Source organism: Euprymna scolopes, chromosome 22 (genome assembly GCF_053919585.1).
Source record: "Euprymna scolopes isolate OS-2025 chromosome 22, ASM5391958v1, whole genome shotgun sequence".
In the NCBI taxonomy this organism is placed as follows: Eukaryota; Metazoa; Mollusca; class Cephalopoda; order Sepiida; family Sepiolidae; genus Euprymna; species Euprymna scolopes.
The window spans coordinates 72,749,721-72,821,809 of NC_136503.1; positions in this window are offsets into that span (position 1 = coordinate 72,749,721).

Sequence of the window (72,089 nt, forward strand, 5' to 3'; positions counted from 1 at the left end):
GTCTGGCATTCTGTGGTCCAATCCAAAACTTTGTCCTTCCTAAGTAGCTCGTTTAGGGGTGCACGTAAAGTATACAGGTTTGGAATAATAGTTGGCTAAGCCTAAGAGACTTTGCAAAGTTGTTAAGTCATGTGGCTCAGGCATATTTCTTATCGCTGTGGACCTTTCAGGATCGGGCCGTCTACCGTCCTTGTCTATTATCTGACCAAGGTATTTAATTTGGTTGAGGAAAAATTCGCATTTGGTGTCTTTCAGTGTGAAGCCATACTTACTTATTTTTTCAAATACCCGAAAAACATGTCTTATATGTTCTTCTATAGATTCACTTTTTACTAGAATGTCATCTAGGTATCCTATAGAAAAATCAAAGCCGCTCAACATAGTGTCGATTATTTGCTGAAAGATAGCCGGGGCGACCTTGATCCCGAAAGCTAACCTATTAAACTGGAACAGTCCCCTGTGGGTGGAAATACACAAGAGTCTGGAGCTTTCTTCTTCCACGGGAATTTGTAGGTATGCTTCGCTTAAATCTAGTTTTGAGAACATTTGTCCTCCATTGAGTTTCGTAAATACTTCCTCGGGGCTAGGTAGCGGGTAGTGGTGATCTCTTAGTACTGCATTCAACCCTGTCGAGAAGTCTGCGCAGACTCTAATATCCATTGATTTTTTCTTTACGTATACAGTGGGGGCAGCCCACTCACTGTAGTCGACTTGTGTCAGTATTACTGCCTTGACGAGTCTATCTAGCTCCTCGTCAATTTTTTTGTATGGAGGCAAATGGTATGCTGCGTTTCTTTTAAAAAACCGGGGTGATGCCATCTTTTAATTCGAACTCCGCCTTCATTTTTGTGCAGCAGCCTAATTTGCCCGAAAAAACATTAGGAAATGACTCCATCAAGTTTTCCTTAAGTTTTTTTGCTTCGGCTGTAGGGCTGTCTATTTTCTGACAAAAATCGCTCATGGGCGAGTCCCAGAGTTCAAATTGTTGAATCCAGTCTGTCCCGAAAAGATTATTTGATTTCTTTAACACAAACATTTTTAGTGTTAAAGTTTTGCCCTTCAATGTTACATTTGTAGTGACTTCGCCTTCAAACCTAATGCGTTCTCCCGTTACCGAGTGAGCCACTCTGTTGGTTTGTCTCATTTTTGGTTTGCCAATTTTACACCAAGTATTATATTTTATTATCGACAAATCTGAGCCACTGTCAAGTTGAAGCTTTACGTTTTTGTACCCGATTTTGACTATTACGTACTTCCGTACATTTTCATCTTTCCCTAGAATTCTCGTCGTTTTGACGTAACTCTTGCGAGGTCCTTTTACTCTGCAATGCGAGGCTTTGTGGCCATTGCGTCTGCATAAATCGCATTTACGGGACCGGTAAGGACAATCTTTCTGCCAGTGGAGTTCTTCACATCCTCGGCATGGGTAACGTGGTAAATCAGGCTTATTTTGGTATGTTTCCTGAGTATTGCATTTGATTTTCACTTGACTTTTTGGGAAGAACGGTTTTTTATTTTGCACTTTCTTGATGTATGATACATTTGCCTCTTCTATATTTCTGGAGTCCTGTTTCTCAGAAATAATTATTTGGCATTCCTCAGCCAATTTTTGAAGGGTAATGTCCGGTTCCTGTTCGAGTGTGTTCAATGCCCTGCGTCTGATTCCAGCGTCCTTGGTTGAGACTACACCTGGAATAAAAATCAAGACCTTGAAATTGTCGGCCGTTAACGAAGATAATTTAAAATTATCACAATGCCTGTTCACGACTGACGCAAATGTTGTGTAGTCTTGGTCTTCTTTGCGAGTCAGGTTTATACATTTCCATCTCTTATGGAATAAACTAGTTTTCGGGCAGTATAAATCCATTAAGAATTTTACAGCCTCGTCAAATGACAATTCGTTCGTCTGTTTTGGCAATATATAGTCCACGAACTTACTATGTTCCATGGCTCCCAATTTTTGTAGTAAGAGACGAACCTTCATCTGCACGCTCCAAGTTTTACAATCAATTCGGAACACGTCGCCGAATCTGCGGAAATAGGCTTCAAAAGTTAATTCTTCATTAGGCCGGTACTGAAATGTTTCCAACGCTGACCAGATTGCAGTTTGGGAAAAAAACGTCCTTGTCTGACTCTCTACTGTCTTTTTTAGATATAACCTTAGATAATATTTCCAACTTTCTCTTTGCTTGTTCTTGCATTTCAAGTATTTGGGCATTAAATTGTTTTCTTTCTTCTTCTCTTTCTTCTTCTCTTCGTTTTCTTTATTCTCTTTCTTTGAACCTTTCTGCTTCTCTTTGTCGTTTTTCCTCCTCCATTTGCTTTCTTTCTTCTTCTCCTTGCTTTTGTATTTCGGAGAACTGAGTTTGCTGCAACCGTATCATAGCAGCTATTTGTTTTGAAAGTTCTTCCATGTTGAAAAATAACTAGTCTCCGAATTTCTAGGGCTGAGAAATTTCACCAAGAAAAAAACAATTTTATGAAGATGATATATGAAATAAATATTCACACATGAGGAGGGACAGAAGGAAAAGAAAAAAAAAGTTCCGTGTTGTATCTTAGCAGAAAATGTAATAAGACACTTAAAAAGTTTTTGTTTAATTTCTATGAAAGGAAAAAAATAGTGAATAACTGTACTACTTGTTGAAGTCAGAGAATTTTGCCAACATCAAAAGTATTTAAGAAATATCAGAGAGAGAAAAAAATCTTTTAAAGTTACCGTTTTTTTTTCTCTTTTTTTTTTTTGAAGTCCATAAACTTTTTTAGTTTCGACTTTCAGTATTTTTCTAATTTCCTTTTGTTGTTGTTGCTGAAATATTTTCCTTTTATAGAGTTGTATGTTTACAATCCTCGAATATGCTTTTATGGTCAGTACATATCCACATTGGCACGTTGGTAGAACTTGTTTTAATAAATAATTGTGGGTTAGATGCAAGTGTCCTATGAAGAGTCGGTTTAATGACTTTTCTGTTTCTATTTTTATTTTTCTCGTTCACCGTAACAGAGAAAAAAAAATGGTTGCTTGCCAGCTAACCACACGTATGTTCAAAAATACAAAAGCGTAAATTCAAGTTCACCAATAACTTTTTTTCTTGTTGTTGAAAAAAAAGAAGTAAACTTGCTGAACTTTCTAAAGTTGAATCAGAAAAATAGAAAACACGTGTGTTCAAAAATACAAAAGCGTAAATTCAAGTTCACCAATAACTTTTTTTCCAGCATAAAATGTAATCTATTTCGTTTTAAAACAAGAAATTGATTAGGACAGCAATATATATTTTTTTCTACTCACAGTTTTGGTTTGGCGATAACTTTCCTTTTTTTTTCTTGTTGTTGAAAAAAAAAGTACACTTGTTGAACTTTTCAAAGCTGGTAGAAAAATTTAAAGTTGAGTCAGAAAAATAGGAAAATAGACGTTTTTGATTATTAGTCCAAAGGAACTCTCTCTTTCCCCGTTACGCATTAAGCTATATATATATATATATATATATATATATATATATATATATATATATATATATATATATATATAGCTTAATGCGTAAGGGGAAAAGAGAGAGTTCAATGCCACGAGAGGAGACTGCCCATAGAAACTCAGTCCACGCCCAGATAAATGAAGAATCTTTAGTTACACCGCCCACATGCCCTATAACACATACCTGCATAGGATTATCATCCTTCCAGATAACAGTTCTGATGTGAGCACGTTTTTTAGCTTTTTGAATGCAGTGAAAGGAAAACATATAGTAGCAGAATACCCAGTGTCGCCCAGGATCGAATTAGATAGGTGAAAGATATAAACTAGCAGAATGTGCGGCGTCACCCGGGATTGGATAAGATAGGTGAAACATATATATACAATGAGAATGCCCAGAATTGATTGATGTGTTTGTAAGAGGGAGCGACATAGTGGGTTTAAGTTATGAAAATTATTGTCGAAATTAATAACATATCCAAGAATTTTGAAAAATGATGAAATGTGAGTTATTTGATTGACGTGTTTGTAATGGAATAATAAGCCCAGACAATATATCACAGTCCTTATATTAGTAGGAGGGGGAATAATGTGGTGTTTCAATTATAAAAAATGATATCCGAAAATAGTAAAATATCCAAGAATTACGCGAAATGATGAAATGTGAGTTATTTGATTGATTTGTTTTAACGAAATAAGCAGTCCAGCAAATATATCAAAGTAATTATTTTATTAAGGAGAAGGCTATAAGGTGTGTTAAATTTGAGAAATTATTGTCAAAATTAGTAACATATCCAAGAATTATGAAAAATGATAATATGTGATTTAATGAATTAGTGTGAATAATCAGACCAGCCAATATATCAAAGTTAGTATTTTAGTAAGGGGGCGATGATGCGGGTTTAAACGATTAAAAATTAGTAACATATCCAAGAATTATAAAAAATGATGAAGTTATGTGATGTGAGTTATTTGATTGCCGTGTTTGAAATAAAATAATCAGCCTAGACAATAATCAAAGTTATTATTTAGTAAAGGGCGAGGTGAGAAATATGGGTTAAAATTGTGAAAAATCATTATCGAAATAAGTGACATGTCCAAGAATGATAAAAATGATAAAATGTGAGTTAATTGATTGTTGTGTTTGAAATAAAATAATCAGCCTAGACAATAAATCAAAGTTATTATTTAGTAAAAGGGGAGGTGCGAAAATATGGCTTAAAATTATAAAAAAGATTGTCGAAATAAGTAACATATCCAAGAATTTAGAAAAATTATGAAATGTGATTTCATGCATTAGTGCGTTTGTAATGAAATAATAAGGCCAGGCAAAGTTATTATTTTACTAAGGAGGGGGCAGATAATGTGGGTACAAATTATGAAAAATGATTGTCGAAATTAATAAAATATCCAAGAATTATGAAAAATTATGAAATGGAGGTTAATTGATTGGTTTGTTTGAAATGAAATAAGCAGCCTAGCAATAATATCAAATTTATTATTTTAGTAAGGTTGGGCGATAATGTTGCTTAAAAATATTTAAACAATATTGTCGATATTAGTAACATATCCAAGAATGAACGATGATGAAATGTGAGTTAATTGATGTGCGTGTTTGTAATGAAATAATCAGCCTATACAATATATCAAATTTATTATTTTAGTAAGGTGTGCGAAATAGTGAGTTACAAATGTTGAAAAATTATTGAGATAATTAGTACCAAATCCAAGAATTTATTACATATGAAAAATGCCGCTGTGGAATTTCCACAGGTCCTGCTAGTTATTATTATTATGATTATTATTATTATTAATATTATTATTATTATTGCTGTTATTATTATCCCCGTAACTATCCCCGTCATTGTTACCATAACCGTTACCATTATCTTCATTTTCACTGTTATTACCATTAACATTGAGATTACTTTTATCACAGCTATTATTAATATTATTTTTTATTTTTATTTTTATCTTTATTTTTATCTTCATTTTTACTTTTATTTTATTTTTATCTTTATTATTATTATTATCATTATTATTATAATTATCATTATTATTATTATAATTCTCATTATTATAATTACCCTACTATTATTGATATTATTACCACTTTTATAAGTAGTAAATGTTTCTTTACTCTTCCACCTTGCCAACTATATGTATCCTTAAACTTTTTTCTTCGAGTTAAACGCATTCAGAGACATTGCCATGCGATCCTCCGACCGCCCCCTTATAATCAGTCTCCCTATATCATAACAGAAGAAACTTGAAAATATTGCCGCATATGACCTAATCAATATTACAACCTTGCATACCCCCACAAAAGATTATAAGCGATTTTATCGCCGTCTTTTGCCGTTTAGGTTGGACCTGTCAAAAATACCACTCTATAGATATTAGACACCCCACAAACCGTTAAAATAAATTACCACGCAGCAACAATGCACCTCCAATTGAACCCTAAAACATTTACCCCTAAAACTCAACACTATATTAAAGACCATATACAATCTTATATATCATAATATATATATATATATATATATATATATATATATATATATATATATATATATATGTATATATATATATATATATGACAAGTTTCTCCTTTATGTATTTAGAATTCAATAAAGCTTCCCTAAACATTCTATAATTCCTCTTAATCTTCTTTTCCCTAATGAACCCTACGCTAGATGCCGCATCTTCCCCAATGCTACCTACCACCTTCTCTGCTCTTCTGATGAGAATCATTAGGCTTCAAATGCCCTGGCATAAAGAGTCCTTTCTATCCCCCAAATTTTGCTTGTATTCCATTATTCAATAAAGGATCCATTCTATATCACCCAATATATAGTTTTGTGACTTCATTTCATACTATGCATTTTCATACTATATATTTTGTCTTATATATATATTATATATATATATATGTGTGTGTGTGTGTGTGTGTGTGTGTGTGTGCGCATATATGAATGTATGTATGTTTGCATGTCTGCCCAACACATTCAACAGAGGCGAGGGATTCTCTCAAGATCAGCTATATCTAAAAATTCAAGTGTTTAGACCTAAAATTGTCGGAGTTTGGTAGAATTCTCAAACATCAAAGCGTTAAACTTTGACCCCTTAACTGCCAAATTTCTGGCTGAAAATCGATCACATATATTTTCCCAAATCTCAGTACCCTGTATATCAAATTTAGAATTTATAGATCAAAAATCGACAGAGTTATTGCGTAGGGAAATTTACACAGACAAACACAGAGACTCATAGACACGTTATCTTTTATAGATATAATAGGTATATAGTATACAAGCCTGGGTGCCCGGCGTTGCCCGGCGTTGCCCGGCGTTGCCCGGCGTTGCCCGGCGTTGCCCGGGTGTTTGGATGTGTGTGTGTTGAGCAAAAAAAAAACAACCACATTTTAGTGGTTGTAGGCAAGCAGGCAGGCTCAAACCCGTACCGCGAAGGAGGAAAAGAACATGAGAAAAAACGTGACGTATTTGCTGTTTCGCCCATCACCAAACCGGATGTGATGTAGGTTTAAATTAAGGCTAGTCAAGCGAAAAGAGAAGATGGCTTTCAAAAGCAGCGGCGAAACAGCGCCCATTTGAGGGTGAACTTATTAATGTGTTTAGCCAATTTTTCCGTATTTGTACTGGCAAAGGTCGGCTTCAAAACGATACCGATCTCGTGAAAATCCGTCGCCTATCACAAGTTTTAGGCAGACAAATATACACACATATATACATACATTTTAACAAACAAGTGGGATTTATATTCTAGATTATATTGGTCGCTCTATATAGTAATGATTTATAAAGGTAAAAAACATAAAGACTCGTGCGCCATCACCGAGAATCGAAACCAAAAACTTCAGCTTACGAGTTACTTTTGCCTCTGGGACAATGACTGGGCCATGAAGACATATTTACTGTAAGGCTAAAAATTAAAACATGAGCCAATAGCTACTGCGTTTTGCGTTCGTAATGGCGGCGTTCGACATTCACCTGGCAAATTTAATTCTTTTTTCACACATTTGCACCGATTTTCCGGGCTAAAACCCAAATATAAAGTTTCACATCGATTCAAATACCTTATATATATAAAGTTTCATGCCTGTAAACCAAAAACTTTAGGAGGAGTTTAGTAGGCAAGATTTTTTAAACAGAAATATATGCGTATAGATAAATATATATGGAAATAATTTTGTGTTTACTATACACTTTTTACGCAAATATCATGCAAGTATAAATCATGTAGAATATCTGCATGAATATAATCACACGTAATAGTTAACTAAAGATGAACATCCCATTAGAAAACCGAAAACACTCATAGGGAATTAATTAAAATGAATATGCAAATTACCAGGATCTTCTGCTACTGAATGCAATTTCACGCCCCATAGATAACAAAATTGTATTTCCTATTTGAATAAATAGAGAAAGGGATTTTAATATGAATATCAATACACACGCTTGAAACATGAATTTATAGGAGTATAGAAGATATATAGTGTATATATATATATATATATATATATATATATATATATACATATATATATATATATAGTACAAGTATATAGTATATATAAATAGATTATAAATAGTATATACTAGAATGGGTGTCAGGCGTTGCCCGGGTGTTTGGAGGTGTATGCAGAGCAAAAAATAGGGTATTTTTATAACTTCGACCCTATTATGACCCCTTAACATTTATTGTTTTGGTCTCAAATAAATTTCTTAAGGTAGATCCATGTCCAAGAAACCTACATCTAAAATTATAAGTGCATAGACCCAAAATTCTCGGAGGAGTTTCGTAGAGTTCTCAATGGTTAAATCGTTGAACTTTGACCCCTTAAACGGAGAAACCGATCAAATAGATTTTCCCAAATCTCTGTAACCCGTATATCCAATTCCTAGTCTGTAGCAAAAAAAAAAAAAAAATTGAGAGAGTTATTGCGTAGGGAAATGTACACAGACAGACACACAAACACTTTTACTTTTATAGATATATAGATATAGTATATATAGTCTATATATATAGTATATATTTATAGTATATACATATATTATATATACTATATACATAGTATATATATATATATATATATATACTATATATATATTGTACATATATAGTCTATATATACAATATACATATGTATATAGTATGTATATATAGTATATATATATAAAGTAAATATGTATAGTATAAATATACAGCGTGACACCAAAAAAACGAGCCGCAACTCTAGTTTCTCAGTGTTTAGTCCGAATGAAATGAAGCTTTGGTCATAACTAATTAATTATATTAAAAACATAACATCAAACAATTAGGGTATTTGGCCTTTTTTTCTCCGTTCTTATGTTTTAGATGGCCTCCATTTAGCTTTTGTTTTTGTTTTTTTTTGGTTACCTTGTAGTATACAAATATATAGAGTATATATAGTATATATATATATATAAAGTATATATACTATTTATATAGTATGTATATTGTATTTGTATATGGTATATATATATATATATATAGTATATATATGCTATATATATAGTATGCATATATAGTGAATATATAGTACATATATATAATATACATATACTATACATATAATATATACATACATATATAGTATATGTATATTTACAGTATATTGATAGTATACATATAGCATAAAGTATATATATACTATATATATTCACATAGTAAATATATAGTATACATAGTATATATATGATATATGCATAGTATATATATATATATATATATATATATATATATATATATATATACATATTATTTTTATAAAATATAATTATTTTTCTAAATATATTGATCAAAAGAAAAGTATTCCCATCTCGCATTTAGGTAAAAATGCAATTAAGTAAAATTGGAATTAATTCAAATTGTATCGCAAAACCATAAACAAATAATATATATATATATATATATATATATATATATATATATATATATATATATATATATATATATATATATATATTGGAAATTTCAAACGAATATATTTTATGTGCCTGGCAGTGTTTTTAAAGCGCTTTTCTCTTCGGACTATCATGAATATCGACAATCGATAATCAAAATTCGTAGAATTACAACAAAATTCCTTGTTTAACAAACGAGTACAGATAATTATGAGAGTATTTTACTAAACCCATGGACTTTTAATGACTGGCTCATCTCTTCGGAGAAAATGTGTTTAGCAAAATAGATGTGCGTTATAAAAAAAACAAATTGCTTATTAGCACATGAATTGAGTATTAAAATTTATACATTATCTTGGCGCCACATAGGCATTAATTAAAGTAAGCATTTTGAACTATATACATTCATTTATTAATTACACCACTAGCACTTATGTGTAACAATAATAATAATAATAATAATAATAATAATAATAATAATAATAATAATAATAATAATAATACTTCTACTACTAATAATAATGATAATACTTCTCTAACAACCTTTATCAGAAAACTACCATAAAAAATATGCTTTCCTTAGTATTTCCATATAATTATTTATAATAATATTCCCAATACATATATTTTTTTTTAATCTAAAATTAATTAACAGTATTTCCACATTGAAACTCCAAAGTGTCTTTAACCTTGCATTGAAATCCCAATTTAAGGCTCAATTATCCCTTCTATTTTAAATATACACATCAAAGGTGACTTTTACTACAGAGGAATTATATCCACCAACCCTACTACATTAATCTTGTTAATCTTGATTTGTTTAGCACTAATTACTACAATACTAACAGCATCCAATTAGACTTCAAAACGGTTTTTATTCATTTAAATATCTTATTATAGAATCTCACCTTGAAAACACTAATCAACGTACTATGGAGATCGCCGTCTTAGTAAGTTTCGTGTCCTATAAATTTGGTATAAGATACAATTTTTTTCTCATTCAACAGTATCCGCAAAATAAAATATTGCATAATAAATATTATCATTATCATTGTAATATGTTTCTGCACGAGCATCCCCTTCCATTGATTCACCTATGCAATGGCTAACTTAGTAATATTGGATAATTATAAACCCTATACTTATAACATTTAAATCTAGATAATCCAATTCACCTTGCTCATCTCCATACCAATCTTAAAATATTATCATAGAATATTTATCTATAAACCTATGTCACTCAAATAACTTTCGGTTTTTAATAACAAAAATTTCAACTTGAAATACGAAAGTTAAATTTAGTAATACTATTTTAATATAAGCGTTAGTTAGTTAAATTTGTGAGGCCAAAATGATAGAAAATCGCGTCGGTAATATAAATGACATACTTGAACAATTTAAATCATTTAAAATGCGATCATATCTAATGAAAAACTTCCATATATCTACTTACGAAGTTGAGAACTTGTAAAGAGTCCTTACTATCTTAAACACGTAAACGCAACTTTTCAGAACTTCAGTATATACGACTATTTATAACATCCACTTGTTTGATTTATATATAGTACTACCATTTCAGCCCGGCGTTGCCCGGTGTTTGGACGTGTATGTTTAGCAAAAAAAAAAAAAAGGAAAAAAGAAAAAAAAGCGGTCAAATTTTTAAAACCTTTTCCCTTTAACATTCATTGTTTTGGGCTCAAATCAAGTTATTAAGTTAGATCCATATCCAAGGAATCTATATCTAAAAATTTTAAGTGTTTAGAACCCAAAATTGTCGGAGGAGTTAGGTAGTGTTCTCAAAGGTCAAATCCTTTAACTTTGACCCCTTAACAGCCAAATTTCTGGCCGAAAACGGATCTGAAAGATTTTCCCAAATCTCAGTACCCAGTACATCAAATTTCGACTCTGTAAACTGAAAATTGAGTTATTGCGTAGAGAAACATACACAGACACTCACACAGACACACACGCACAGACACACAGGCACACAGACACGTTCACTTTTGTAGATATATAGATAGATTTAATCCTAGCATGTTCAAATTTGCCTCCCAGCTTCAAAACCCTGCATCAGAGAGATCTAAACCTTCTTCGTCCTTCTCATTCTTATATCCACACCTCTCCCGTATCTCCCTTTTAAAACTTTGACTTCGACCGGATACGCTTAAATTGGTTCATGACTTAGATATAGCTTAGATAAAATGTATATTATTTGCACATAACACGCTGATGGGAGCATTTGAAAACTTCTTCCCCTCCTAATTTCTCCAACAGTATATTATAATTTAAACATTTTAAAACTTCAGTATATATATATATATATATATATATATATATATATATATATATATATATATATATATATATATATATCGCTAGATTCAGCCACTCTGATGAGTCGTAGACGACGAAACACATGCCAGTTGATAATTATATTATTAAAAGAAACAATATATATATATATATATATATATATATATATATATATATATATATATATATACCGCTCCCCATGTGGGGGTACCAAATTTGTTACAGGGAAAATTATTCCCAACTGGCATTTAGGTAAAAATGTACTTTCGTAAGTAATTGAATTCATTCAAAAACGTTTCGCAAAAAACAAAACGCAGGCACACACACACACACATACACACACATACACACACACACACACACACACACACATATATATATATATATATATTTAATATGAATAAACTGCAGAAGAAATTCGCCAACAAAAATACATAAAAAGTCCTTTTTCAATAATTCATTCTAGAATTTGGGCTGCACGAATATCGAGTTATTAAAATTAATTTTTAAAGGATTCTACCACATTGAAATTAAGAAATTACCAACTATACGTGACATGGATTTTACTCTCCAGCATTCATTCTAAAATATGTCTCTTATCCTCTTTAATCAAATAATAAACTTTGTAATTCTACATAATTACATCTAGAATTTTCATTTTATATTCTGGCTCTATCTTGCACACTGAACTTTCTTCATCTGTTAGAGATTATGTTATGAATATTGACGTTAATATTTATTTGGACTTTATGCTTATAGCATTATACAATGTGTAATACTACGGCATATAAGTATTTCATTTAAATTATATATATCTATATATATATATGTATATATATATTAATATATATGATTGCATACGCATTAAACAATAATATTTTACATATAAAAATAACCATAAATATTTATATACAACGTATTATAGCTATAAACAAATTCAATAATTAACATTATACCCTACTATGAGAAAAAATATATTATTCATCTTACTTAACGTGTATTTCACGGCAATCGAGAAAAATAACAACTCTATAGTTTAAATATTCAGGGATTTTTAAAAGATTGGAGTCGAAACCAATAATTGCATCTTAATCCGGAATTAGTACAGAATCAGTAATTGTATCGACATTGGGAAAAATATTGGAATCATCACATCACTAATATATATATATATATATATATATATATATATATATATATATATATATATACATACATATATATATATGTTATACATGTTATATATATATATATATATATTCATATATACATATATATATTTATATAAATATAAAAATAAATAAATATATATATATATATATATATATATATATATATATATATATATAGGTTGACCAAAAAAAAATAGAGGACATTAAATTGTTTTCTGGACATTTACAGTCAACGGAGAAAAACAGGCCAAATACCCTAGTGTTTTGATGTGATGTTTTGAATATAATAAAATATTTATGGCCAACGTTTCATTTCATTGGGAAAAACACGAAAAAACGAGGCCTAATTAGAGGTGGGGGCCGTTTTTTTAATCACCCTGTATATATATATATATATATATATATATATATATATATATATATATATATATATATATACGTGTAGAGATTTATTGTTGTGGTTTTGGCTAGGGATACCGTACGTGATACAGATAATTACAAAGAAATCATGATAATTAAAAAAATATGATGGCTTGAAATAAACTGAGAATTTTTGTGCCTATTTCCCATGTGATTTAATCATTTGCATATATTTAAATATTCATATTTATATGGTCGCACATAAGTTATTTCTTGTGTTTTTTTAAAGAATCTATCTTTAATCATTGTTATTTTGCATACCCATTATTGCAGCTACCAAACAGCCTAACATTTCTATGCGCTGACTGTAGCCTACACGGTTTAGTTTCAATACATGCTTGAGGTAGCTGTAAGTCTAGCCGAACTGTGATACAGCGAAACAGTCCGTTTGCTGATTACTCCATTATACACACACACACGACCACACACACACACGGCCACACACACACACGAACACACACACACGAACACACACACACACTTTGGTCATAACTAGTTTATTATATTCAAAACATCACATCAACTCACTGGGGTCTTTGGTCTTTTTTTCTCCGTTGAATGTAAAATGCTCAGAAAAACAATTAAATGTCCTAAAACAATTAAATGTCCTATGCTTTTATTGTGTCACCCTGTATATATATATATATATATATATATATATATATATATATATATATATATATATATATATATATATATATATACGTGTGTAAGTTGCTGGTGTTCGTGGTTAGAGAAACTGGAGAAATACAGATAATTACAAAGAAAGCATAAGAACTAGAAAACGGATAGCTTGAAAAACTAGTTAGAATTTCTGTGTCTATTTATTATATGAGTTCATCATCCTCTAGTCAGCAGAGCGGCAAAATAAAAGTGATATTTATTGAAGGCGTAACATTGAATAATAAAAAAGCAACATCTAAACAAAGAAATTGAAAAAGAAACAATAGTTTTTTTTTTGTTTTGGTTTTGGTTTTGGAGGGTAGATTTATATTACCAATTCACAATAAACATTCCAGAGTTTCTCCCCAGCTTCGATCCACATAAACTAAACAAATTATTCATCGTTGGCTGAATTCTTTCTCGCCATTGAACGAATTATCCGGTCGCTTCTGTAGAGAGAAAAGAAAGGTTTTTGTCTTACATGAAATGAAGCAGATATATTGCAGGTTCATTTTCTTTGTTTCGTCTTTTTGTAAATTGATAGAATACTTTTGTTTTATTCATGTAGTTTCTAAATTGATGTGCTGTGTACCGGATTACTTTTCTTTCCAAGCAGTGGATGACGACTTACCAAATTTGGGTGTAAAAAAGTGTATTATTAGCTTTGAAAGTGTATGCGTATATCCACGATCAACAAGAAAAAAGGATATGGTGCTTTTCTATTGTTTGATAAGAGCAAATTGGACACCATAATAAGCACGAGTGTAACTAGTTTCACGTTTACATACGTTGTAACATGCAGGGAACCAAAACGTCGCAAGGAACTACAACAAAAAAAAAAGAAGCTAGAGTAACATTGTTTTTCGTTAAAATAACGACATTTATTTTCGGGTACTTACCCGAATACAGCCTTGTATCCTGTAAGAAAAACAAAAACAAAATACTGCTCACACCTCTATCTCTGCTTGTAACCGTGGTATTTTCTCTATCGTGATCGTGGTTGTTTACTATTTTATAATCTTCTTTCTCCTTCCCGTATTAACATGTAATGAGCCAACATGTTTAGCACGTTCTTCCTTGTTTAAATCTTTGTCTTTTTCCTTGCCATGACGTCACTTCGCACACGGTCCAGTCATTTGCATGCAGCTACAATACGCACGTCCGCGCTCTGTTACATGAATATTTTCATTTTCCATGTATACAAAATGTGTGCGTATTATTGATACTATAGTTCTTATCTTGCGTGTTATAAGTACAACTATTCGGCCAATGTAACCTCCGGTCTTATTCATGCATAACCTATCAAACTTCAGAATTTTTCCGTCAAACTTCAGATTTTACACGTAATTTCGAATTGAATGCGAGGGCACATCATTGTCGTCTATTAAACTATGACCGAGTAAAAATATTTAGTTATTCGCAATTGTGTTCTTCATGTCGTCCGAAATAACGATTAGACTTGAAACCTCGAAAAGATTACCACTTAAAACTAAACTTCACCTAGTACGTTATCTGTTTTGCTACATTATTCTAACAATGCATTTACATCTTCATCCCAAATACCCAGAAACATAATGTTAAACATTTAATTTGTTCATATTTCGTTAGGATAACGGAAAATTCATTTCTATTACGACTGTATTACATGGTAAAAGCTTGTTTTGATGGATTTTATTTTATTTTCTCTTACATATTTTTGGTGCTTTAACACCTACGCAGTACAATTGCAAATAGTCATATTATTGTTACTAGACAGACGCCCGTAACGTATATCTATATTCATATATATATATATATATATATATATATGTATGTATATATATACATATATATATAAATATATATATATATATATATTGAGTAAGATGATTGATAATTCATAATTAAAATTAAAAATTAAAAATTGGTTTCATGAGGAAGAACAAACAAAATCAATAAAATTTACGATCGTTTCGGAAACGATGTTTTTTATAGTGATAGACAATGAGTCTTGGACAATAATGTTATCATATAGTTTTTTGAAACAAAGTCTCCTCATCAGCAAAAATATTGGGTGTTTTTTATTTAAAAGACACCAAAAAACCCTAGCATTTTTCAAGTAAGTCAGATGTATCTGTTAATGGTTCGCCCTCTAAAAGTCGTACGTATCATCAACAATGCATTCATTGGGACGGACTGAGCATACAACTCTCTTGCGTTCTTTATTACTTTCTTACAATGGTTGCTGAAAGCGGCTTTAGTTTCAATAAATCTATTACGTTTGAAGCAATGGCAAAAGTGATTTCTGTGCGCAGTGGCAGCAGCACATTCTTGAGAGAACCATGGCTGGCTGTTAGGTTTTTGCTGGAACATATTCGAGGGTATGAAACGGTCTATACCTACAATTAACCATTCCGTCAGGTCTAATACTATAGAGGGCACATCCTTTTAAACATGGGACGCAGAGGTATATCTGATATAAATGTACGGAAGCTATCCCAGGCAGCCATAGTGTATCGATATACTGTACGATGGAGAGGTACATCTGAGGACTTATTACATTTTAACAGAGTGGTCAAAAGCTCCAAGTGGAGACAAAACATGAACTGAACATAGTTCAGGGCAAGTTGTGAGAAAAAGGTCTAGGAGACTCGCATACTGGCCGTCAGTGTCGGGCACACCGGTGGGTTCGTGAAGAATCTAAGTGAGGTCATAAGCAACGGAGAAATCATGACAGAACCTCCACTCATAATCGGTCTTGTTTGAGTGGGTTACCCATTCCACATTGTGAATATTCAAGTCTCCACGTACGTGAATGTTAGCTGAAGGATAAGCAGACAGGACGTGATCAATTTTCTCCGATATGTTTTTAAAGATAATAACTCCGTTGTTGTGGGAGCGATAGAGAGTAAATATAAACGCAGTAGTGTGAACTAATGCAACCCGAAAGCACATCTAGAGTAAGTAAGGCTCTTCTCTGGAGATGTCCCTACCACGTGGAAAGCTATCTTTGATATAGGCACATATTCCATGCACATGGCGATCTTGGGGGTTAGATTTGGAAGTTTAGTTACAGTATCCTTTGATTACGACCTCCTCTAGGGAATTAGTCTGTCCAATGCCAGTTTCGCTTAGAAATAATAGGTCTGGTTTAGGCTCATGTTATTGGGTTAAACCACTGGAAGGTTAGAACGTGGGCCCCTGATGTTGAAGAAGGAGACATGCTAGTGAGGATCTACTTTAGAAGTAAGAGATCCAGGTTTAAGCGTGTATTTTTCTTGAAACTTGTCATGATAGAGTTTTGGGATTTGTGGATTAGGTCGACAGACTTGCTTATAGCAGGACAGATGGGAAACTTGGAGAAAAAGAACCAATAAATTTTTGTAGCACATCATAAAGCAAAGCCGTCACAATTACCCACTAATAGGGTATCGAGAGCCCCATCCAGCAGTTACTGCATGATTTAGAATCTATTCACCAACTAGAAATACAGACATCCCAGTACATTGAACCTCTTGATAGGACATACTCCTTAGTAGTTAACTTAGTAGTTAATTCAAAGTGCGAGTCCCTGACTATCAGGCGGATAACGTCAGCACAGATCAAACGTATACGTTCAGCACCCTTACTGGTGACATGGCTACAAGGATAGACATAGAAACGGAAAATGTATATATATATATATATATATATATATATATATATATATATATATATATATATATATAACTTTATATATGTATATATACACGTATATATATTTTACATATATATATATATATGCATATATATTTACATATATATATAGACATATATTTACATATGTATATATATACATATAGATTTACAAATATATATACATATCTGTTTACATATATATGCATATATATTTACATATATACGTATAAATTAACATATATACACATATATATTTACATATATACATATATATACATATATATATATACATAAAAATTAACATTTATATACATATATATTTACATAGATACACATATATATACACACACAAGACTAATATATATATATATATATATTTACATAGATATACCGATATTTACACACACATACACATATTATATATATGCATATATATGATTACACACAAGACAAATATATATATTTACATAGATATACATATATTCACACTTTCTATATATATCCACGTATATATATATTTTACATATATATATATATATACATATACATTTACATATATATAGACATATATTTACATATGTATATATACATATATATTTACAAATATATATATACATATATATATATTTACATATATATACATATATATTTACATATATACATATAAATTAACATATATACACATATATTTACATTTATACACATATATACATGTATATATACATATATATATATAAACATATATATATATATACATAAAAATTAACATGTATATACAAATATATTTACATAGATATACATATATTTGCACACACGCACATATATATATATACATATATATACACACCCAAGACTTATATATATATTTACATAGATATACCTATATTTACACACACACATACATATATATATATACATATATATATATATATATACATATATACATACAAACATATATACACATAAGACAAATATATATATTTACATAGATATACATATATTTACACCCCCCCACACACACACATATATATATATATATATATATATATATATATATATATATATATATATATATATACAAGACAAATATATATACGGTCGTAATAAAGCTATGCTGTTTACATTACACTGTTATATTACATAATCCCATTTTAGACGCCCGACAATATAATAACTAGCTAGTATATCCGAGTTAAGAATTTCCTGACTATGGCATTAAGTGAAACAGTACTTTATGATGGTTAAAAAAGCAAAAACAATGTAAAATTTTCATATTAGTTAAAACGTGTGAAAATGGGAAAAATAAGCGAATATATGATAAATCCAAGAAACTTGAAATATATATATTGTTTTAAATAAGTGAATTCTAAAGTTGGCAAAAAAAAACTTGAAGAATATAGGAATCCGCGTGCAGTTGCTGAGGATTTCCATAAAAAGACAATCTTTTTTATTCCAACTTCAAAAGAACAGGTACAGCAGATTTTAGAACCCACATTACTAAAGTCTGATTGTCACAGCTTGTGAATTTCAAAAAGGCAATCTGGATGTGAGGAAATTTTAGAAGAAAGATATGCAATAAAATTCTGTTTAAACTTGGAAAACACATACAACAAAACCACATGAAATGGTTCAGACTGCTTTTTTGGAGGATCTTGCATGGATCGATCATGCGTTGTAGAATTGAGAGAGTCAGCACATCGAAGTTGATTGGTCAAATAAAAAATTTTATGGACAATAAGCGTACAGACTTATGTCAGTGCGGGAACCGTACACACAATTATAAGAGAAGTTCGGAAGATGCATGAAGTTTTCTTCCAGGGTGCAATCCACAACTCCATCTCTGTCACAGACTATTTGATTACGATGGGCATCAAGACAGTTTCAGTTTTCTTTTACCCAGACTTTGGTCCTAGTGTCTTTTGATTCCCTAACCTCAAGAAAAACCTTAAACGCTTTCGTCATAAGACAATTGAGAAAATGAAAGTGGCTTTGACAATGGTCATTGACACCCTCTCAAAGAAGGACTTCCATCTGGGCTCTGCATAAATTGTCGCCACCGTTACATTACAGTCGGAGGAGATTTCTTCAAAGAGGGCTAGGATTTTCTGTGTGAGTACTATCAATAAAAATTATCGCACGAAAGAAGATGGAAAATTATTGAAGGCACCTCGTAACAATAGATTTATATGAATAGAATATCCTACTAGAATATTTGATCTTGAGCACGTAGTACAATGGGGAAAGGAGTGGCTGGTTACTTTTAATGCATCTAAAACCAAGCTTCTCTCTTTACATCATCAACATTCTAATTCACATTTGTCATCAATTGAAATGAATGGCTCTCGTCTTCAGGAGGCCTCAAGTTTTGACAAGCTTCTGGGCTTGACCATTACTCCTGATCTTAAATGGAACACGTATATCAAATATGTTGCCAAGGCCGCTGGAAAAATGGTGGGATCTTTCTATCGATCCAGTAGATATCTCACTGCTGATGCTATTCTCTACCTATATAAGAGCCAGGTACGTCCAAGGATGGAATACTGTTGCCACATCTGGGCAGGAGCTGCTAGAAAGGACTTGCCCTGCCTTGATAGAGTTCAAAATAGACTTCGTAGCCTCGTAGGAGATGTCCTTTTCTCCTCCTTGCAACCTCTATCTCACAGAAGAGATGTTGCGAGTTTGTCTCTGATGTATCGTTATTTTCATGGAAAGTGTTCAACTGAGCTTCAATCTATGGTCCCCCCTCGCCAAACTTTCACAAGAAACACTCGTCTAGCTGTAAACACTATCAATAATTTCCCCCACTCTTTATCTGTGCCTAAACCTAAACGTAGATTCCATGAACAAAGCTTCTTTCTTAGAACTGCACGCTTGTGGAATTGTCTTCCGTTTTCCTGCTTTCCGGCTGACTACAATATGGTTGTGTTCAAGTCTAAAGTAAATAAGTTCTTGATGAGCCGTTCCATATAAGTTATTAAATTTACCAAATTTTCATTACTAATGATTACTATATTGACCAATTTCTACTGTACAATCTTTAACCCTTATCCTTGAGTGGCCTCTGGGCCTTGATAATGTGGTGATGCCTTTGTAAAAAAAAAAAAAAAAAAAAAAAAAAGAATTACAAAAGAAGCTTACAACTGATTCTATAATTTTAGTTTGAATTCAACTGTTAGCAATTATATAATGATTATTGACTCATAATGTTTCTACCTAGACGGGGTCGCCATTTAATGTGAGTTCAATTTTGAAAAAAATCAAAAATAGTACTATTGATTGGACAATTTCAATGCCTCAAAATTAAAGAATTTCACCTTCGCCGAATGAGGACAAATAAAAATGAAACGTGATATAAGAAGGGAAACAATGCGTTGTTAGTGAATTAGTAAGTGCTCACAATAGTTCTACTAATACATGAGACAAAAAACGTGAGAGAAACTAAAGTAAACTATTAAAGACTGTGGATTAAACATCATATTGACATCTATATCTAAATTACTACCCGATTCTAGTTCATCAACTTACAGATGCTAAACTTCTGACCACCGAACAATATTGATTTAGGCAAGCCCGGTCCACAGCAAACATTCTAACTGTAATCTGTAAACGTATATACCAGTCACTGGACAAAGCGGGGTAGGGTAGGGCGGTAGCTGTAGATATATCTAAGACTTTTGACAGGGTATGGCATGAAGGTCTTCTCAGGAAAATAAGATCTTATGGTATCACTAGAAGAATACATGACATAATTAAATCTTTCTTAGATAAGAAAAAAATCCAGGTTGTCCTCGACGGTTGTACATCTAAACAATATGATATAAATGCAAGAGTGCCTCAGGGGTCTATCCTAGGGCCTCTGTTATTCCTAATATTCATAAATGACCTCCCTGAAAAAATTACCTGTGAGATGGGTATATATGCTGACGACACCACGCTCTATAACAGACACGACAGGAAAACAAATGAACACATATCTAAAGAAATGGCAAAACATTAGAGGATGACCTCCGATCTCTAGTGGAATAAGGACATAAATGGATGGTGACATTAAATGCTGCCAAGACTAAACTCGTTTCCTTCAATAATTACAAGAAACCTTTTTCTACCACTAATACCAATGGCCAATTACCTTTTCTCTGAAAGTACATCTTTTAAACTCCTCGGTCTAACGCTCTCAGAAAACATGAGTTGGAACAATTACATTGAGTGTATCGCCAGGACCGCTGCGAAGAAGGTGGGCTCTCTCTAACGTGCTAGAAAGCTACTAACGCCCGAAAGTATCCTATCCCTCTATAAGGCCACCATTCACCTATGTATGGAGTATTGTTGTTATATTTGGGCTGGTGCATCTGCCACTAGTCTCTCGCTCCTGCACAAGGTTCAAAAGAGAGTCGCCAATCTGATAGGTCCTGAATTGTCATCTAACATTCAGCTTCTGTCCCATCGACGACATGTTGCATGCCTCTACCTGTTCTACAAGTACTTAAACGGTGAATGCTCTGACGAACTCCAACCACTTGTGCCCCTCGATATAAATACCCCCGAAAAACCCGACAAGCAGCTTACTTCTACCCCTGCACAGTGGAGATCCCTAGATGAAAGAAAGCCTTCTACTACAGTAGTTTCTTCCCCAGAGCAGCCAGACTTTGGAATTCCCTTCCGGGTCCCTGCTTCCGCAAATGTACTGACATGCAGAAGTGCACCGACATCTTGCGGCCCAACTCCCTACATTGTACCCTGATGCCTATGCCCCTTATAGTAGCCCCATACAACAAAGTGGCAATGTGTTTTGTTTGGGGTGAAAATGTAATAAAAAAATATCAAATCAAACCCCGCATTATGTTCATAGATAACACAATCCCGCGGACCTCATTTTGAATTTCGTAGTATTTAGTGATCCTATTAGAATATTCAAATTGTTTATGGAAGAAAATATTTTTTTAATGCAATTAAAAAGTCGAGTTCAGGTCAAAGTATTAGTTATCAGGATTCTTAAGTATATCCCACTTTTCAATAATTACAATTTTAACATAATAACAGACTCAATGAAATATTTATGGCAAATGAACAAAATCTAGAAATAAAATGCATAATGGAAATACGGAACAAAGTAGATGCTAATTTGAACATAAAATAAAACGTACACCAGTAAATAATAAAGGTTACATAATTTACTATATAAATCCAAAACAACTGTTTCTGTGTAAGTATGTTTGTATGTCTGCAAAAAAAATTTCGACACATGCGACTGATCATAACGAGACCGGTATTGTCTTGAAGTGCAACGTCTCGGAGGACAACTCTCAAAAGATTGGCCAAAAACATTAATTCCTTCACCCACAACTCCCCCGTTTTTTACAAGGATAGGTCGCTTTTTTCGTCGATATTTTCGTAAGTAATCATCCGCCTTGAATTTAATACGCTGAATTTAAATACACTCGACTTTCGGTTTCACCATGGACGTATCAGCTAAGTCTTTATACCCCGCTAGTTAGGAATAAAAGGCGTATGTCTGTTTGTTTTTATCTACTACTTACTACTTAGGGATAATCGTTTAAATTTGTCTTACTAAAGTAAGACAAATTTAAACGAATATCCCTAAGCTATTATTTAATATCATATAATATAATTTTATGGCGGCAGAGAAATATAGTAAACTGTTCAACAGCACTACAATAAGAATATCTTACTTTACAGTATCTTACTTAGAACAGCACAAGTTAAAATAAGTAAGCACCATGCAAGTAGTAAGGTTGGTGCACCAGGCCATGAATATTTGATGATAGTGTTTACTGTTAGTTCAATAGCTTATCCATGTTCGACACCATTATTTACACATCAATTCTTAATGAAAATATGAAACAAGGCAATATAAATCATAATATATTCTTTCTAAAAATGCGCACGTTAGGTTCGCAATATTTTGGATCAAAACGATAAAGACATACAATAAAACATACAATTGAATACAATTAAAAAGATCAGTCCCTCCAAAAACCTAATGATGTACTTCGGGCTTTGACTGGATTGAAACCTTATTTTTGAATAAACATGTAGGTACTGTACCACATTAAACAAACAAGAAAACCCATAAAATTCCTCTCACTTTGATTACTCCTTACTAATCATTCTAATCTTTAACTCGTCTCTAATAGAATTAATACATTTTCATAAGAAGTTAGGAAATCCTCTCAAAATTATTTTTGTAATCACATACACGTATACAGCTTGGGCCCCTACCTTATTCTTCTGTTATTAATAATATCAATCAATCAAACACTCATTAAAGGGTTTATCACTTTACGATGAACAAATCCCTGAACTTTAACCATCTAACTTTGTCCTGAGCTATTCCCTGCCACGAGGAACCCATGAGTTTTATCAGGTCGTCCCTCCAACTCGTTCTTGGTTTTTTCCTTGTCCTCTTATGTTAACGAGGTGGCCATTCTGTTGTCCTGATGAGCAATCCGTTGTCATTTTGTCTGGTTATGTGTCCTGACAATATGTGTTTGGATGTTTTGATGGCAGTTTTGATGTCAATAACTCTTTTTTTGCGGATCCTGATGTTCGTCTTTCTGTCTTGTAGAGTGATGCCTAACATTATCCTCTCCAATCTCGTTTGAACTACTGTGCTACTGCCATGTAAAATTTCCACAGGTCCGCTAGTTTGTACTGCTTAGATTATTCAAACTACTGTTCTCATATTGAGCGTTATTTGCACAACGTTTCAGCAATGTAACTTCCTCAGGTGTATCTTGTTGAATTCATTAAAGGTAGTACATATTCATTGAAGATCCTCCCTTTTATTGACATAGTTGCCTTCCGGTTTCACTTTCCATCTCTTAATAATACACCTCTGATAAAGTAATCACATCATTAATACCGTCTGTAAAAATCATATCATAATATATATAATACAAATACTTGTGTGATGACACGTGGTTAAGAAAAGAATAACTTCAGTGTTGAGAATCTTTTCTAACAAACATGAATAAAACCATTAAATAAATGAAACATCTTTGAGAATTAAATGTCAAACCAATAGACATATTTCGGATCATAGATACATCATCACTTAGTATTTTTTCATAAATAAATGGTTATCAGACATAAATCTATTCCATTAATTATGAGGTTTTATGAACTGTATATGTATAGTAACATTCCTTTAATAAAGAAGAGTTCCCTACTATCTCCAAATTAGATCTATAATTACAGCAATGTTACAAGTTACATTTAACATGATAGTCAATATATTTTATAACGCATACAAATAGACTTATTATTATGATATAACAAAAATGATAATAAGAATAATTACATTAATGATGACAATAAAAACAAGATTGATAATAATGAACAAAAAATTGTTTTATCATTTGATAGTCATCTATATGTGAGGTAAATTTTACATAAAGAGCCAAAATATTTATTATATATTTATTATTATAACGCATACAAATAAACTTAATAATTAACAAAATAACAACAATGCCAATAAGAATAATTAAATTAACATTACTAATAACAATAAAAACAAAACATTGATAATAATGAGCATTAATTTTTTTATTATTTAATAGTCTTGTATATGTGAAGTAAATTTTACATAAAAAGCCAACATATTATATAAATATATTTAAAAATCGGTCAATAGATTCACTGTTGTCGGTGAAAATCCGAGAGCACCTATTTATTGGCTACTACATATAACAGTTACCTAGAGGAATATTCCATTACTTTTATTGCTTCAATTAATCTTAAACATCACTTCATCTTTCCGTTTACTGTAAAAAACAGGCGCCAAGTATATATCTTTTAAATATGGTATTTATCGACGAAGGATTGAACACTGGTCTCCCACGTTTATAATGTTTTACCTCACACTTATGTACACGTTTGAGAAGTATTCTTTTTCACTGGAAGTTTGTCATTTTTCTTTAAAGCATATATGTACACATATAAGCATGACTACACTTGAGATTGTGCAGACATAAAGTCAAAATGATTGATGGTCTAACGCAAGAGTTTTATATACTGTGCGCCTACAGTAGGAAGAGCATATATCCCTGAAAGCCAAACTAGATTTAAGTACGATAAAAATAGTTCCTGCACGAAATTTAATATCCGTAATAATGGTTAAATCGATACAGTTCTGGATCTTTTATAATGATGGAACGCACATATCTATTTTGAAGTTGGTGCAGATACAAAAGTAATATTCGAAAAAAAAAAAGTTTGTTTCAAAATAGATGTATTTCATAGCTGGTTGGCTTATAATAACAAAAACGATACACGCTTGTTTGTTAACACTAGCTTAAATAACCGGTTGTATCTGACTCATAAAAATTATCTGCAATATAAATGACAGCATTGTAAGTAAATAACGACTGCTGAATATATTGATTAAAACCTATCCTCTAATTCAATATCTACTATGATGCTATAGCAAAAGAAAATATAAAACAACATACCTATATTAAATTCGAACCTCCGACGATAGAATGTATTGGAAAATTATCATAGTTATCCAGCAAATGAGAAAAGCATTGTCTTTCTAACATACTGAAATGAGTCAGCGTAAGAGTTATATACTGCAGCTCATTATCTAAAATAGACAAACCACCTAAACGATCGTGAATATGAAATTAGATATAAACAATAATATTTAAAATTTGCAGTAAGTTATGATCTTAGCTTAAGCGTTAACTATGCAGCAGCGAAAACCCTGTAAACAACTTGTTAAAGTAATCGAAAACGTTGGTTCCCGCAAGAGAATCCAGCATTGACAACATTCCACCCAAGGCGATCCACAAACTTCAAGTGGAACTTGCAGCTATATTAACTTAATCATTGAAACACTTCCTTAAGGAGAGATGCTTCAAAATTCCATAGAAAACGTCATCCCTCTATTTCTTAGTGCAGATCAATCAATCTCCTGCGCGCCACGATTTGAGTTCGTATTAAATAGAGCGGTTGTCAATCACCTCAACAAAATAGCCTATACATCAACATGCAATACGGTTTTCATTCTGAGTGACTAACAGCTGATATGCTGACGGTAATATCACGGAGGACGAGTGAATCCTTTGGCAGGTGCTTCCATTTTGGGTCAATAACTCTTGACATATCTAAGACATTTGATAGGATTTAGTATAAAAGTTTACTTCACAAGATCCCAAGCTACGGTATTGCTGGTAATGCCCTCTCATCAATCAAATCGTTTCAATCAAATAGGCCAATTTAGCTGCTGATGGACAACATTTCGAAGCTCACAGTATTAACGCTTGTGTGTCTCATGTATACAGCGTAGATACATAGATATACACTCTCTTCCTGATCTTCGTGAACAATAAAAAAAAGAACAGTAAATAGTCAATATTTTATACGTATTTGATTTTAAACTACAATTTTCTATGAGAAAGAACTAAAATAACCAGCATTTTTTTCTTTAACATCATGGCGACTAATAAATAAATAAATAAATAAATAAATGTATAAGATTCCGAAGATGGACTATCGTGCTGAAATACTCCATACTCCAATTAACACATCGTCAACGTTGTCACATCACCGAAGTTAAGCAACATTGAGTCTGGCTAGTACCAGATTAGTTAAAATTTGGGAATTCTTGGCGTTGTATGTATTCCCCGCTTTCCTCGGCATGGTTTTCACTCGTTTTAGACCTCCACTTGCCACTGATTACGAAGAACGCCGACCCAGGAGACGTATGACTTGAGATTGCGCAACTCTTGCTGCAAAAATCCCACGCGAATGAAGCCTTAACAGTAGTTATCCATATTCCGTGAATACTACATAAGGCTAACCTGTCGCTTTATCCCTATTTAACTTTTAAAATCTATTACATTTTAAGTTTGCACTTTCAATATCTCCACCACATATTTTATATACTAACTTTTATTTGATAGTTTCCCCCTTCTTAAACCGCTGTTGATAAATTAAATATACTCTTCAATTTATTATGCAGATATATTGTCATAATATTATTACAATCCTTTATTTAGAAGTAATATTAATTATAACTACCCAATTCATTCAATATAATGCGCCTTTATCCTATGACCCCGGCTGGTAAGTTTCATCGTAAAGTCATTATCACTGAAGGTCATTTGGACCCTATTTCTGCCCTAAAACTTGTATCACCATCATTTCATTTTAACATTTTTTCGCTAGTATGATCTACTTCACACTTGCTGTTTTATTAAATAATTTACAAACAACAATGTTATACCGCATTTTGCTTACTCCTCTCCTCTGATAAGAGGGAAAGTCTTTCTTTCAAAACTCTGCGGATTAAGGGCAATCCATCTTTTGTGTTTCCTTTCTGAAAAATAAATATGTTTTAACTCTTGCTACGTGTTTTTCAACATATTATATTAAATTCTTGCACATATCGCTTTCTTTCTCTCTCTCTCTCTCTCTCTCTCTCTCTCTCTCTCTCTCTCTCTCTCTCTCTATATATATATATATATATATATATATATATATAAATGCAAACATGCATGTGTCTACGTGTTTCTGCTGATCCATATGACAAAAATAACGACGAAACCTGTACATTAGATTTTATGGCCTAATTGACGATAGTACGTTTTCATTCAGTTTTTGTTATGGACGGATATTTATTATTTATATGAACACACACATACACACATGTATATATATATATATATATATATACATATATATACATATATATATATATGTATACGTAATGTGTCTATGTGATTGTCTGTATGATTTTCTTCATTTTTTAACATGCATTTCAGCTGAGGCACAGGGTTTTAGTACAGCGCAGGGCGGATCAAATGCTTGCATTTTTTAGTGGATTGTTTTTTTTTTTGCCTGATTTTTGCCGGTAAAAATAGCTAGTAAGGGCTCTAAATTTAAAATAATTAGAAATTCACAGACCTAAGTAGATAAAACGCGTTATTTGTACACTTATTCAAATTTATATACTTATCTCTTAAATAGATGACTTTTTATTTATTTCTTATTTATCCAATCATAACTTAAACGGTATTTACGATAAATATAGTTATATTTAATCAGTTATTTTTACCAGTAAATCAAGATGGACATATCTCAGCTAAAAACAAAAAAAAAATATTGATCGAAATCAACCCACATTTTCCAACACAGAACACGTGTATTTCTGGCAGAAACGAATTCTGCATTCTGATGACGATGAAATCTCTGAAGGCATTTTTGATATCACTAATATTTTTGAAGCATTTCCCAGCTAGAAAGTTGTCAAGATGCTTGAAAATATTGGTAATCTGGAGATTATGTTTGATGAGGAAGAGGTCGTAGCCCAATTCATTGAACTTCTGCAGGGTTCGTTTAACAACGTCGATCAAGCATATTCATGGAGGGCAATTGGGTTGTCTTTGCGGACTTATGCTGGGCGTTGTTGTTGAAGTGTCTGATACACTTCATTCGTTTTTTAACAGTAGTTCTTCCCCATAATGGGGTCAACTGCATAAAAAAACTGTAATGAATGAGACCAGTCGCAGACAACTAAACAGTCAGCATAATTTCTTCAGATACAACTCTGGCTTCGGGAAGAGTCTTAGAGCTTCGTCGGCCTCTAGTCACTAAGCTGAGGGTCGCCGCATCGTAAACTCTGTAAGGAATTCACTTTTCCTCGCTAGCCACAGTCCGAAACGGGCCATTTTCGTTGCGTAAAAAAGGGAAAATGACATTACATAACGGCGTTTCTTTTCAGTGTTGTTCAATTAGTAGGATATCTATTTAATCAGTTTTTTGTCCTTCCAATATCTCATAAGGAGTTGGATATTGGCGTTCACGTTACTTCTATCTTGGAAGCAAATTCTGGAACAATTGTGTGTCGATTTATTTCGAAAAACGCTCTTAATTTATCGTTGTCCACATTGAATGGCCGACTACTATGCCAATCATATTTAAAGCTCTCGTCGCCGGCACTAAATTCTGAAACCACAATTTTGCTCTGCGAGTATTAGGGATTCCCCGTCCAAACTCTTCGTTGAAATTGCGAGGTGTTTCAGCAATTTGCTTTTTTTTTTGCATCTTCTGAGCAGAAGACATAATTGCTAAAAAAAACAATTGTAATTTTAACGATTTGATAGAGCGTAAATTGCTTTTAAAAAAGGATGTATAAAGGTAAAGTATTATACCGAAAATTTATTTGAAAATACATCATTTGAAATACTTAGTCAAAATTCTGCATAAAATGTTCTTCTCAACCTTATAGAATTAATGTTATTTTATTAAACACGCTTCAGGAAAAAATGATGTATATATATATATATATATATATATATATATATATATATATATATATATATATATATATACAGAGAGAGAGAGAGAGAGAGAGAGAGAGAGAGAGAGAAAGAGATAGATGGGTGTGTGTGAGTGCACAGTGGTTCGACAAAATAAAAATAAACCTAAAAATAAAAAATAAAAATATTTTAATATGGTGTAGGCCCATCTTTTGTGGCAACTACAGGCTTAATTCTTCGAGGTATCGATTCATACAAATTGTGAATTATTTCCAAAGGTATACTAATATGCTTTTCTCTTATTATGCCCTACCGCTATATATATATATATATATATATATATATATATATATATATATATGTGTGTGTGTGTGTGTGTGTGTGTGTGTGTGTGTGTGTGTGTGTACTTATTTGAAAGTAAAACGTATACTGTCGAATCGATATGGATAATGTCGAATCTCTATGGATATTAATTATAATACAATGAAAATATCTACACATACTCTCTTCTTCGCTCGTGATTTATTGATTTATTACTCATGCCCCCTATTCTCTCTCTCTCTCTCTCTCTCTCTCTCTCTATATATATATATATATATATATATATATATATATATATATATATATATGTATACTACCAAAACTACCAGAAATGGACTCTAATGTATGAAAGTATGATAGGTTATGAGAAGGAAGGGCTGTAAATTTGCGTAGAATTTGCTGGTATCAAAACCAAAGAAAAATATGGTGAAAGTAAAAATAAAATAGATGAACCCCATAATTTATTATACCATACCTGTTCACACTGAAACACTTATCACAATATTCTGTGGATCTGTATTTAAAAAAAACCTTGTTAAACTTTGTGGCATATTTCCATTCTATGGAGGTCAGCTGCGAACGAACACCCCATAATTTTTATACCATATTTCTTCAGACTGAAACATAATTATCAAAGTATACTTACGCAGATAGATATGAAAAGTCTTTATTAAAGTGTGTGCCTATTTCCATTCTATGGAGGCCAGGCGCGAACACAGACCCCACAATTCTATTATACCATCCATATTTAAGTTAAAACAAAATTATCAAAGTATTCTCGTGTACATCTATATCAAAAACCAGTGTAAACGTTTTTCTTTTAATTTAAAATTTGTATTTCCATACTTTGTGAACCAGCCGCGAACGCAGACACCACAATTTTAATGAACCACTGTTCTGCGAGATCAAACATACCCATTCCTGTGTCTCGATACATCATCTATCATTATATGCAATCAGTTTTTTAAAATAGTCAACCGTACAGGAGCCTATTCGCGACTACCCCCCCACACACACATACACATGCAGCTTTATATTATAGATATGCATATACATATATATCATTATTATACTAAAGTTCCATCAATCCATTTCCCGCTCGGTAGAACTATTTCTGTTTATTAATTTGTTTTCATTTAACAAAATGTTTTAAAGTATATCAACGTTATTTGCTGGCTTTCTACCTATCGGAATGATTGCATATATGTCTCTATCTATGGGTATATTTCTTAATGGATCTATATATTTATGATATGTTTTATGAAATCATTCTGCACCATATCTCTCATTATTATTACCAAATTTCTTCCAGCACTGTCGTCTTAGGCAATCAGCCTTATTTCTTATCAGGCCAATTTGGTGATCCCGTGAGGTCAGAACGATCTGGAGCGACGAGCGACACTTAACGAGAAGTCTGATAAAGGACGCGAATTATGAAAGGCATCTCATGAGTGAATCGATTCAATTAAACTTAGCTGCGTTCTGTATAGGCCGTGAGCAGGAGAATGCTTTACGACTTCTAGGAGATAAGAGTTTACCTTAAATTCGCTGATCTGACGAGAATCGGTGTGTAAACGTTGTTATTCCGTATATACGTATATATATATATATATATATATATATATATATATATATATATATATATATACATGCATAAATGCATCCGTAAAAAGGCTATTCAAATCAACTTATTACATACGCTATTGTCTTTTATTCTTTCGTGTGCGTACACTCCAAAGCGCTTGTGTGCACACATAAACGCACACACACGCACACACTCATATATGTATATATATATATATATATATATATATATATATATATATATATATATATTCTTGAAACCTATTTTTTACCTTTAAATTATAAATAAACATTTAGTCTTTAAGTATAAATTTATTAGCCAGTGGGCCAATAAATTTCTTGTAATCGCTGAATCAATTTTCTTTCATACCTTCAAAACTGTTCCAATATTATTTCAGCGGTTTGCTCTACCTATGTATTGAACACTGTTGAAGTAAATACTTAAAGTTTACGCATAAAATTATACTTTCTGATATTAATTTATAAGCAGTCATATATATATATATATATAATCATATATATGCGTGTATATAGCTGTATTTATATGTATGCATATGTATACATATATATGTATATTATATATATATATTTATGCATGTATATATATATATTTATATATATATATATATATATATATATATATATATATATATATATATATATATATACGTATATACGGAATGACAACGTTGACACACCGATTCTCGTCAGATCAGCGAATTTAAGCAAAGTTGAGCCTGGCTAGTACAAGATGGGCGATTATTTGTGAATTCTAAGTGCCGCATGTACTCTCCGCTAATCTTGGCATTGTTTCTAGTCGTGCGGAATTGTTTAATACTAGTAGCGAGTAGAAACTCAATAAAAAATATTATTGGAGAATGCGTAAATACTGTCACAAAAATTCCACGCGCAGGTACTGCACCTATCTAATTGAATCTATTACACACACACACACACACACACACACACACATATATACATATATATATATATATATATATATATATATATATACATATCTGTCTCGTACTCTGTCTCTGTCCCTCTGTCTCTGTCCCTCTGTCTCTCTTTCTCTGCCCCTCTCTCTCTCTCTCTCTCTCTCTATATATATATATATATATATATATATATATATATATATATATAGTGATATCTGCTTCAAGATGTGCAAATCTCGGGCGAGAGTGCAGAGTCATCTGAGATGACATGAACGACGAGCTTGGGAGAACTCAATGTGGCGGCGATTATCTTGAAGATGCAACAGTCATCATATAAGTATCCTCTCTCTCTCTCTATATATATATATATATATATATGTGTGTGTGTGTGTGTGTGTGTGTGTGTGTGTGTGTGTGATGCGTGTGCGTATGTGTGTGTGTTTGTGTGTGTAAGTCGACACGTAACGTGTTGTGTTAGTATTTGGTAGATTTCACTTTTATCCTCGTTACATATCCCTTCTTTCAAACTGCTTTTTTGTATTTTTCCCTTCGTAGTATCCTTCTCTGTACATTATTTACACCATCTATAATTCACCGATTTTGCATATTCTTCGTCTTTGTTTCTTATACAATGCGTTTTGTGACACCGCCTCTTGTGCGCAAAGTTGAACAAGCAGGATCCACAAAGTTATTTTAACATGATAGACGCCAAGCTGTGCAAAAGCTTCGTCTAGGCTACGATTATGCTAGACTTCATATAAAATGGTATTATCCACTCACTTCTTGGTGTTGATATCATTATTTGTTGATGATAACTATTGCAAGTGGTCAAATCTCATTTTTCTGTGTTTATGGATAAGGCAATTCATAGATGACTCTATTAATTGTGAATAAATTGTGATATTCCTCAAAGAAGCAAACGGCCACAGGTTTGTGCCTTTTTTGGTTATACACATGATAAAGCAATAATCAATACTCACCTCGGAGATGTCCTTATGTCTATCTGTCTTCGGGGTGAGAAGAATAAAAAATCGGAGAGATCCAAGATGTCGTCCATGATATTTTAAAACCTTCGATCTCGCACAGTTCTAGCATAGTCATATAACACACCTGCTTATGAGACATTCCCAGACACGACAAAAGCAGGTCTCTTGGATGGCTTAGGGTGAAGCATTCAGACCTGCGTACAGTTAATAGTGTTCTGCGTCTTGTCAGATTTTTGGATACATCCCGTGTAGTGATTTTTTTTTTCGTTTTGTTAGAACTTTCCTTTTTGTTTTAATACATAAACTGTCCATTTCTTTACCGGGTATTATAACAAAACAATGAACTCATCAATGTGTTCAGGGGCAAAATATTAAACGCAATAAACAAGATCCTTAGAACTTTGCAGTCTTTTTCGGGCTTGTTCTATATTACTATATCTGGCTTGATGGCCTTTTCTTTTATGTATCTGTCTGCCTGTATTTCTTTGTCGTAGAACACTGCCACTTTTCCATTTGATGTTATCAGTGGTGGTTCATGTTCCCAGATGTTCGACGACCTATCTACCATCTCTACACAGATCTTCCAATGTAAGTATCTACATACTTTTTTTGTGGCGAGCAGTGTAATGACCATCGGCTAGAAGGTGGCTTGGGATTTCAACAACTGAGTGACAGAATCTGCATTAGTCGTTTTTTTTTGTAAACCGGCCATTTTCTTACGCATGTGTGTAAACGAATGTGCAACCTTACAGATGAAAGATTTAATAAACGATAACAAATGTCAATACGTATGTTCAACATAAAATGAATAATGCTGAAAAATTTTACTTTTTTATTATAGTATGCAAATATGTGCGTGCAATTCTAATTTAAGTTAAATTAAAGTCTAGATTCAATATATGAATATATTAAACGAATAATTGACAAGGACCAGTAATCAAAATGGTGGGCTAAACAAATATTTCATTTTGTGAAAGGCAAAATGAGTTCATTCAATGTTTGAAATTCATTAAATTAATATATTTCTTTTTCACCTATTCTGAGATTTACTTTGGTTTCGCCGCCTTTATTTGCATTCACTGTCATTTTAATTTAAATATGTGCTTCCTCCGATTTTCATTAATTAGCACCGACTGACATGTTCATTCTTCTGTATTCTTAAAGTAATCGCGCTTTCTTAAAAATGTCAATGTAATTATATTACTTTTCGAACATTGTGATTGTATTATAGGCAAGACATAATTTACAGTTCTGATTTTTTTAAGATGAGGACTACTGGTTATTATTACTTGTTTTTTTATCGGAGTATTGTCTTTATCCTAAGTGTTATTCTTGCAAAGTTTCGGTCGGGGAGCACTGTTTTCCAAGATACATGACGATGGTCGGGACAACGTCGATCGAAACATGGCACGAATAACACTCACGTTGAGAACAATAGTCCAAGTATAACAAGTAATACAAGAAATAATTTATTTATAAATTATTGTGAGCTATTATTTACAATATCTTAATATAGCAAAGAAAACAAACTAATAATATGCAATAGAAATCCTAGGATTTTATAATTAGTCAAAATTTAACGAAGTTCAAATTACGTCCAGGTTAAGTAATTTTGAATAAAAAATGGATTATGGTATGTGGAATTATTTACAATCTAATATATATATATATATATATATATATATATATATATATATATATATATATATATCAACAAATGATTAATAAAACATGTTAAAATACATCTTGAAAAAGAGTTAAAAACATATTTAATTTTAAAAATATATATATAGAGAGAGAGAGAAAGAGTAAAGAGAGATAAAGGTGGAGAGGGAGAAAAAAGAGACAGAAAGAAAGACAGACAGAGACAGAGATAGGGAAAAGGGGAGAGAGGAAAAGAGAGAAAACAGAGCCATACAGAGAGGCAAACAGAGACAGAGAGAGCGAGAAAGAGAGAGAATAATTTGAGAAGATTAAGAATAACGTTACATTATCAAGTCAATAAGGATTACAGAAAGAGGAACAAATAAGAAAGCTAATTAGGTCATGATATTGCTTAGCGAAATGCTTCTCGTCAATCAACTATTACACACGCGTAATAGCAAATTGACACTACTGACTTGGAAAATATTCAGATTAGAAATAGAAATAGATTTGGAGGTTAGAAAACGAAAAATGATAAAAGCGAGGAGATATGTTGAGGATAAAGAGAAGAAACACAAATATAAAAGCTAAAATATACAAAATATAGAAGAAAATCAAATTATATATATATATATATATATATATATATATATATATATATATATATACACGTTATATGACGATTAATTCTGAAAATATTTAGATCGTTTTAAGTGGAATAATTTAAAGATTCATCTACAGAGTGTTTAAAGGGTATCTTTATAATCAACAAAAAATATTTATACATTAAGAAAATTAGATACGTTACTTAAAACTGTCTAACGTTTAATTAAGTTATTTTCTACTCTTTTAATATATACCGGCATAGCACCATCACACAAACAAGCACACGAAACTGGGCTTAATGTATTGATCAGATGTGCTTGCTCGCCTGCTCCATCATTAATCTGACAGTCACCGTGTCTCCCTAAACTCCTCGTGCCTTTCACGAATTTAGTGAGACGATGGTGAATATTTTCTGTACATAGTGCCATTTTGAGTCAATAAACAAGCATACACATTGCTTTTTTCTTTTAAAGTAACACGTTTATAGATGTCTTACTTACAATATGTATTTCAAGTAACAAATTATTTTAAATACGAAATAAGTTTGTCGATAAAAACTCCAAAAAAACTTATATAAAATATCTGTTAAAGTTATCTTACACGTGTCCATATTAATTTTGTTTAAATTATTAAAACACTTTAGGGTCCAATTTTCTGTATAGAAATAGACACTTTTTGGTTGATTGGTTGTTTTTTGTTTTACGGCATATCAACCCTTTTCAGGTTATTTTATGCCGAATACAAAGATGTTGAAGAACCATTTCTTAATAGAATATATTTGTTGTTTTCAAGTCGGTTTCTATTTAACCCATAGTTGGGACCCTAACAGGTACTACCACTCAGGGTCACAGTTGACCTGGAAGCAATGCCAATTAAAGGGTGGTTCCACACTCCCCTGAGCTCGCAAGCTGGGGCCTCACCACTGGATATACTTAAAGCTTATATCCAGAACAACACCTTTTGGATATAGATAGACGTTATATATATATATATATATATATATATATATATATATATATATATATATATATATATACATTATGTGTGTGTGTTTACATATATATGTATATATATTTATATACATATAGATATTTATATACATATATGTATACGATGGTCGTGCAATAAGTAATGCCTCTGACCCACTTCCCATAGGAGTAGAGCAACGAAACTTGGGACAGTTATTAGTCTTTCTTTAAATAGGAACCACCCAGAGTTATGTATTTCTCCCATCTTTTGATGCAGCTCTGGAGACCGTTTTTGTAGAACACCCAGGTTGGTCCTCCAGAAATCAAGTCTGCATTATCTTGGAAACGCTTTCCTTTCAAAAACAATTTCATGGCTGGGAAGAGGTGAAAGTCAGAGGTACAAGGTCAGGAGAGTAGGAAGGATGGGGGATTTTCATAACCACACCCCAATGCTTCTGCTCTGGCGGCATGCGAGTTGTGGACCGGAGCGTTGTCCTTCAGGAGGAGGGTAACTTTGCTGATCTTGCCCGCCTCATGATTTTGAAAGCCTTGAATTTCCTCAAAATTGAAGCATAATAGGGTCCTGTAATTGTGGTACGATTTGTCAGAGGACTGTGAGCATGAGCTTGCCAGCGGAGGGCTGCGCCCTTGCCTTCTTTGGAGGTGGTGAGTCAATGTGCCTCCATTGCATTGGCTGGGCTTTGGTCTCTGGATCATAGTGATCGACCCAGGTTAAATCCTGTGTAATCAGTCTTTTGAAAAACTTTGAATCATCTTCTTGGCACATCTCTAAATTCATCCTTGAGCGCTCGACGCGTTCTCGCTTCTGGAATGGTGTGAACAATCTGGGAATCTATCTGGCAGTTACCTTATGCATATGAAAATGGTCATGAATGATAGTTTCCACAGACCCTGTAATAATCTGGACATCTTGGGTTATTTGCCGAATAGTAATGCGCCGATCTTCCACAATGGCAACCTCAACATGACGGACAGATGCCTTATCAATGGCAGAAGGGAGGCGACCAGGTCTGGGAGCTGTTTCCACAGACATCCGGCCATGTTTGAATTCATGATGTCAGTATTTTACAAGGTCATATGATGGGGCATTATCACCATAAGTTTCTTTCATTTCATCAAAAGCCCCCTGTGACGTGCGTCCTTTCAAATACAAAAACCGGATCACTGCTCGACATTCAACAGGCTCCATTTCCCACCTGACTCAGTTCAAACACCTGTAAAACAGAAACCATAATTAGTTCAGAGCTGTAATTTGCCACATTACCCGTAGAGATAAAAATCATTGCACATGCAAAATTTCAGCTAGATCAGACAACTGGAAGTGGGTCAGGGACATTACTTATTGCACACCCCTCTTATATATATATATATATATATATATATATATTAATAGATTTAAAGTTATGTAGCTATTAAACGTTATTTATCAACTATGTTTGTATATACTTACTCTCACAAAGTATACTTAAGTGTCTGAGTTATGCTTAAAAACTGTTAATATTTATTTCATTGCAACAAGTCGACATTCTCTTTAATAACTAATCAAACACTATTACTTTGTTTTCTTTCTATCATTTACACTCTTTCCCACGATCAGATACTTGATACTTACTTTGTTAACTTATGCTACTGGTACTTTTATCAGAATTTCACTCTCTATATTGACTTCTCATTTCTCCGTGTTTTATAATTCTCGAAGCTAAAACTAAAGGAAATGAAAGAATAACACAGATTAATTAGTTTATTTTTCTAATAAATATAACATTACAATATATTATTTTAATTTAACTGATAGAGAGAGAAAAATAGAATGAGATAGCGCAAGAGAAAAAATACACACACTTCTACAAATATATATAATGAATGATACGTCCAAATAAAATTGGGCGATTTCTAAGAAAAAACGCCGGTCTCCGAGGCGGAGACATAAACATTACTATCGTTTAAAAAAATCAAAACAAAAACCACTTAAACAGATAAACGATAAAAACGAAGCAGTAAATTGTCTATGGCAATATAGCACAGTGGATTAGGGCGCTGGACTGAAATACATAAGATCAAAGGTTTGAATCCTACCAACAGTCAAGCTACGCTGAAGAGGAGTAGGGCTCCGCAACACGCGTGTCCGTAGATTACTGTTTTTTAAAATAATAATAACAATAACAATAATAATAATAATAATAATAATAATATATATATATATATATAAGTATGTACATACGGTATTTTTCATAGGGTGCGATAGCTATTATACATTTTAAAAAAAATCAGTCCACAATTATAGACCTTAAAATTTTAAACGTCCACATGCTATAATATCTTGTTTTTTAAAAGTATTACAGACGAGAGGTGTGATATAAGTAATGCCCCTGGCCCACTTCCCGTAGTCTGATCTAGCTGAAATTTCGCAGGTGCAATGATTTATATCTCTACGGGTAATGTGGCAAATTACAGCTCTGAACTAATTGTAGTTTCCGTTTTACAGGTGTTTGAACGAACGAACAATATTGGACATTAACGCAACAAGATTGCAGGGATTGAAAATCACCCAGACATTTTTTGTGTGTATTCTAATAATTGCTTGCGGATGATACATCGAAATATATATTTACTTATATTATTTAATGGGAATTCATTATTGAGATGAGTATTATTTATTTATTTATTTATTTATTGCGGACTGTATCCTCATATTTCTTAGTTGTTGTTTCACGATGTTGTGGCCAACTATTTCTCTTGCCTTCATCAGGTGGAAACCGCGAGTAGATACGAACTCTGAATCTCTTAACTGCATTCTCAGCCATTACTTCCATCCATAGTTGTCAATAAATAAATTAATATATATTTACTCATTCAACGTTGGCAATAAATAAATTAATATATATTTACTCATGTATGAGTGAAAACTCATTAAATCCATTTCTCGTCCAACATTTTCTCAATTGAACAAAAGTATGTTTCTAGTTACGCTTCTAAATTAGCTATTTTATTAAATAATTAAAAAATAAACGTATTTTCAAAGGAGATTGAAATTTCTTAGAAGATTTTTTTAAATTTCAAAAATTTATATTAAAAATTATTCAGAAAAACAACAAAACAATTTGTTGTATGTTGAATTGTCATATAATTTAATGTAAGTGTTTTTTAAGTAAATTCTTTTTTGCTTTAAAAAGTAAAAAAAAAAAAATACTAAAAAATTGTTTTAAATCATCCTCATTCGTTTTACTTCATTGATAATTAAATTGATGTATAATGTGTTTTTAATAGTTTTGGACAGTTACTTATATCTAGCTAATTCTAAGCACTTCAATCAGAAACAGTTTCAATATACCATTTTCGAGGCAACGGATTCCTTAGATATAATTGAACGTCTATTATTTTAATAGTTAAATGCCGGAAACCAATCTAATTTAGCAGGGCAATCAACGTTGACATCACGCGATTCTAATCATTTCAGTATACATTATTAACCCATGGCATATTTTCTAAAGCCGATCACAATTCTGTTTATTTTCACTTGATTTACAATAGTGGAGATTTTTTTCTGTGCGGAAAAGCAACTGCTTGAATATCGTGATAAATTGTTCTACGTTGTTCCAATGCTCCTATGTTTGATTTGGCGTATTCACACTACTGATACTTCTTTGCAAGACATATTTAGGCTCCCGATAAGATCTCAGATTGATTCCCAATTAGTCAGTAAAACAACGTTTTTTTATGACAATGTTTTTGTTTAAGTTCAGTTTTCTATTACATCAACTATTATTGGTAGGTTGTCGACAACTTCGACACAACAATGAGCAGTTCTGTCAGGAATAAATTGCGAGGTGAGGCTTTATTTTACAGGCGAGTATGTAAGGAAACTGTTTCTCTAAGGGAATTTATTATGGATAAGCTACATATGTTATTAGAAAGAAAATCTCTAGAATCTATGACACGGAGCAATTTGGGTTCTAGGTGCGCATCAATGTTTGTGTTGGTACAACCGGGAGCGTATTAAATACTTGTGACGTCCTTGACTGTGAAGAGAATTATAAATTTATCCCTTTTTTTAGGGGGGGTATGTTTATATTTAAATCGCCACGCACCATTAGGTATTATTCAGGCAGTCTCTTACACTTTATGATATTTATATTTACTTTTATGAAACTAGTTACACCGTTTAAACACGTCTGCATAAATGTATATAATAATAAACATCAACAACAACAATAATGATAATGATAATAATAATAATAATAATTATAATAATGATAATAAAAATAATAATAATATTAATAATAATAATAATAATAATAATAATAAAAATAATAATATTTATAATAATAATAATTATAAAAATAATAGTAATTATAATTATTATGATTATAATAATAATTATAATATTTATAATAATAATAATACTTAGAATAATAATTATAATATATATAATAATAATTATAATATTTATAATAATAAAACTTGGAATAATAATTATAATAATTATAATAATAATAATTATAACAATACTAATAATAATTAAAAAATTATAATAATAATAATAATAATAATTCTAATAATATTAATAACTATAATAATAATTAAAACAATAATAATTATAAAAATAATAATTATAATAATAATAATAATTATAATAATTACAATTATAATTATAATAATAATAATTATAATAATAATGCGAATTACAATAATATTACTTATAATAATAATTAATAATGCTTATAATAATAAGTAATACTATAAATATTAATAGCAATAAAAAATTATAATATTAATAATAATAACATTAATAATAATATAAATAACAATAACAATATTAATAATACTATTAGTAATAATATTAATAATAATATTATTAATGATAATATTAATAATAATATTAATAATACTATTAATAATACTAATAATAATGGTTTTATTTATAATAATATTAATAATAATATTATTATTAATAATAACAATAGTATTTTAATAATGAAAATAATAATAATAATATTAATAATAATATTATAAATAATATTATTACTAATAATAATATTATTTATAATATTAATAATAATAGTGTTAATAATATTAGTAATTATATTAATAATACTATTAATAATAATAATATTAATAATATTAAAAATTATAATAATAATAATGATATTAATAATATTTATAATAATATTATTGTTAATAATATTCATAATAATAATAATAATATTAACAACATCAACAACATCAACAAAAACAATAATAATAATAATAATAATAATTATAATAATAATAATAATAATAATAATAATAATAATGAGCGAATTTGAATCAGAGGAATGATTAGAAAAATACAACGAACAACAATAATGATAATAATAATAATAATAATAATAATAATAATAATAATAATAATAATAATAATAATAATAATAATAATAATAATAATAATGAGCGAATTTGAATCAGAGGAATGACTAGAAAAATACAACGAACAACAATAATGAAAACAATTGAAATATTAATAAAAACCCTTGAATGTTGAGACTAACACATGATCCACAAGCGCAGACTAGACAAACTGCTGCAGAGATAATATATGAAGCGTTACACTGAACAAATAATTTTTAAGCTGCATGCCTATGACTTCTCTAACCTCACCCCATCGCCCTTTACCACCCAAATTTCAATAGAGACCAATGAGAAATGAATGGCAAGAAGCTGTTGGCATTATGCAAATTTATTTGAAAATGTTACCGAAAGAGCTGGGACCGTACGGGAACATATGGGGAGACTTGTTGTACTCAGCTTCTAATGAACACCACAACCCGTTTTCAATAAGACATTTGATGATCTGTGTTTAAGCACATTGTGAGCCAATAATAAAACGTTTAGGCAGAATATGTGTTTAGTTTTGGACCAGAAGGTCGATTAAAGCTTAAATTGCTCATCTGAAATAAAAAAAAAAATATATCAGAAGAATACACACAATTTCAAGATAATATCGGTAGCGTACAAAACGTAACATAACGGAAGGGCTTCGTGCCTAAAAGATTTGCGAGTCTGAAAAAGAAAGTTTAAGCGGACCCAAAATGTGCTGAAACTAACCAAGGAATGAGTTCATGAACATATAAAGAAAAGTGTAACACTCGCTGCTGTTTTATCACATTGTATTCGGCCTAATATAAAGAATACGGAGATTTATTAAATATTTGAAGAAACATATGTTATGTTGCAAAACATGTCTAAACAAGATAATGAACCATTTACTAGTTTCCTTATTGAAATTGTATATATCTTGCATTTTTCATTCAATCTGTTGACAATAAATATATGTAAGTCATTGACTGGCAACAAATCGACATCCCGACTAGAAAATATTCACATATTCTGGAGCCGTTTTACAATAGTTCACTGTCCAGAGGGAGACAACTCTATTTTAGTAAGAGATTCGTTATATTTTTTTATCTCATAATTTAGGACGCTCGATGCAATTTTTTTTTTTTTATAAAATCCAAACATTAAAAAAAAGAACGCTGCGACGTTCACTGTAACAAAATTTATAACATTAATAATACAAAATATCTGTACGCGACTATTAAGAGAAAACCAACGATATTAGAGGACAACATTTAAAAAAAGAAACTGCAGCAACATTTTTTAAATTAAAAGTAAATAGTCTTTAACCTTCAAAAAACAAAGAATGTAGCGTTAATAAAACAAGCATCCCTGAGTGGCTTCCGGGCCTTGATAAGTGGTGATCAATGTGTAAAAAAAAAACCATAAAACTTTTTAAAGCTGCGTTTTCAATTTTTTTACAACTATCGTCGCATATTCATTTTTTGTAATGTTAAAAACTAGATGTTGCTTTTATTAATATTATATATTTTGTTAGAGTAAAAAAAAAGTCCCTGCAACTTTAAAAAGTTTCACCCTATTTTTATTAAAGTTTAATTCTTTCTGTTTTAAAGGTTAAAGATTATTTTTTTAAATATTACCATAATATTTACCTTTAATAAAAACATGGCTGTCACACTATTTTTTAAAAATATTTTCATCTAAGGAAAATATCGTTGTTTAGTAAGGTTTCTGTTAAATGAACAAATCTCTTAGTAAAAGAGAGCCGTCTCCCTTTTCACAAGTGAACGATTAAAAACCAGCACGCATATTCTTATATTTAATATACACGTTACGGGTGATATGTACTATTAAGTAATTTACAATGTGATTTTTCCTTTTTTTAAATTTAATCATGTAACAGACGCTTTTCGAAGTAAATTGACAATGTACCTACTTTCTTACAGATTTTTATGTAATATTTTTTCTAAATTTACCTGTATTCCAGGATATAATTCAATCTTAAGATAGATTATTAAGTTAAGTAATTTTGTTTTAAATACATATGACCTGAGCAAGGTAGATAACATTTTACTTCGAAATACATGCAATTGAATATTTCGCTGGGATTTACTTGCATGGTTTAGCATAACTTCCGGTTAACCAAAAACAGTCATAGTATCTAATAGGTAATATCATGTAGGATTATATGTTTAGCAAAACTGCAACGGTTGCAGACTAGGCTTTGCTGAGTGTAAATCTAATATCTAAATATTCATGTCCTTGTCCACACGTCCAGTGTCACAAAAAACCATTATCATCGCAAATAGTAATTAATGATAAACGATTTACCTCCTTTTATAGTCGCACTTTATCAGTTCCGATATGAAAACTATTTTCTCTCAAAAAATTAAAAAATAAAAATGGCTGTCTGTTTACGGTTTAAAATAGGTAAATATCTTGTATATTATAAAAGAGGAGCAATTTTCCCCTCTGGACGAAACTACCTTACGTTTACAACAAAAGATGGCACATAAAAATGACTGTTTACGCCTTTCGCCATCACGTTATCAAGCAATAGACCACAATTACATACACATTATTTTTTATTTTTTATTTTTTTTTTACACAGTGATCACCACTTATCAAGACCCGGAAGCCACTCAGGGTTAAGGGTTATTGCAAGTACATTACGTTAGTGAGGAGATTTGCTGATATGTTTACTTAAGGTGGCGGTTCATTAGGAATTTGTTTGTGTTGGACTTGAAGACATCCAAGTTGTAGTCCGGAGGGAAGCAGGCAGACGGAACAGAGTTCCACAGCGTGCAGTTCTAAGAAAGAAGCTTTGTTCATGGAATCTGCGTTTTAATTTAGGCACAGATATAGAGTGGGGGAAATTTTTCACAGTGGATTCAGCTAGACGGGTGTTTTTCGTGAAAGATTGGCGAGGGGGGACCAGAGATTGGAGTTCAGACGAGCACCTACCATGGAAATAACGATAAAACAAGGACAGGCTCGCAACGTCTCTTCTGTGGGAGAGAGATTGCAGGGTAGAGAAAAGGGCATCCCCCACTAAGCCACGAAGTCTATTTTGTACTCTGTCAAGGCAGGATAGGCTGTTCTTAGCAGCTCCTGCCCAGATATGGCAACAGTATTCCATCCTTGGACGTACTTGGCTTTTATATAGATAGAGAATTGCATCCGTAGTGAGATATCTTCTGGAGCGGTAGAAGGATCCCACCATCTTTCCAGCGACCTTGGTAACAGACTTGATGTACGTGTTCCATTTCAGATCAGGAGTAAAGGTCAAACCCAGAAGCTTGTCAACACACGGGGCCTCACCCAGACGAGAGCCATCCATCACAATTGATGCCAGATGGGGATCAGAGCGTTGATGATGTAAGGATAGGAGTTTGGTTTTGGATGCATTAAAGGTAGCCAGCCACATCTTCCCCCACTGAACCACGCGCTCGAGATCAGAGGAGAGAGAATCAGAGAGAACTTTGTCATTTAGAGCCTTTGATGTGTTGCCGTAGATGGTCGTGTCATCAGCATAGATGTCAACGAATGATTTAAGTATGTGTTTAGGGAGGTCATTGATGTAGATCAGGAAGAGAGTTTGGCCCAGGATTGACCCCTGAGGGACTCCAGCATTTATATTGCAGGCCTCCGATTTTTGTCCATCTACCACTATTCTTATGAGCCTATCGGAGAGAAATGATTTAATGATTGAGAAAACATTTCCAGTTATACCGTAGCTGGAAATCTTGTGAAGTAGACCCTTATGCCATACCTTGTCGAAGGCCTTTGATATGTCGAGAGCAATTGCCCTAGAAAGGAAGCCTTTGTCAAGAGATTCACTAATCCTGTGGGATATAACCGTCAGCACATCTGCGATAGATCTTGCAGAGCGGAAACCATATTGTGTGTCACTAAGAAGGTTATTCCTTTATTTGGTTATATTAAAAATTTACATTACGTCGAGGAACGCCATGGCCATCATCGTCCTAAACTAAAGAAGAAGTAGCTCAAATTTCATCTCACTTTACTGCGATACCATTCTTAACCGAGTTCTTTTATACTTTTTCCTACTTTTCCTGGGTGTTAACCGTCATTAACTGAATACAGATTTCCTACATATACACATATTCTTACCTCTTACATCCGACACAAATAATAATTTCTCCCTTTGAAATATCCTGCGCCGCTGATTAGCTGAGAAATATTCATTCTGCAATTCCAACATTCGGTTATTCCACCAAATAAACAAACAGTTATCATTTCTAAACCACGCTGCCATTTTCGGAACGTACACACTATTCTTACAGTTTATTTATTATTGACTGAATTATTCCGCTTAGTAACTCTGAATTTTTATTATTTATTTGTGAGGCTATAACCCTCACTAAGCATAAATCATTGACGATACATCCTGACCAGTAACGCGATACTACTCCTGTTTATTATAATCATCGGAGGGAGGGAAAGTTACAGATAGAGAGATACAGAGAGTGGAAGTGAGAGAGACAGAGAGAAATAAACCGTTTTAATTTTTAACGGAGCTAAAGTAAATGTTTTCGATTGTAAATATAAAATAATTGTTTGATAAATTTCTGCGTGGCGTACCTCTGCATTGTTTTTAAGACAAGCATTTGAATGAAGTTTTATTTTACAAAAATGTCTAGTGAATACACATGCAATAAATGTGAAAACCACGTTTATTATTTTTAAAAATCAAAATTGCTTAACTCTGCTAATTCAATTAATACTGTTACACCGGATCTGAAATCAGAAACTTAATATACAAAAGTAGAAATTTAATATGGAAAAGTATGATAGTTGTGTACAACTAAACAGATACTCTTAGGCATTCGAGCATAACTTGGACTCTAGGCGTTCGTGCCTTATTTTCACTTGAAATTCATATCGAAAAAATAGAAAACATTAAGAATACAGATAGAGATTAAGAGAAGAGATAGTGTGGCGAGATGTATAGAGATAATAATACGCCAAAGAGAGCGAAACAAGGAACGATGAAAGAGAGAACATAAAACTGATAAAAGGATGGAAACAGATTAAGAGAAGAACGAATAGAACAGATTGAGAATCGGAGAAAGAGAGAAGAGAGAAAGAAATTGAAAGGAATAAGAGGAGGCGAGAGAGGGGGGAATGGGAAGATATTAATAGAAGAGAAAGATGAAAAGAGAATGATAACTTTTTAAGATAGGGGGGCAGAGAATGAAGAGAGTATTAGAAGAACGGACAGTTGAGAGAAAAAAAGAAGGATTTAAAGAAAAATAGACTGATCGAGAGGAAAAGAGAAGGAAATATTTCGGGAAAGAAGAGAATCTGGCAGAAGAGAGGGGCAGGTGGTGCATTTCTTAAGCAAACGCACCCAAGAAATGTAAAAGAAGAGAGAAGGCTTACTCCAAAAGGCGGAATTAATGCAGAGATCATTGGAATGTGATCTGTTGGCGGCCACCACCTTCTGATCTCTCTTCAACATGAAAGCGGGCGATGATTGTCACGAACACTTTGCTATCACGACCGGCCGATATTACCATCAGTAACTGAATCGGTGCAAAGCAAGCATCGATTGCGTATCGAACGATATCGTTTTCCAGTGACTGTGATAGAGTTTGTGATAAGGAACGCCCCAACTCCCTCGACTCGACCGTTCGGAAAATGATTAATAAGATTCAATTCATCGATAGAAGGCCGAAAATAAGGATCGATTTCGTGATGCCGCTTTACAAAGACTCCCGAGATTACACGGCGCTGCCCGGGGTGTCGATTTCTCCCAAGTAAATAGCATAGTATACACAAGAGTAGCATCCATTTTATACGGTTGGTGATGATTTGCACACACACACACACACACAAGAGTACACACACACACAAGAGTACACACCCACGCACACACACACACACATATATGTATATATATAAACTCTGAAAAAACATCCACTTGCTATTTTTTTAATTTTAAAGAAATATATTTATACAACTCATGAATATAAAGACAATATATATAATGTAATCTTTTAGATAAAAAAGAAAAAAAGTCGTATTGTGTTAAAATGATTTCATTAAAGATCATGTTTCTCCATATATTGATATGTATTCGATCATGACTGAATACATATTTTCCTTGGTGATGGATAAGTCGATCTGCTTCACAGAAATGACGGATTCCACGCCCTAAATTATCAGCTTGCGTCCTTTTTCTTTGGGTTTTTTTGAATGAACCAGTTCACCTTAAAATGCCATCGTCTTTAATTAACTTCAAAGAATGATTACGATGTTGTTTATGTCATTTCAGAAAAGTTTCCAGGAACCAATTAACAATAAGATGCTATCAACCTTAATGGAATTAGCTAATATGACTTAGAGAATTTATTTCTGCTATTCCGCAAGATTTTCTAGAAATCACTATAGATACTTGATCGGCTTGAGAAAATAAAGGCAAATTGTTATAGGTATATATATATTTTTAAAAATCTCACGTTATGTAGGTTGTGTTATATTTAGTTAAAATTATGTTTCATAAATAACCAAACTAGGTATTTAAGATACGGAGTGACTTCGCAATAACTAGGTATATAATAGTTTATAATAAACCTCTACCTTATCATTTATTAATTTACAAATTACTAGTAGTTCAGCCCAGTTTTGTTCGGGCTCTATGTACTTTTCTATAACTTTATGTGCATAAGTATGTATATATATATATATATATATATATATATATATATATATATATATATATATATATATATATATATATATATATATATATAGTAAAGTTTGACTCATGTCTAATTAACCTGCATCTAAAATTTCCAGTGTTTATACCCAAAATTGGCGGGGGAGGTTGGCAGAGTCTACAAAAGTCAACTCTTTCAATTTTGACTTCTTGGCAACTTAATTTTCTCCCAAAAACAGAATAAAAAGCCTGCTGTCTTTCTGAATACCCTTTATGTAAAATTTCAAATGTTAAGAGTCAAAATTGGTTGAATAGTTTGCTAGAGACCGCAGAGGTAAATTATTTTTTAAAAACCTAGACCCCAATTTTTACTCCTGTACATGTATTGTTTTGGGATCAATTCAAATTAAAAAGTGTGATCCATGCCCACGTAACCTTTATCTAAACTTTCAAGTTTTTAGAGCCAAAATTGGCGAAGGAGTTTGGTAGAGTTTTCAAATGTCAAATCGTTGAACTTTGACCATTTGACAGAAAAATTTCTGGCTGAAAACCAATTATAAATATTTTATCAAATCTCAATACTTCTTATGTCAAATCTTGAGTCTGTAGACTGGAAATTGATAAAGTTTGGTAGGGGAACGTACACATACGCAGGCAATTTCACTTCCATAGCTATATAGATTATTTTATTTTGAATGCTATTTTTATTTATTCTTCGTATGAAGGATTTTTAGAATAGAGAGTGATAGGTTTCTTTATGCGATGTGTGCTGTGCTAATTTGGCGCGACTTCGATTTGACTTTTAAGTTATCATATAAGTATGTCGTTTAAAAAAAAGTTTCATTTCAAGGAGAGACCTTCGTAGAAAGCATCAGCGACATAGGCTACTTATATATAAAACTGACGGTAAGATATACAGACATATAGGCTGACGGTACGACTGCTATACTCAGCCACAGTGCGTGATTTCCCCTAGTGCATTAGCAGTTAGACACGCATTTCCGACTTATAGTCTTACTAAGGAAAGAGAAAGAAATCAACGGAAACCAAGTGGTTTCGGCGACTAAGAGAGATACAGAGAAAGATAAGCTGACAAATAAACAAACAGGTATGCAGAAAGAGAGAGAGAGAGGGGGAGAGAGAGACATATAGATAGACATGTAGTTTGTATATCCAGCACGCTGTCCGTCGAACTAAGCACAACGGTCAGGATATAGAATAAATAAAAGTCACCGGGGTTTCTTCGACTTCTGTTCTGGGAACCATTCGATTTTAAAATGAGACTCATAATTTATCATTCAACCACAGCTCTTGTAATATAACAGTCGATTGGTGTGCTCATATTTAGAATTTAAATTATGCAAAAAAAACATGCAGTATTTGCATTAAATGACATATTTACAATGCCTTTTATACCGGCTTCAAGTGTTCTGGAAAAAATGCCAAGTATGTGGTCTGAATGTTTAACATATTTATAGTAATTCATAAAAAAACGACGACCAGATCACCTTTTTAAGATACAAAGACGCATACAAGAACAATAAATCGGCAAATAATCTCCAGTTTTGCGTTACATTGTATTATTTTCTTTTCGCTAGCAAATAGATAGTAGAATGAAACGTCTCCTTGATATTGATTCAATTCCTTCTTCGTTTAAAAGGCAAATAGAGTATTTAAGTATGATGCTATTTGATATCTCAATTTCTTTATGGTTTTGCCATCGAAACCAAACGTATTACTTATGATTGTCAGAAAATAATAAAGAAAGAACGAGGGATTGAGATACGTACGCTGGCATTTCGCAAATGCGGTGCAAGGCAACTTTGCGCTGCGGGTATCACACTTGAATGTCAGAGTTAGCCTTATTTTTTTGTTTCAATATATATATAGTAATCATTGTTGCATTTCGGTGTATCATTTTTATATTCCTCTATGGCGAAACACCATCCAGTTAGTGTATCGGCTGGGGATGATTTCATTTTATCCGGTAACATTCAATGCCTCCGTTTTGTCTGGAAGGACAAAGATAACCCTGTATGGGTAGTTGCGTCTGTAATTGTAAGGCAAATGCTGTGCAATCCCAACCGCATCTCTCCCGAATCGGCACTCTTCGAGTGCAGTGGCATGGAGAACTGACAATAATAATACTGAGATAAGCGTGGTCCTCATACAGCACCTGGAAGTCACCCATTTAGTACTGACCAGGTTCAACGTTGCTAAACTTTGGTGATACAGCGGGAATCGGTGTATTAACGTGATCATACCGTATACCTGTGAACATATTATGTTAAAAAATGTATTTATACTTTTTTGTAAGAATCTAGTTTTATTCACAAATTCGCGGGTGTTACACAAGTCATAACTAGGGCTGTTACCACAGAATATACTTTTTATTGTTTTGACTCTCAGGGATATATCCGAGACAGTAAGACACATTTAATCAACCAAGAACCACACCATTCTATATAAAAAAACATATAAGATATGTACGGATATATACTCAAGAGTCAAAACAATGAGAAGAGTATGCTGTTGTTACCTCCCTATTCATAACTAACTATTGCTCTGTGAGAGAAACCGGTAGTTATCCATGGGATCATACCGATTAGAAAATTCACCAGCGTTTCAGAACTTTTTCGATAATGAATGCATATGAATGTTTGTTATCGCATCATCAGCATACAATTGATTGCTCACTGGTAGCGATAATCTTTACTTTTCTGTCATGTGTGGGATGGCATGTCTAAAAAAGCATTTAGCATGCTAGGCATCTTTTTATATGAGTTCCTCGACACATTCACTACCATTCTGTGCGGTGTCAGGCGAAACTTACCCATCATATTTTTTGGAAGTATGCCTCTTCATTACATTTCCTGCACATACAATTTTCTAGTGAACTAACTTTATTTTCTTCCTATTATTTATTTTATTTGTTTCTTACTTACATTTACTTACATTTAATTTTCAGTCATGTGTGTCGAACAATATCTATCACATTATTATTATATAATCAACCAACGGAATAACATTTAAAGTGCGGTGTAGAATCTGGCCGATTGTCATGAGTTCATCGTCCTATATGCTTCCCCGATGAGTCATGTAGCTACTGTTTTATTGTGATTATTGCAAATGGTCAGATATTATCCTGTTTACAAACTAATCTATATAATTATAAAACTCTGTGGATCGTCTGGCCGTCTTTCCTTGCGTGTTTGCTTGAATATTGGCTTCGGCCATCGGGCAATTTCATCTCTATAAAATAAAATAGCAGGTGAATTTATATATATATATATATATATATATATATATATATATATATATATATATATATATATACATTTTATGTAAGTATGTATGTTTTTGTTTAACTTGTATATGTTTTTGGATATGTGTATATATTTATGCATGCGTGTGTGTTTGTATATATATGTGTGTGTGTGTTATTGTATATGTATACATATATGTATATATATTTATATGCGTGTATGTATATATATACATGTGTGTGTGCATTTGTGTGTCTGTATGTATGTATATGTATATATATGTGTGTATGTGTGTGTATATATATAATTTCTATTTTTTTATTTATTTACATTCCTTTTTTTTTATATAACAGACGCCCCATTTCATAAACTTAGCCATTTATTTGTTCTGATCAGTTCTCTTAATTTAATTCTGGGACTTTCACGTGCATATCTAAGCTGACCTAATTATTAACGCTAATTTTCGCGCTTCTTGTCTGGGTTAGTTTGACCTTGCTTTTCAAATTTAAATCTTCACCGATTTTCGGGTGTTTTTTTTTAACCTTAATTTTTTTTTTATTCATCAAGCCTTGACGGACGTGTTTTTAAATATTCTCTCCAGTACTTTTCTTTTAATGATTTGAAATTCATTCTATTTGCGCTTTTTCCAAGGAACTCTGCCTTTTGGATTATTTGGAACCATTTGGAATTCACCCATTGGATTGAAATTTTAAATTCGACCGTTTTGGATTTTATCATTTTTGGATTTTTACCCTTCACCGGACTGTCCATTCATGTGAAATCTTTTTATTATTTTTCTTTTGCCTCCTGTTCCCCTTACCTCACCCTTTTTTTTAACCAAGTAAGATATGTGGCTTACTTGTAGTTTCATTAAATACTTTTATATGCAAAATCCGATCCTGCATTTTGCTAATTCCTGCCCTCTGATGAGAAGGAGAACATTTCTTCGAAACTCCGCGGATTAAGAACTATCCACTTATCTTGTGTTTCCTTTTTTAAAATTAAATATGTTTTTAACTCTTTTTCAAGATGTCTTTTAACATGTTTTATTAATCATTTGTTCATATTATCAGCTCTATTTCCTTTTCGGTTTTATTGAGCTTTTACATCTGGCTGAGTTTATTTTACTTGTAAATATTAACTCTTTAATATTTATAATATATTTTAAGTAAGTTTAACATTTTACTACCTTGGTAAACTTATTGTAATTTTTTATTATATATATATATATATATATATATATATATATATATATATGGGGGGAGGTTGCGTCTGGGCGTGGCGCAAAGGCAAAGGGATGCGGGTGAAAGTTGTATTTTATGGCTTCGATATAAGCTGATTGCACCCATATATATATATATATATATATATATATATATATACATATATATATATATGCATATATATGCATATATATGTATATATATATTATATATATATATATATATATATATATATATTAATTCTATCCATATAAATTTTAAAAAGTAATCGACATGATTTAAAATATCATACGACCGGGCAAAGCCGAGCGACCTACTAGTAGTTTAATATTTTCGTTCGTCATGATAAAATTCTAGCAGTCCAGATTATATTTTCTATGTTTGTTTTATATATCAGAAAGAAACTGCTTCCTCTACACACAAAAAAAAAAACTCACAGACATACGCACTGGCAACAATCAACTTGGTATCACAAGTAATGGCGTGAAAGATCAAGAATTTACAAGGAAACCATGAAGGGCACCAAGATTTTGAGTGTGGTTGAATCTTGTAAAAGCTTACCGCATTCAAATTCAAACAAACACATATGTTTTACTAGCTAGAATCTATAGTTCAGCAGTTGTTTCGTTAATAATGTTTTATTTGGATGTTTATCGAAGAAGATTAAGATTATGGACATCCGAGGGAGCACTACTTGTTTTTTCATGGTATAATCACTGATTACTTGTGCAAACAATGCCTCGTGAGTAAGTAAATTATGATATAAATAATAAAATAATAATAATTAAAATAGTAACAATAACAACAGCAACAACAACAACAACAATAACAATAATAATAATAATAATAATAATAATAATAATAATAATAATAATAATAAACATAATATCCTTTTACGAGCTAATAAGTATATATTACAGACATAGCGAATTATATCTTGATTGCTAGAATTTTTTTATGGCAAACGAAATCAGCCTTTTTTCAAATAGCGATATAGTAGAGACAGTCAATATTAGACGCGATATCTTTAAAGGAAAATCCACTTCGCCACTTCCATTCACAATTGCACTCATGCCATTACCACCTGTACTAAGAAAGGCAAGGATGATATACCAACTAGAGAAGAATGGGCCGAGGATCAGCCACATGTTATCTATGGACGATCTTAAATTGTTTGATAAACAGAAGAGTAAATTGACTCGTTGGTTCAAACTGTACATCAATAGGGTGAAGACATTAATATGGAGTTTCGAATCTCCAAATCTGCAATAGTTAGTTTTGAACGAGGGAAAAGGGGGACATATGAAAGGCATACTTTTAATAAATGGTAAACGATTAACAGATCCTGATGCAGAAGGCTACACTACCTAGGGTGCTTGAACTTGATACGATGCTTTGCTATTGAATTAAAGGACAAGATGAAAGAGGTGTATATGAGGAGACTCTAACTGCTTGCGAAATCTAGACTGAATTGTAGGAACCTGTTCTCAGCCATCCATTTATAGGTGGGTGCTGAAATCTGATACATTGCAGCTTTTGTAGGCTGGACACAAGAAGAATTGAAGAACCCTTATAGAGCTTACACTATCAACTTAACAGGCAAGAAGAATGAGAAACTGAGGTTTGAGAGTGCTATGCTGTGAAATAAGAAAACTTGCACAGTTCTAAAAATCCTAGTTGTGCTAAGCTCAATTTCGGATGATCTTATGAAGAATTAGAACTCCTGGGGAACCAGATACAATATGGCCGTACTCCAGAAGTCAGTTCTGCTTAGCCCAGCAAACATCCTTCGCCGGCTACGTTCCATATTATTGACTCTGGGGCAATCCTCACTAGCTTTGGTGTAATAGTTTGCTCTTAAGGTAATAAACGGTGTAAAACATCGCAACACTGTAAAGTTAATGGAATAATAAATTAAAATATTTTACACGTGTTTAGGGTTATTGAAATATCAAAGAGGGAAAATTACGGAGGAGGGAAAGCACTAACCAGATCCTTTTTGGACCCTGAGATGAATAATGGTTACTGACAGTCTAGTGAAGACCAATGATCGTTGAAATCGTAAGCGGTTGTTGCGATAACGGAACTCCATAGATATGGAGAATAATGAAAATCTAGGGAAACTCATTGCCACCCAAATTCCAGGGAAGACTGCTTTCTATTATCGCTGAGTTATCCAGTGAGAGAACTTTTTAATTATTTATTTGACCACTATTATCCCTATCTTTATAGTTTTTGTTTCACAACGTTCCGCTCAACTATTCCTCTGCCCTTCGCCAGGTTTTTAACCTCGACGGGATAAAAATGCTGAGTTTTTAACTGTACCTTCAATAATTACTGCCTTCCATAGTTGTTGTCGTCTCACACAGTTATGGCAAACGTTGGATAGGATTGATGCCGCTTTCACACAATGTTCACCTGTAATTGTAGAGATTCAAAGTCTATATCCACTGTGCCAATCGGGGATAGGCTATGTATGATTAATCTTCAATTGTATCTTCAGTAATTACTGCCTTCCATAGTTGCTGTCGACTTACAGTGTTTTGGCCATTTTTGGGTATGATTAAAACCGCTATCAAGTTAGGGATGTTAAATCTCTACATTTCCAGGTGAGCATTGTCTGAAGATAGCGGTTTGAAACCTATCCAAAGTTGGCCAAAACCTGGTAAGACGACAACAACTATGGAAGGCAATAATTATTGAAGATACAGTTGAAGATTAAACATTCTTATCCCGTCACGGTTTACAAGCTGACGAAGGCCAGAGGAATAGTTGGCCGAAACGTTGCGAAGCAACAACTATAAACAGATTATGATAATAGTCCGCAAATAAATCAATAAAAATATATAAATTACTCATCTCAAAAAGAATTCCAATAATTGAATAACTCCAAGTGAGTATTAACAATAATGGAAAAAAGGAATAAAAAAAACAAGACAGAAGAACAAACAACAACAAAACTTTTCTGTTACTTATTAGGCAAAAGACTATACAACTATTATCCGAAAAAAATACCAAAATCCATAAGAAATTTTCGTTATAGACTCATGATTACGCTATATTTGAATGCAGTACTAGAAGTATTTTGACTGAATATTCCTCTCATTTGTTTTCCCATTTTTTGTAAAATGGAAACTCGGTTTACGTTTTTCCGTTCATAAATGCGGTTTTCCTCTGATTTTCTTGCATCCACTGATTCTCTATTTCAGCTTTAAGAACAATTGGTTTTCGCTTTCTTGTTTTTGGTTAAATAACTTTAAGACGCATTCTCCGGTGTCTATGCAAAGTTGTCTCCGATAATCGATCTGTCACGATTTAGTATTACCTAACGTTTTCATAGCGGTTTCGATAAACGTATCAATTGTTTAGGTGCGTAGTAACGCATCCATCAAATAATAGCATATCATCATCTGTTCTCTTAGTTATTAACAATATTCCTCCTCTGGAGTCTGGACGGCATCATATTCTCTGAGTGTCTAGTATCAAGTTGGTGCAATAAATATCGTTTTCTTACATATGTAACTTCTATATAGGATTTCTAAATTAATTAATTGATATATATATATATATATATATATATATATATATATATATATATAGCAATGTTATATATCATTTAAATCACTTTTTTTGCTCTATCGAATCGTGTTATTTATTACAGTTCTCAATCTCTTCATCAATTCTTTACAGAATATGGACAAAATTTATATCCGCACTAGTTTTTGTTCAAATTAAAAATAGGTCGAAAAGCTTCGGAAACAGCTCGTGATATCAATGAAGGGTTTGGCCCAGAGATCACTAACGAACGTGTGGCACAATGGTGGTTCAAGAAATTTCGCAATAGTGAGGAGAGCCTCGAAGATGAAGACGGTCGCAGCCAGCCGACTGCGGTTGATAACGAACACTTGAAAGCCTTAATTAAAGCCGACCCTCTCAAAACCAAACGAGACGTTGCTGTGTAATTCGAGGTCGACTAATAAACAGTTGTTCATTATTTAAAGCAATTAGGAAAGTGAAAAACGTTGGATAAAGCGGTGCCGTATGAAATGGAAGATAATTTTCTTTTAAAAATCGTCGTTAGAGGTGTCTTCTACGCTCTTTTGCGCAGAAAAAAACGCCACATTTCTCAAGCGGCGCATGACCTGTGATAACAATTGGATCCTCTACGACAACCGGCGCCATTCAGTACAGTTATTGGATGCTAGAAAATCTCCAATACACTTCCTGAAGCACAAAATCGCACCAAAAATAGTTTATGGTGATTTCTGGTTGTCTGCGGCCGGTCTCATTAATCACAGCTTTATGAATTCGAGCGAAACGATTACGGCTGAGAAATAATGCCGACACATTGAAGAAATACACCAGAAGCTCCAACGTATGTGCCCGAGATTGGTCAATATTAGAGGACCGATTCTCCTCAACGACAATGCTCGCCTGCATGTTTCACAAACTGCAGAAACTGAACGCATTGGGCTACGAGACCCGGCCTAATCCGCCATATTCACTTGACCCTTCGCCAACCGGTCATCACTGTTCAAACATCTTGAGAACATCCTTCGAAAGCCGGGATGATGCCGAATCTGCATTCAATGACTTTATCGCTTCGTCATCTTAGGATTTCTATGCTAATAGGATGAATATACTTATTTCCTGTTAGCAAAAATGAATCGATTTTAATGGTTCTAATTTCGATTAATAAAGTTTATTATCAAAGGAATTATGGACTTTTTAAATTAATTAGTTTGCACCAAGCTTTCCACAATTGAAAAGGTGACAACTGTTGGTGATTATAATTATTTACTTACTGGGAGTAGTTACCCATGCCGTTATCAAAGATTTATCTTGGTTCTCGTTTTCGAGTGTCGTTGCTGGTTTATGCTTGTACTATTTGTTTGTACGTTCAAATGGTAGTAAACAGGCGAGAAATAACAACACTCCAAATGCAAAAATTGCCAGGAAGTTCAGGAGATGGATGCGGTTAGTCTAAGGGCAATATAATAAGATAAAATATGAACATCTAGAGAGTAATGGCATTTTTCCTAGAAGAGTGAAACGTATGGATAGAGAAAGGGCAGAGGAACTGACTAGAAAGAGAATCGATGGAACGTTTGTCCAGGATATAGCAGAAGTGGCCGAATGAAAGATCATGGCAATGGCTTAGAGCTGGTTGTCTGGCTAAGAGTACTGAAGCTTTTGTTTGTGCAGCATAAGAGCAAGCATTTGGAATACGATTGTTCAAAAACGTTATTCTAGGAGAGGAAGTTGCTGCAGAATGCCGGGTTTGTGGTAAGACCTTAGATTCAACTGCGTACCTTGCAGCAGGGTGTAGTGGACTGGCCCAGAGAAAGTACCGCAAAAGACAGGATCGCATGGAACTTCGGATGTATTGGGAGCTGTGAAGTGTGCTAGAAAATGGTTTGAGGTGGTGCCTGATGAAGTGAGAACAAGTGAGGATGGCAAGGTAGAGGTATTGTGGGACAAAAGTGTCATAACGAACTAGCAATTGGAACATAATTGTCTAGCTTTGATCGTCATTGAGAAAGTCTCAAAAATCTGACAGATTGTAGACTTTTCAATAACCTGGGACAGGAATGTGAGAGAGAAGGAGAACGAGAATTGGAGCAATTAAGCTCAATTGCCCTTGGAGATAAGGCGTATACACTGGGTTAAAACAAAAAAATAATCCTGGTTGTAGTTGGTACATTAGTAGTAGTAGCAAGTCGCCTGGAAGGACAATTAAAAAAAACTACAAATCGCCGCTGTTTTAGGTGACCTTATGACCTCTTCAATTGTAGGTACCACTAACATCCTTAAGAAAACCCTTGATCTATGAAGCTCGAGGTTTCGAGCCGGGATTGAGGGACATCCTCTGGAAATGAATCCCGCCCCTTTCCAGCGAGACATTGATAAACGAAATCAGAATTATTATTATTATTATTATTATTATTATTATTATTATTATTATTGTTGTAACGTGTTACACGTTTACGCAGGTGTTAACATGTAGACACCGTTGAAAGGAACAGAAGACGTGGAATAAAACTTGATTCTCTTTTACATCGTAAAACAACAGACTTTATTTGCAGTTCTTTTCCTGTCGCTCTCAGACAACTAGCATAACACGTCTATCTCTGTTGTCTCTCACGTAGTCATAAGTCTGCGCGCACGACTTTCTTTTTTATAATATATCCCTTTTCATTGCCGTGACGTCACCTTGCACACGACTTATTCTCATTTCAATATAGCTGCTATAAATTCGTCCGCGCTCTGTTACATTTTAATTATTGACACACTTAGTGTTCTCACACATGTGGTCATCATTGATTGCTCATAGACAATACATTAGACAATACAGGATAATACATGGAATGAAAAAAAAGAAGCCTCCGCAACCTCTTTTGATAAACATTTTAAATGATTTTGCATTTTCGGAAGAGTCTCTTATTTTTGACTCCTGACATTGCTCTTCTCTGGCGTGTGTGTATGAATGGCAATAATAATGATCTCAGTATTCTTCGCTTACATCCAGCGATAGTTGGGTAAGTGCTCTCCATTCATATAAGATGAGCCGCACTCCATTGCCAGGACTGATATACTTGTTCTTGATCCTTCCTTTATAATATTGAATGTTTAACAAGGGGCTATCAAGTACCATTTTTAGGTTTCTGTTCTAATCCTATTGAGTTAGAAACCAGTTCTTCTGGACAATTAGCGAAAATCCTAACCATTATGCGAAATCGGTTAGTTGTTAATTAAGCATAAATAAATAAATAAATAAAAAAATCAATTAAAATTTGTTTTTTTTTTAATCTGCGCTTGTTTTACTATACACATAGATTCGTCAAAGTTGACACAAAATAAATATACAACAAATAAATAGTATCAAAGGAAAGATAAGTAACGTTTCTACCCAACTGTATCAGTTTTCAGTGTTTTTTATTTAACGTAAAATGCTTATTCGGTTTGAAAATCATACAGTGTTTATTTAAAAAGATAAAAGGTGGCGAGGTCTCTGTTGAATAGGTTAAGTTTGGGAAAACGTTTTCAAACTAAAAAAGTATACAAAATACTGTTTAGAAACCCACTCAACACACGTTATTGGGACATAGGCTGACATATATTGAGTGAGTTTCCAACAGTATTAGCAAGAAAAGTAACTGATCCCGCCTTCATTTGTTATATAGTAAAACAAATCGCCTCAGTTGAGAAGGATTTCTCCTTCTTTAAGAGAAGGCAGAAAGGATAAAGTGTACACTTAGAATATATACTACATTTTGCTCGTAACACAAAAAAGCAGACGACAATGATTCTTCTTTGAAAAATGAGGTATAAAAATGAAAAAAAAAAAAACAACGTTCATCCTTCATTAAATGGACAGTGCTATATTAGGTTTTAAAAAATATTTTTATCGCTTAGCTTAAAGATTTGATTGATACTTCAAAAACGTGATAAAACTGCTTGTATCCATAAAAAGGCAATGCTTTCTTCTGTAAATATGCTGCATTTTTCCTATTTAGTCCCAATCTATCAAACTTTTTTTACTATTGAGTTAAAAACTTGCGTAATGACTAAAATAGCTCATGATATACGAGTTGAAAGAAGGATGTTATTTATTTCATTTAAAACCCGTGATAATTATTCCGTTCATTAATAAGACACTGGATACATGTTATCAGTTTAAAAATGTATACCTTCTGAAAGTAAGCACGTTCCCACAAACAAGTTTCAATTGGAATAAATAAATAAAAGAATTAGTGGTTTACTATTGTAAGACTCATTTATCTAAGTTTATACATTATTGAATATATAGTTTTTGCAAATTTCACAAGATATGTTACAAGGGTTAAAAAAACACTCTAAAGGACAACGTTATTAATATACATAAATGTCATCTTTTCTTCTCAATACTTGTGCAATAGTCAATACTATGATATATTATCTCATAGACTTTTAAAAGAAATTATTTCGTGTAATATTTATAGGAAAGTGAAGCCTAACGGATTCATATGAGATATCCGTCAACTTGGCAGGCTTACTTTTTATATAGCATTTCTATCGTTAAATATGCTGGTTAAAAGGACGCATCTTCAAATAACCGTCTTTGTATTAATCTTTCGTTTATTTTCAGCAGCCATCTTAAATTTGTTCACGTATTTTGTATTTGAGAGGAAAAGACAATTTCAGCTCCTAGTTAAACATGGCGTCTGTAAGCAAATACAGCGAGCAAGAAGATATTGCCAGCAAACCACTTCATGCTGCATTCGGCTAAGATCTTCAAAGGTTCTCTATCTTCGAGTTTAACCAAAAGTAGAGTCTTGTATTATTTGGTTTCTTTTAGCTTTCTTTCATTTTATTTTCGTTTGTCATGAAGCCAGGATAATTTTAAACCTGCGAATATCTGTGGCAATTTTATATCTAAACCTTCGTTTGTGTCGAGAGCAAGATTTACTTTATAGCTTGTCGCCTGTGCGTGGGCAAGCATTTCATTTGAATTGTGTGTTCGTTAATATTAATATGATTTGGCAGTTAAATGTAGCATGGTTGCTAAATACAAAGGCATATTTACATATTATAAATATAGTTTGATCCTAACTTAAACTGTCCATCTATACTAACATATACAAAATGTACACACACACACACACACACACACACACACACACACACACACACATATATAAATATATATATATATATATTACAATAAAAGAATGCGAGCATGAAAAGTAATACGGTTACGCTTACACATGGAAAGGAAAATGACAAGATATTCTAGTAAAAATATAATAAATTTATAACTTAAAATATTGCAGCATTAAGAGTGGATTATATAATGTTAAATTGAGTTTTAATGAAAACTTTTCAATGCTGCAATATTTTATGTTATAAATTTATTATATCTTTTACTAGAACATCTTTTCGTTCTCTTTTTCCTGTTTAAGCTTAACCATAATACTTTGCATGCTCGCATTTTTCTATTGTAATCCATGATTCTTCCGGACTTCCAGTACATTCATTTGTTTTGTTTTAATCTCAGTCTTATTTTTTGCCCTCCCATAAACATAATATACACATATGTAAAACAATGCACGGCACTCGTCTAATTTCATTCTTTCTGTTTCACTAATTATATCCTTTTTCACGAGAGCGGTGAATTAGTAGCAACACTAATCGCTGAAGCGACGATGATTCTATGGACACCAATCATAAAAGAACGTCGCTCCCCGTTCGCGCGTTTTTAACGATTCTGATCACCATTAAATTCACCATAACCTTTGTTTTACTGAAGGACATGAATTTTTTGTCACGATATAGCTGAGAAGGTGATCTATAAACTCTAAAAATTGTTTGAAATTTAGTCGAAATATAAGTGAGCGCTGAAGAATTGAAGCAGTTCTAAATGAAAAAAAAACTGCCATTTTACCATATATTCAAACATTGCCGTGTGTTGCATGTGTGTGTATGTATGTGTGATCGTCAGTGTAGTAGATCACAGTTTCTACCGCCCAAGAGATTCGAATCAGACAACCACTCTTCCCTCGATTAGCTCAGCCTTTATCTCAAAGCCACTAATTTGCAACAATAATAAATTAAATAACCACCTTATAAACGCCAAATTTAGACGGAGACAGCATACAGTCTAGAATGTACAAACGAAAAATATCGTGAAGCGTTCATAATCGCTTATGGACTGCATTTTATTTCATATTTCCCTGACAGTGCTCAACCTTACATAATCTTAAAAGAAGCTTACTAACTATAATTATAAATAATAATTTTGTGTATGATCAAATGTAATTTTTATTTTTGAAAGTTTAAATTATATTAACAAGCAGTTTAGTTATTGAAAAAAGAATATTTCTCATGTAACGTTCGGTTATATGGAATATTTATCTACTCTCATCATGTAATCACCCGTCTTTTCATGTTAATAGCGACAAGAAAGTAAACCGATCAAAAATTTACTCTAGTAATTTAATTATTAATAAAACGTTGTATTCGTAATTCATATTCTATGGGTGTCCAGCCGAGACAAAGATCAGCATGGTGACTATTTTACTTGGAATTATATTCTCATCAGTGACCGGAAGCGAATTAGGAATAATAGTTAATGGTCGATCGGTAGGCGGTGACGTGCTGATTAGTAATGCTCAACCTTGTGTGGATTTTAATTATTTAAAAGGACATCTAAACAAGGTCTGATTACATTAGACATAAGTCGACCAGGTTTTGGCCAGGTGGGAAGTAAGACGGCGCTATTTTATTCTACAGACAAATGGCTTTGGAAGGAAGCTTTGTTCATTAATTTTTCCTTCTAAGACACGAGTAGAGAGGAGTAAAGTAAATCACCTAAAGTTGTGGCGAGACAAGTATTGTTTCGAATATTTTACAAAAGCGACCAGAAAATTAAAGCTCACTCTAGCATCTGCCATGAAACTAATAGAGCAGATAATGATTCGCAATGTTTTTAACTGTGAGAAAGACGAAGTCGGAAGACGGAAATTCCGTTACCCACTACGCATCGAAGATAGTTTGCTTCATTTACTGACAGAACACAAGACTATTACATGCAGTTTCGACACAACAACATTACTCTATCTCAGGGCGTATTTTACGTTACGGATTATGTCGACAGCGGTAAAATAACCCAACAAGGATTTCGCAACGGATCTGATACAAATCTTTCATTTTAAGCCAGGAATTAAGGTCAATCACAGAAGTTTGTCAGACCAAACTGAATCTTCAAGATGAGACGCGTTTGTTTTAACTCAAATCAAATGAAGATCAAAGCGCAGATGGTGAAAAGAAAAATAATTTTTGTTTCATTCTTTAATAGCGACTAGCATTTAAACCATCATTATACCACGCTCGAAGGCAGAAAATCGGTTGTAGAATTTACCGACCTTACTAATGTCACAATAGATGATATTGTTGTTTGAACATGGACTATAGAATAATCGTACAATATAATTTGTGAGATCATTGGTGAAGATCACAAAGACAGTCGAGAATGTGATTGATCATTAATGCACGCCAGCTTAGTAATGTCAGCTTAAGAGACTTCCCCCATCCAGGACTACCTTGATAAATTAGAAGCGAGAAAAATATTGGTGGTTTAAGGGACAGTTCCAGCTATTTAATTACTGCCCATCGTGTGACGTTTATTTTATATAAAGCTTTATCGAATGCCGTTGAAATATCCAGATATAATACTCTAGAAATTAGATTACAATGGATAGATTGGTCTTGAGAAATATATCCGACAGCGAAGCAGCTTTTGATGGTCTATCAGACAACTTAACCATAATGTACAAGAGACTGTACTGAAATACATATTTTGAAATGCGTATTATTTTGATTGCTGAGCAAAGTGTCGAGCTTTCTAAGATGTCAGAGTAAATATTCCCTTAACGCTACGTTTAAATAGTATTGAAAGAATTATATCTAGTTCAAATATGCAGTGTTTTAGACCTTATGAGTGGAATGTTATCAGGGTTAGATGCTTTGCTTGAATAAATATTGCTGATAAATCTAGTAGATTTCGTACAAATATATGTATATGACTTAAAGTATTATTTCTTTGAATTATTAGAATGCTCAGACGAAGGGAATTCTTCAGATTTCAACGCTAGTTCGTAGTCATGAAAGCACCAAGCGAGCCTGGCATCTGATCTCCATCTATTTCAGGTCCTAGCGAGCGTAGATATCTAGGGTTCTGGCCTATTTTAAACCTAGATTAAATGTGTTTTTATGTTAGTATATATATATATATATGCATATATATATGTATGTATATATATATATATATATATATATATATATATGAAAATGAATGTATATGCATGTCTCTTTTATTTATTTATTTTCTATTGTTATTGTGAATTTATAAATTATTTTGCATCGCTATCCTAGAGTAAAGTTTATCCTGTGAACACATTTGTTCGCTATTTCTCTCCTACAGTTAATAGATGTTGGGGTTCTTTCAAGTATAGGAGAAAATTTTTCATGAAGGCATAAGCTACATGAATCGTCTAGGTCTCTACATCTGTCAGCTAGTTTTAATATTTTCCATTCGACTACAGGCGAACGTCCGTTTTCTTTGAGCTCCCAGTATTTGTTTGCTAAAGTCCTTTTCATTCGGTGTTTTTTTTTTTTTTTAATGTACTTTTGTAGTCATAATATCGGGCTTTGAAATCTAACACATTAGGAAGAGTGCAGTGAAAACTAGAAAGTTGTCTGGCTAACTAACAACTCAATGTAATGTGCGTATATAAAAACGGGAGACAACAAGAACTCCTCCCATAAACCTGATGAATCCTAGCGTGGATGAAATGCGAAATATTCTGTGTAGCTTAATTGTCATATATATTTTATAACTTACTATATATATATATTTATACACACACACACACACACATATATATATATATATATATATATATATGTATATATATATATATCATAGATTCGTTGGTGAAACCCAGCGTGAGTTAGAAATATAGGTTCAACGAACATAAATAAATATACGAAATAGCGATTATCTAAGTGCAATAGTCTCTCATTTACCTTTGACTTTAAACAAGCAAAAATATTTGAATGTATTTCAAATAAACCGCGCCGGAGACTTCTTGAATCATCACTTGTCGCAAATTCTAGCTCAATTAAACAACATGTGGTTTTCTATAATGTAAATAATATTATTAGTTACATTTTATTAAAAGAACATAATAATAATTAAAGTTTTAGTAATAAAATAACATAATTTCATAGTAGCCAGATGTTAACGCTCTCACACTATAGAAACACCCCCTATAATAATTAATACATATGATCTCAATCAATAAATTACATAACAAAACACATTCATTTCATATCTGTTACCCACCTATATTTGAATATTACTAGACATATTGTTTCCAGAAAGAATATTGACTGTTTCTACATCTTTTTAAACATATTAACGACTATATTACGTTATTAAAAATCTCCGTCTCTTTAAGAATGCAAGCTCTCCTCCTTGTTTGGAATTCCTAACGTCATTTCCCTTTTCTGAAATAGAAGAACGTCACACTTTGCAAAGGGGGAAAATGCAAATATTTGTACTGGTGTTTTTGCTTTCTTAATCGCATTCACCCAGAAAAAGTTTCGAAATATAGACGAACCGTTGATGAACACATAACTCGGTGCTTTCTTTTTATATCTCCATTTTTTCGGAATACTATTTACATTATTCTGATCATATATATATATATATATATATATATATATATATATATATATATATATATACTGGGAGACCCCCCAAAACAAGGCCCCTACTGTAATTAGGTCTCATTTCTTAGTCTTTTGTCCGAATGGAATGAAACTTTGGTAATAACTAGTTTATTATATTCAAAACATCACATCAATACACTAGGCTCTGTGGGCTTTTTTTCTCCTTTCTACAGCATATGTTCTAGATGGCCTTCATTTAGCTTCGTGCATTTCTTGAGACAAGCACGAAGTTGTACATGACGTTCTTACAGACCGAATTGGTAATAGCTCTCATCTCCTCCCTGATGGCTTCCTTGAGTTCCGTGATGGTTATGGAGTTCCCTGCGTAGACTCTGTCCTAAAGATAACCCCTAAAAAAATCGGGGCTTAGGTTCGGATTATGGAGTGCCCACTCAAAATCAGTCTTGAGATTGATCACTCGGCCTTCGAAGTTCTCTTTCAGCCAGTCTCGGGATAGGTTTGATGTGTGAGAATTTGCTCCGTCCTGCTGGAATCAACTTACTCATGAGTAGACGGTCTGGAGCTCACTCTTGAATGTTTTGACGAGCAGCACATACCGCTCCTTGGTGACTGTCATTGCTGCGCCAGATTCTTCGATGAAGATTGATCTGCTGATGCCTCTGGCCGAGATTGCAGCCCACACCGTGCATTAGCAGAGCGCAGGAGATTGGTGGCTACTTCATTGGATCTGGAGGACCCTCAGAAGACATTTGTTTGGAGTTCGCCTTTCCATCCAGATAGAATTTCATCTGAGGTCCAAAGGAGGTTAAGGAAACATGATGTCTCCTCGATCTTCTCGAGCATGTTGACTGCCATAGCCCTCCTCTGCTTCTTGTCTAAGACGGTAAGGTTCTGCAGTGTGTGTATTCTGTATGGGTAAGCCCTGATATCGTTCACCAGCACTCTCCTGCAAGTCTCAGGGGTCATACCGATGGACTGACTTCGCTGTTGCACTGAGAGTTTCGGATTCTGCTGGAGAAACTCTCTCACTCTTTCGACCAGTTCGGCTGTTCGCTTCTTAGGACATCCCGAGTGGCTTGAACGGTTCTCTCTGGCCTCGGTGAGGTTCTCCACGGTCCCATACTTCTCGAAGTAGTGCACCCAGTTCTAAATGCTGCATTTGGATGGAGCCTTTTCACTTTCGAACTGACGCATGGAACTGCCCTTTGTTTTCTTAAACGAGCCTTACTTGTAGTAAAATTCAACAAAGTGTATTCTTTGTTCCAGCTTACACTGGGGTATTGTCGTACTCACAGTCATTGATTCTGCCATGTCCTGTAAAATAAGGGCAATCGGTGAATAAATAGTGGAGATATCACATAAAGCGTACACGGGGCCCGTATTTTTGGGTCATCCTGTATATATATATTGTCTTTTTAATATATATATAAATATATATATATATATATATATATATATATATATATATATATATATATATATATATACATATATAAATATAATTTAAAGCGGGTTCGAACAGTAGTCTAAAGAGCAGAGTGCATTTAATGTGATAGTAAAATTACTAATTTAATAAAAATACAAGAAAAGAACAGTGCGCGTTGCAATTCAGATATATAATAAGCTGGATAGGCAAATATCCTAGAGCTACTTTAATATGTAGTAATGTGATTGATAATTTAAAATTTAAATTAGAATTAAAAATTAAAAATCTGTTTCATAAGAAGGAACAACAACAAAGTCAATAATTTGTACGATCGTTTCGGAAACGATGTTTTTATTGTGATAGACATTAAGCCACGGACAATAATTTTGACATATAGTTTTTTTTTTTTAAACAAAGTAACCTCATCAGCAAAATTATTGTTTTTTTATATGCAAAATACACCATAAATAAACCTAGCAATTTCTTAAGTAAGGCAGATGTATCTGGAAAAAAATAAAATAAAAAGGAAAATATTTACTTGATAAGCAAAGTTATATGGGTTTAGAATAAAAAAATAGAATAAGATTATGAATATGAATTTGGTTTAAATATAAGATTATAATTATATGTTTTAATAGAAGGTAAGAATTATATATATATATATACCTTTTAATTGTTCGTCTTTTGAAAACCGCAATTATCGTCAAAGCATTCATTTTGAAGTTGAGTGTAGCTAATAAATGTACGAAATGTTGAATTTTCAAAAAGAACGCCAATGGAACATTTTTAGCGGTTAGAATGTTAGTAAACGCCTAATTTTAAATTAAGCAAATATTTAAAAAAAAAGGGGGGGATATAATCTGTATTTTCTAATTAAATAATCAAATGGAGATAATTAGTGTTTATTCTATTTAGATTATAATATATTATATTTCGAACTTATTGAATTTAGTATTTTTAATACGTTATTTATTTATTTATTGAAATTAATAAATATATTTTAGGTTAATCTAAAATATATATATTTAAATAATATACAATAATTGTAAATATATCAGATAAACTGATATTAAAAATAATATTGATGATCAAAATTTTATTAATAAAGGGATCAAGTTAAACTTAAATTTCAAGATGCTATAAAAATTGAAATACGCCCTTTATGGTATTTAGAATGAGTTATATTAATAAAGAAAATTGAGGATATTTCAAATATTAGTACATTTCATCAGTGCGAGTTGTGATGAGCATCGTGTGCGAACTTCATCGTGACAGACAAACGTTTAACAATAATAATATATCTTATAGAAATGCTTGCGTGTCATATGAAATATGATGCGCTTCTCTAATCCATACGTTTTGCGATTAAAATTCTATTTTAAAGTGAGAAGTGGACGAACGACCAATTGAAGAAGCTACATGCGAAGCTTCTCAACAGGAAGACAGGATATCTACGAAAAAAATGCTATCGGTGTCAGGTAGGCTATCGAAAACTTGCATTTGCTAGAATAAGAGAATTAATGGCCATAAGGATGTCAAGTACTTTGAAGTGGACGTTATTATTTTGAGATTGAACATGGTTCTTTCGTTAATTAGGATCCACTCTTTCTAAAGGAGGATCGCTTGTTTTTTGGAAATAAAAAGTAAGTTAAGAATAAGAAGAGTCTAAGACGCACAATATGTCTCTTAAAAACAGTATTCAAAGTGATATATTAGGAAGCATGGAATTATAAAATAGAAATAATAACGTTGATACAATAATAAAATAAGATATTAAAAATATAATGATAAAATAATGAAGTAATATTAATTAAATAATATAACTATTATTATCTTTACTACTGCTAATACTAATAGTCATACTAAAACAATACTTATAATATTGAAAAATACTAAAATAACAAAATAATATGATTCTTATTATTTTAATACAGCTACTACCATTAATAATAATAATAATAATAATAATAATGATAATAATAATGATAATAATAATAATAAAATATTAATACTATCAATAATACTACAATAATATGATTCTTATTATCAACAGAATTACTACTAATAATAACAATAATTATATTATTAATCATAATTATGAAATTCATAATAATGGAATAATAATAAGCATATAAAAGTAATACCAATAATAATTCTGATTTCGTTTATGAACGTCTCTCTGGAAAGAGATAGGATTCATTTCCAGAGGATTTCCCTTAATCCCGGCTTCAAACCAGGACCTTCAAAGATCAAGGGTTTTCCTAAGGATGTTGGTGGCACCTATAATTGCAGCGGTTTGAACGCCACCTAAAATATCGGGGATTTGTAGTTTTTTCATTTGTTCTTCCAGACGACTTGATACTACTCCTAGTGTACCAACTACGACCGGGATTATTTGTGTTTTAACCCCGTGTATACGCCTTATCTCCAATGCCAATGAAGCATAATTGCTCCACTTCTCATTCTCATTCTCTCTCACATTCCTGTCCCAGGCTACTGAGAAGTCTACAATCTGCCAGTTTTTTAAAACCTTGTCATTGACGACCAAATCCAGACGGTTATGTTCCAATGGCTTGGTCGTTATGACACTTTTGTCCCACCATACCTCTACCTTGCCATCCTCACTTGTTCTCACTTCATCAGGCACCTCCTCAAACAATTTTCCAGCACACTTCACCCCAACCCTCTTACACACCTCCCAATATATCCGGATTCCCATGCGATCATGTCTTTTGCGGTACTCTCTTTGGGCCAGTCCACTACACCCTGCTGCAAGGTGCACAATTGACTCCGAGGACTTACCACAAATCCGCCATTCTGCAGCAATTTCCTCTCCTAGAACCACTTTTTTCAACAATCGAGTTCCTAATGCCTGCTCTTGTGCTGCACAAACAAAAGTTTCAGTACTCTTCGCCAGACACCCAGCTCTTCTTCTGCTATATCCTGAAAGAACCTTCCATGCATTTTCTTCCTAGCCAGTTCCTCTTCCCTTTCTCTATCCATACGTTTCACATAATCAGCCTTAGTCTCACATACCTCCACTTCATTGGCCACAACTTAAGCATCCACTCCCCACTTCTAACGACATGCTCCTCCAACGACATCTCCTCGGTTCTAACACTATCTTTTACACTTTTCAATCATCTCCCACCATCTTTCCTCTTTTGATACAGCCTTGCTACGCTACTTCGAATGTGAAATATACCAAACATTGCTCAAACGTTTCTTGTTTTGATATCAATGGCATGCAAATCCATGTAAGACCATTCTAAAATTCCCGCACTGTATCTCAAAACACTGACTGCCCATGTATTCACTGCTTTCATTATGTTTCGACTTTGCAATTAGTTTCACTCTTCTAAGATACTCATTCCTGACTTCCTCCTTCATTTCTCTGTTCATGATGCCTACACCCTCCGGCACTCCTAAATACTTATATCCTGTATCTTCTATTTCTTTCATGATTTCTCCATTTGGCAGCACTATTACATTCGAATGAACCGTTACTCCTCTTTTCATCACCAGCACCGCATATTTATTACTCCCAAACTCCATCCCAATGTCTCCTGTGTATGTCCCCACAATTCTTCCAGTCTCTCCATTTCCTTTTCATTTCTACCGAATATTTTCAAATCATCCATAAACAGTAGATAGTTGAGGCGTTGGTCACCGGATCCAAAGTTATACTCCAGTTTTTCTCTCTTCAAGGGGATGCTCAGTGGCATCATTATCATTACAAAAAGAAGTGGCGATAACGAATCTCTTTGAAATATCCCATAATGCCAACCTGTCCGATCTCCTCTCTGTTTGATGTCAGCACCGTTTTCCATTGAGCCATATTTGTCTCCAAAAGCCATACCACATTCACAGCATCCTTCATCATAATAATAGTATTTCAGGTATCAATGAATGA